Source organism: Paroedura picta, chromosome 1 (genome assembly GCF_049243985.1).
Source record: "Paroedura picta isolate Pp20150507F chromosome 1, Ppicta_v3.0, whole genome shotgun sequence".
Taxonomy (NCBI): Eukaryota; Metazoa; Chordata; class Lepidosauria; order Squamata; family Gekkonidae; genus Paroedura; species Paroedura picta.
The window spans coordinates 71,927,120-71,988,067 of NC_135369.1; the positions used below are offsets into that span (position 1 = coordinate 71,927,120).

Genomic DNA, 60,948 nt, shown 5'->3' on the forward strand with positions numbered 1-60,948 from the left:
GAATGTCCCCTACCAGCTCCTTTTAGCAATGTGGGTGAAAAAGACAGTTGAATTGAGTGAAAGAGCCAATTGTGCTGTTTAAAGGCCAGGCCAGCTGAGTGTGCAGGCAGAAGCAGCCTCCCTTTGTACAGAGGGCAATCACTGAAAGGACAGCTCTAGGGGGAGATGAGCAAAACAGATCTGCTATCAGCAGAAGGCATCCAAAGTGTCAAGAAGCGGCAAGCCTGGTAAATAGGATGCAAGCGCTATTCACCCACCTCCGCCATTTCAGATGGAACCTCAGTCCTGTCAAACAGCCATTTTATCTATCCTTGCAAACATAAGGCGCCTTGGTTCTGAGGTGAATGGGCTTATCGCAAGCTTGTCTTTAAGCAGGCAGGCGGCATTCTGTGGCATGCTGTGTATTCAGGCTCTGCATGCCCATTATCGTATACGAAACCTGATTATCCTATCCATCCATCGTTCTGACACAATCACTGCCAAACTGAGACATCTGTCGACATGTATGTGGGGGACTGTGACCCCCACAAAGCCAAACAGAGCAGTTTCCCTCTAGAGCCAACTTGTTCAACAGTGAGAAAAGGAGGTAGCTGTATTCATAACTGCTGGCCACTGTGGTGGCATAAGAACATGCAGGTTCCTGTCCTGAGGCCTGAAGTGCCAGCTCTCCCTATGTGAACATAAACACCATTGTGCCTTACGGCATTTTGCAGCAGTTTTACAGCCCCATGATTCATCAAGATAGAGGTTGCTTTCAGTGAACTGCCTTTTCTCATCCAAGAGACGCGGGAGGGTTAGGTGTGTCGAGATTGTCACGGGGATCCCCTGCAATTACAGCTTGTCTCCAGACTAGATAGATCAGTTCTCCTGGAGAAAATGGCTGCTTTGGAAGGTGGACTCAGTGGCACTGTACCTCAATGAGATCCCGCTACCCTTTCCCCCAGGCTCTCTCCCCAAATCTCCAGGAGTTCCCCAAGCTCCTCCTCTCCCCATCATTTGCTGGTGGTCTGGGGAGATCTGGCAGCCATAGGATGATAGCTCCAATTGAAGTAGAAATATAATGAGTTTTGTGGTCAATTGCTCTGGACCATCCAATTTTGCAAATAAAGAGTTCCCTTTTAAGGATAGAAGAGTCTCAGATTTATATCTGCTGTTTATTTTTTTTTAATCCTTGATTTGTAAATACTGCTGTTTTTCATCTTCTGCGAAATATTAATTTCTAATAATGAAGAGGGATGGTTTAGTCAGGCAGCTAGGGTTGCTAACCTCCCGGGGAGACTGGACTCCTCCCAAACTGCAGAAAGTAGTTCCCTTGGTGAAAATGATAGTTGTATGAGGTGGCTTCTACTGCATAGCATCCATGCTGAGTCCCATACCCTTTCTAAGCTCTGCCCTTAAATCTCCAGAAATTTTCCAACCTGTAGCTGACAACCATATCTGGCACCTAAAGAAAACTAAAGTAGGTTCCAGGTAAGCAGAGGGCCACCATCCAAAAGCACTTATGCCTTTCTTCTCCAGATGGGAACACAAAGAATGGGGCTTGAGAAGCTATTTTGATTGGTGGACCTAGGGCTGCTAGGTAACTTGATAACACAGAAGAAGGTAGTTCTTCAAGTACTCTCTTTCCATGCAATTTAGATTTTTAAAGGTAAGAACCGCTTAGAATTATGCCCAGAAACAGGGAGCCAGGGTAGCTCTTTCAGTACAGGAGGAATATGATCCTTATAATTTTCTTCCAAAAGAACCTGGCTTGTGCATTCTGGACCAATTGTTGCTTCTAAATAGTCCTCAAAGGAAACTTCATGTGAAATGCACTACAGTAATCTAACCTGAATATGATCAGCACATGGATCACTGTGGCCAGACCACGTGTCTCAAGGAAGGACTGCAGTTGGCATATCAGCCATGTTGTGAATAAGGGGTCCCTGGCCTTGAGACAATGCACACATTTGTGTGAACACTGCCATATAAACCTAAGGAACCACACACAGACCATTATAGAGAGAAATTTAATTCAGAGCAGTAAACATGGGCACCATTGTCAAGAGGAAGAGATTAATACATTTTAATATCACCAGCTGAAAATGCCAGTGCCGCAAACCATGGGAATGATTTGGCAGGGTTTGGGGAAACACTCCCCTCCCCAAGTAAGGCTTAGTCATAGAATCATAGAATCATAGAATCATAGAGTTGGAAGAGGCCATACAGCCCATCTAGTCCAACCCCCTGCTCAACGCAGGATCAGCCGAAAGCATCCTAAAGCATCCAAGAAAAGTGTGTATCCAACCTTTGCTTGAAGACTCCCAGTGAGGGGGAGCTCACCACCTCCTTAGGCAGCCTATTCCACTGCTGAACTACTCTGACTGTGAAAATTGTTTTCCTGATATCTAGCCTATATCGTTGTAGTTGTAGTTTAAACCCATTACTGCGTGTCCTTTCTTCTGCAGCCAATGGGAACAGCATCTTGCCCTCCTCCAAGTAACAACCTTTCAAATACTTAAAGAGGGCTATCATGTCCCCTCTCAACCTCCTTTTCTCCAGGCGGAACATTCCCAAATCCCTCAACCTATCTTCATAGGGCTTGGTCCCTTGGCCCCAGATCATCCTCGTCGCTCTCCTCTGTACCCTTTCAGTTTTATCTATGTCTTTCTTGAAGTGATGCCTCCAGAACTGCACACAGTACTCCAGGGCAGAGTCTGCACTTACTTTCTTTATTCCATTGTCAATCCTGTTGAATTCAGATGGCTTTGAATTTGGGTCTTCCCCTCCCCCCACTCCCCATTGAAACAGGAAAGTCTTCTGCACGTGGTTAAAGTAGTTCAGAAGGGGGGCGGGGGAGCCAAGCCTCTTTCTTTCTTTTCTTGAAGGGGGGGAGAGGAGCCAGGCAGGGAGCCTCTTTCTTTTCTTGCAGGGGTGGGGGAGAGGATCAAAAAAGGCAGAGGAGGAAAAATCCAGGACCGACAGAAGTTGAGAGAAATTAGGGGCTTCTCCTTTAAGGCAAACATGTCACATGACCAGGTGTAGCCTATCAGAGGTTCTCTACCACAGAGATTTTTTTCCCAATCCGGATATTGAGGATTAAAAGCACTCTAAGATATTGCACAATAAAGGTAGGGTCACTCCGGATCAATCCTTCTTGCTGCAGAAGGAAAATTTAAATCTCCCAAAATCCAAACGGAAATCACATTCTGTGTAGAGGGCAGGGACTGAATCGATCTGGGGTTGGAATAAAAGCTCCGTGCAGTTTACACCCAGGTGTGGTTTGACCAGTGCTGTATACAATGGGACTATGACATCTTGTGATTTTGATGAGATGCCCCTGTTGATACAGCGCAAAATGGCATTTGCCTTTTTTACTGCTGCATCACACTGCCTGCTCATGTTTAGTTTACAATCCACAAGTACCCCAAGGTCTCGTTCACACACAGTGCTACCTAGAAGCGTATCCCCCATCCAGTAGGCATGTTTCATTTTTCTGACCCAGATGCAGAACTTTATACTTATCTTTATTAAATTGCATCTTGTTCTCATTTGCCCATTTTTCCATTGTGTTCAGATCTCGTTGAACTCTATCTTCTCTATCTTCCTGAGTATTTGCTATTCCTCCCAATTTGGTGTCATCTGCAAACTTGATGAGTAGTCCCTCCACCCCCTCATCTAGATCATTAATAAATATGTTAAAAAGTACCAGACCGAGCACCGAGCCCCAAGGTACCCCGCTACTCACCTCCCTCCAGTCTGATGAAACACCATTGACAACAACTCTTTGAGTGCAGTTCTCTAACCAATTCTCTATCCACCTAACTATCTGAAAATCCAGATTGCAGTCCTTCAATTTATCCATCAGAACATCATGGGGAACCTTATCAAAAGCTTTACTAAAATCCAAGTAAACGACATCAACTGAATTTCCACGATCCAGCCAACCTGTTACTTGGTCATAAAAGGAAACCAGGTTGGTCTGACAGGACCTATTGGAGACAAATCCATACTGACTTCCTTGGATCACCAAATTGTCCTCCAGATGTTTGCAGATTGCTCCCTTTAATATCTGCTCCATTATCTTCCCCACAACAGAGGTCAGACTCACTGGTCTGTAGTTTCCCGGGTCATCCTTCCTCCCTTTTTTGAAGATCGGAATAACATTTGCTCTCTTCCAGTCCTCCGGGACATCTCCAGTCCTTAAAGAGGTCCCGAAGATGATGGACAGGGGTTCTGCAAGTTCTCTGGAAAGTTCTTTGAGCACTCTCGGGTGCATTTCATCTGGCCTGTTATGTCACAGTGGGCTTCCCTGGCCAATTTTAGCTCACTCTCAGCTTTGGCCTTTCTAATGATTGATCTACATGGCCTAGTAACCTGTAGGTGCTCTTCTTTAGAGTTCTGTCCTTCCCTCCATTTCCTGAACATTTCCCTTTTCTTTCTTAGTTCCTCTTGAAGTTCTCTGTTCATCCAAATAGGCTTCTTAGAGCTCCTGCAGTGTTTTCGTCTTTCTGGGATAGTCATTGATTGAGCATGCAATAGCTCTTGTTTGAATAGCGCCCACCCTTCACATGCTCCCTTCCCTTCCAGCATTCTCATCCATGGTATGACACTCATCATGTCTCTGAGTTTATTAAAGTTTGCCCTATGAAAATCCAACATCCGCATCTGGCTACAAGCTTCCTTGCCCCCCCCCATCTCAAAAAGAATTCTATGAAGACATGGTCACTTCCCCCTAGGGTCCCCACCTCCTTCACCTCATCCACCAACTCTTGCCTGTTGGTCAGTATTAAGTCCAGTATGGCTGAACCTCTTGTGGGTTCATCTACCATTTGGTAAATGAAATTGTCAGTCAGGCAGATCAGAAAGTTGCATGACTGATGACGCTTTGTAGAGTTTGTTTCCCAGCACGCATCTGGGAAATTGAAGTCACCCATGATGACAAGGTCCTGCCGCTTGGATATTTTCTGAAGCTGCTCACAAAGTGCAGCAACCACATCCTCTCGTTGGTCAGGCGGTCGGTAGCAGACACCAACCACCACACTGTTTGTTTTCCCCTCGCTTATTTTCACCCAGATGCTTTCTACTGTAGATATAATCTCCTTCACTAGAATTTCCTGACAGGTAAGCCCTTTCCTCACATACAGTGCCACTCCTCCACCTCTTCGATCTATTCTGTTTTTTCTGAATAGTTCATATCCATCCACTATTACATTCCAGTCATGAGAATCATTCCACCAAGTTTCTGTGATGTCCCCACACAACTCCTTCCTGTTGAGAGGGAGAGTCAAAGCCTGTTTGGGAAAGGTGCACTGAGTGAGAGGAAGATGGAGAGGGGGTTTCTTCTGAGGTTTTATTTATTTATTTTGCTAAGCGTTCTGCCTCATGGCCTATTCTTGGGGCGGGGGTTGGGGGTGCAAGGTAATATCATATCCAGCTTAGGCTACGTAGCTATTTTTCATTCTGGCAGAGGTTAGCTCTAGTTTTACCATAGAGTTTCAGTGACTCCTAGAACTATCCTATGTCAGATCCATGTTTTCATCAGAAGGGATAAAAGAGACACGCAACATCATGACCCAGGGTTAGCTGATCAGGGTGACCTAATCATTCCACGCAGGGTTATCAGTCCCAGAATGGGAAATATCTCGAGATTCTAGGGGTGGACCTGAAGAGGTTAGCGTTTGGAGAAGGGATATAATACGACTTCCAAAGTGGCCATTTCTTCCAGGCAAACTAAACGCCGTCACCTGGTAACCAGTTGTCATGGCAGAAGATTTTCAGCTAGCATTGGATATTGACAACCTGAGCAGACAAGAGGCTAGAGTTCCCAGCTCTGGATGGGGAAATGCCTGAAGAACTGGGTGGTGGAGCTGTGGAGGGCAGCATTGGGGGGGGGGGCTTAGTGGCATATCATGCCATACAGTCCACCCTCCAAAACAGCCATTTTCTCTGGGGAGCTGATCAGATATCTGGAGATCAGCCGTAATAGCAGGAGCTCTGCAGGCCCCACTAGGAGGGTGGCAACTCTATTAAGGGCAGGAGCCACAGGAGGGACCTGAAGAAAGAGGGGAAGGTGACTTCTTGGAAGCAGCACTGCTCAGTAGGAGGTTGATCTGAAGCTTCATGTCAAGTGGAGTCAATGATGGAAGGAAGCACTGTGGGAGACCAATTAGACGAGAAATCAGGAGTGAGCCAGGTGTCATCCCTAACCGGAGGGCATAGGAAGATCCTAGGTGGCCCCACACAGGCAAGCTTTTATTAGGCTTGACAGACTTGGACTACTCCTGAGCAATTGGAGGGTGAGCCAAGGACAGGATCCCCAACTCTGGGCTGGGAAATAGCTGGAAAATTTGAAGGTGGAACTGGGAATGGGCAGTATTTGGGACAGGGAGAGACATGGGTGGAGTAGAATGCTATGGAGTCCACATGATCTCTGTCACCTGCAGATAAACTGTAGAACCAGGGAATATTCAGGTGGGACCTGGCATCCCTAGCCAAGGCTTGGCAAGAGAGGGATGTGTGTAAATCCCCCCATAGGTGGAGACATGTGAGGAGTGTTCTAAAGAAAGGAGGATGCTGAAGGGAATGCCCACCCCAGACTCTGAGCCCTGCAGGAGGCAGAGTATAATAGTCTTATTCCTTCTAGCTAATCTTTCTCTCTGTCTACTGTGAGGGCAGGACATAAACGGGGGGGGGGGAGGACCAATTAACCCCATTCCCTGACAATACTTCACAGGACCTCAGTGGTGAAATGCAGGGGTATGAGCATTCTATGTGTTGGAATGTGCAAGGTCAGCAATGTGCCTGATTCAAAAAATATATGAAGAATATCCTGTAGGCAATGGAATCAGCTACCTAAGGGAAAAGGATAGGAGCCAGCTTGATGTAGTGGCTAGGAATGCGGACTTCTAATCTGGCATGCTGGGTTCGATTCTGCACCCACCCCCCCCACATGCAACCAGCTGGGTGACCTGGGGCTTGCCATAGCACTGATAAAGCTATTCTGACCAAGCAGTAATATTAGGGCTTTCTCAGCCTCACCCACCTCACAGGGTGTCTGTTGTGGGGAGAGGAAAGGGGGAGCGACTGTAAGCTGCTTTGAGATTCTTTCTGTAAAGTGGCATATAAGAACTCTTCTTCTGGTGAGCTCCCTTTCACTGGCAGTCTTCAAGCAGCAGCTGGACAGCTACTTATCATGGATGCTTTAGGCAGATCCTGTATTGAGCAGGGAGCTGGACTAGATGTCCTTTACGTGCGCCTTCCAACTCTTTGATTCTACAGGGGCCCTCAGGTGAGATCTGTATTTAGCATAGCTAGATTAGGAACTTGCTGATATTTTTCAGAAAGTCTCCACCAGCATTCTGATTGGATTTTTGGAGATTTCCTGCTTCTTTGAGCAGACTTCCTCTCTGCTTGTCTCCAGACAAAGACAGAACATTTAATTAGGAGTCATAGAATCATAGAAATCATAGAATCATAGAGTTGGAAGGGGCCATACAGGCCATCTAGTCCAACCCCCTGCTCAACGCAGGATCAGCCCTAAGCATCCTAAAGCGTCCTTCTCTCACCTGTCTTTCTATACAAAGTTTGTGTCTCTTCACAATAAAACTATTTTATTCATTAAGTTGCCTGGTGTTTGACCCATCTTTGCATAGTTAAACTCCGGTAACAGTGTGGGCATCACACTGGCATATGTCATAACTTCCAGTGCAAAACATGGAGTGACATCATCTCATTTTAGTGATATTTTATGATTTGCCCCAAATGATGGATTTGCACTGGTAGTGACTTGACATGCTAGCAAGGTGCATGCACGCACATCTGCTGGTAGATTGCCACAGCTGGTTCTCTGAGCAGTCTCTCATCATTCTAGCTTAGACAGATAGCTAGAATGCTTTCTCTAAGTTTGGAGCCCTTCTACAATAAAGAACTTCCATTTCTTCCCTAAAGTAACGAACCGCAGGTAAATCTTATTACTAACATAGCTCTCCCCCTTGTATAGATTGTTGTTGCTTGGGTTCCTAAATTTGTTGTGCCCCTGTACACTTTTTTGGAATTCTATGAAAGGGTCCTGGATAGCGGTGGCTGCTGTGGCTGCCATGGGAGGCTGGTTCAGTCACAAAAAGGGCAGGGGGACAATCACAAAATGTTAGAAGGTTCTGAGCTAAGCATCTTCCTGTGCTGGGCTGGAGAAAGCTATTTTTGATTGGTACTCCCAGCAGACTCAAAGGTGATGCTTTCTGGGGTCTTCTAGTGCACCTTTTACTCCAGTGAAGTGGAGCTATGCAAGGTGGGCACACTGATGGGCACTGGCACTGTGACATAGCAGGCACTACTTTATGGAGCACTGCTAGAGTCACTGAAAGTATTTTTTTATATAGCTGTTGTAGTGCACTCCTTTTATATAAAAATTAATCTTGAGAATGGCTAAGAGTGAGTCTTTATACATTGCTGAGAATCCACAACCACAAAATCCTTTTCTCTCCACTTTGGAAATGGCATCCCTGACTAATTTGCATGTTAATTAAAATAACTTTACTATCTTAGGGCCAAACCAGACATGACATGGAGTTTGACTATCTCTCTTTTCCCTGCTGTTTTGATTCAGAATGCGGGGGTGAAGGGAGAGCTTGAATACTGCTTCCCTCCCCACAGGGGAAAGGAGACAATGTCTGGTTCCTGCAGGTTGTGAGAGAGCTGTTTTAAAAGGGCAAGCAGCCCTTCTCCTGACTCTCTTCTGTTCTCTGGGACTCTTTGTGTGTGTGTGTGTTTTTTAAACCTGGGGTAAAAGGGCCAGAGATGGCTTGCTTGGCACATCTGTCTTGATGTATCCTGAGCCTTCCCTTAAACGCTGGCTGCAAATGGAGCATACAGCTCAACAAATGATCTTCAGCTGCCATTATTAAGCACACCAGCCAAAGAAAGACTTATTTACTTACTTACTGAATTAACATATTACCCTCCTTTCTCCCTTAGGCCACAAGGTGGGCTACAGAATATAAAAAGATGCCATCAGGCTCTGTAAAACAATCATGGAACAATGCACTAAGACTAGGATTACAGAATTAGAAAACAGCGTAGACAACTCACTATCTATTTATTTGTTTATTTTATTATCAAATTTATATCCTTCCCCTCACTTGTGTTAGGGAACCTAACAAGGATAAAATACAATACAATTAACCATACACTAAAACAGTTATCAATTAAAATAAGCACATGTCCAGTAACCAAATAAAATGAACCATTTCCCAACCCCATTTATCCCAATGTGAGTTCACCCAACTGACCTGGCAATTAATGGTGTTGTGGGGGAATAGGGAGAGGAGTTTTTTACGGAGAAGGCCCAACAATATCTGCAGTGTTATAACTCATAGTAGTTTGCACTGACCACAAGCAAAGGCTTGGCAGAAGAGCTCCATTTTACAGGCCCTGCAGAACTGCTTGAGTTCTGACAGGGCCCTGATCTCACTTGGGAGCTCATTCCACCCAGTCGTAGCCTGGGCCAAAAGGGCCCTGACCCTGGTCAAAGCCAGACATGCTTCTCTGGAGCCATGGATCACCAGCCTGTTACTGCTAGTTGATTGGATTCAATGGGCTGAGGAATGACAAGACAGGCTTGGATGGGATGCCCATCCCCAAAAGGCTGTGATGTTAGAAGAGGTGGAAGCATCCCCAATTTTTTTTTAAATCATTTTGTGTAAACTGTTTTCTTGATTGAAAGGGGAGGTAAGTGAATAAAGTTAGAGCTGCTTGGGATTTTATTCCCAGGGTTTTGCATGCAGACCCTGTCTGACTTTAAACATAGGCCACACAATGGCTCAGGTTAAGCAGTGTTTCTTTATTAGCTCCTTTGACAGTAAGTTCAGTCTTTCAACATGTGCTGACTGTCAGGACACCAGCCAGCAAGTCCTCCTCGGTAGGAGACTCAGGGTGGGTTGGGATAATTTCGCATATGTACAAATATTTCCAAATAAAAATATGTGTAAGAAAATAAGCAAGAGCTACCTAAAGGCCATACAATAAACAAAGAGAAGAGTTGGTTTTTATACCCCGCTTTTCTCTACCAGAAGGAGTCTCAGAGTGGCTTTTTTTGGACTTCCCTTCTTCTTCCTACAAAAGACACCCTGTGAGGTAGGTGGGGCTGAGAGAGTTCTGAGAGAACTGATCTCTGAGAACAGCTCTAAGAGTACTGTGACTAGCCCAAGGTCAGCCAACTGGCTGCATGTGGAGGAGTAGGAAATCAAACCTTGTTCTCCAGGACCTTTTACGCACTGGGATCTTCACTGCCCCAACTCCGATGCAGGAGCACAAATTGGGGGTGGATGAGGTGCACCAGGCCAAATGCTCCCCCGTGTGGTGCAGGAAGAGGAGGAAGAGGTGGAGCAACCTGCCACAACTACTGCAGGCCTGCAGCCTGGCATGAAACCTCCAGTGCATAAACGGTCTAGATTAGAGCCTACTACTCTTTAATCGCTACACCATGCTGGCTCCATCCTAAGAGGGAGAGCTCACTTCTCTTTTTTGTTTCTTTCTTCTTTTTCTGCCTTTGCCTCAATTGACCTTTCTTTGCCTCTCACCTCACTAGCCACAGTTACTCTTACCCACCTATAAGGTTCACCTGATGCCTGGCCTCAGTCTGTCCCCCTCCCCATATTGTTCCCCTCTCTCACATTTGCATTTTGGAGGTCCAGTCTACTACAGTGTGGAATTGAGACTGTGGAAGCCTGGTTTCAAATCATTGCTCAGTTATGGATCCTAGTGGAGATTGTTGTATCTGATCTAAGCCTACCGTGATTGTGGAGGTGCTTTCTCCACGGTGGAAGTATCACACTGAGTGGGGGAAACTATGTCTTCCACATGGCATTCCAATTATAAACTGAAGAACAGCATGTTTCTGTCTTCTCTTTGCTTCCAAAACATGATAGCATGAAGTATCTTCAATCTACACCGGCTGTAATGTCTTTAAAAGTGGGAAAAGTGAACCGGTGTGACATGAGTTCTATGTCTGGAACTGCGAACTCTGCTGTGTGGATTGGCAGGTGTGGCTGTCCCCCACAGAAACAGCAATTCAGATGAGATCAAAGCACCAACATCAGAAAGAACAAAGCAATATAAAGGAAGAAAGGACCATTTGTTTTTCTAAGGAGATTGTTGCACACATTATTGACAGACAAAATAGGCATATGCAGCAACTGTAACATCTCATCTTATCCATCCATTTATCTATCTAGTTTTTCCTCTCCCTCCTTCCTTCCCCCCCTCTCTCTCATCCTGTTGACAGTATTTATCGATCTGACGGTACCATCTATCTTTTTACAACATCTCCCTTTTCTTACAGTCAGCTTTCTGAGGTACCAAAAAGGGTTTTTTAAAAAGAGTACGTGAGAGACAGACAAGACAGCTGTGCATTCATCCTCTGCTGTTTGATATGCTCCTTTGATAGCTTTTGTTTTCTGTTTGGGTTGACTGCTCAGAAAAGCATGCGTAACCTGATCAGAGAGAGTCACTTCCAAGAGCCAGCAACAATTGAATGTGCACCGAGTCACATAATAAAGGACCTGTGAGCAAAATGGAAGGACATGCAAGTGATAGCGATGCCACAAAACAAGCAGGGAACTGAACACTGGTCTTCGTTTTTTGACACTGACTTCCTGTCTTACAACTCCTCCATTGAGTGTAAACACTGGATTTGAATAAGATTTCTTTATTCTGGGCACCTGCAGGAAAAAAATAAGGAGATAAAGAGGCACTAGTCTCAGAATTCAGCCTCTTGGGAGTCTGACACTTCATTTGAAAAAGAATGTGTTCCTAGTTCTTATTTTATCTATTTATCTATCTATCTATTTATTTAGATTTTTATATCACCATTCCATACAGCTCTGGGCAGTTTTCATAGAGCATCATAGTTACATAGAACATTATAACAATGTAACAAATATAACAATCATAACATAATATGTCAACCAGTATTTTAACAGAGCAGTAACATTGACGAATCCTTGGGCAAATGCCTGGGAAAACTGAGGAATGAATGTCACGTCACTATAGGAATCACCAGAAACTCTACAGCATTTTTGGCAATTCCTAGAAAGAGCTGAGTTTCCTGCGAGTCCTAGAGGGGCATGAGAACGCTTCCAGGTTCCCAGAAGTGATAAGACCAGCAGTGATTTTTAAAAATCCTATTCCAACCTACCATCTATTTATTTATTATTTGATTTATAGACCATCCCTCTCCACAAGTGGACTCAGAGCAGTTTACATCAATAAATTAAAATAGTAATGGCAAATTAAAAACATCCTAAAAATTAAAAAGTACTACCACCAAAAAAGGGCCTCTTGTGGCGCAGAGTGGTAAGGCAGCAGACATGCAGTCTGAAAGCTTCGCCCATGAGGCTGGGAGTTCAATCCCAGCAGCCGGCTCAAGGTGGACTCAGCCTTCCATCCTTCTGAGGTCGGTAAAATGAGTACCCAGCTTGCTGGGGGGTAAACGGTAATGACTGGGGAAGGCTCTGGCAAACCACCCCGTATTGAGTCCGCCATGAAAACGCTAGAGGGCATCACCCCAGGGGTCAGACATGACCCGGTGCTTGCACAGGGGATACCTTTATCTTTACCACCAAAAAAAGCCCCACCCCTACCATCCTACAACCTGTGGGAACTGGCATGAGTTGCCAAGAGGGGGGACCTGACAGGAGACGAGAGGATGTGTCCCAGCAGACCCTTGGCAACCCTAATATGGATTGTAGCTATCTGAATGGTGAATTCAAAATCTGTGATATCTCACCCCTGCAAAATTTACTATTGTCTGGTTGGATTCCATTTCTATTGAGAAAGAGTTTGCAACAGCAACAATAAACAATATGGACAACTTTCTACTTTTCTTTAAATGGACAAAGATCTCACAATATGAACAATACTTCATGAACAGATGGTAACCTAGGACCCAGTAGGAAGATAATCCTTGCAGTCTCATGCCATACTGGACCAAATGTTTCCTATGGCCTCCAAAATCTACACCTTCAAGAGCCAAAAGAAAAAGATTGTCTTGAAAGCGGAGGTTTCATGAGGTAAATGTGGGGCTTAATCATTGCCACTGCATTGACAGCAGGCATGCAGCAGCATCTACTGCTAATGTGAGAGCACTGCAGCTTCCTTAATGAACAGAGGTGACAGCAGCGTCAAGGAGGACGGGCGGCACCCTTTCAATATACATCAGTGTTACAGATCACCACCTTCTTGTGGCAGCCAGCAAGGTGAGAGACAGAGCACAAGCCCAGGAGCACAGAACAGTAATTATAAAAGGTGAGATCTAGGTTTGTTTCTGCCTTCTGTGTATCAGAGCAAAAGAGCGAGTGAGTATGGGGGCGTTTTGTGCTGTGGAATCTGAACTTTACACTTCAGTGTCCTGGGTCCTAGCCCCAGTTCCTTTTCTGGAATACCAGGACAGTTGCCCCAGAATAAACCACAGAGCCACTTGAACCAAATGATGTTTTTGGTGGCATTCAGGAAATCAACACCACAAACTGCATTGAGATAAACAGCCAAATGAGACATCCCACCCCTTTAATCTTGAATATTTAGAGATAACAACACCTGATCAGACCAGGAATGACAGGTCATTTCCGCACATTGCCCAAAATAGCATAACACCCACTGAATTGCTAAGCGCAATAATTTATTGCACCTCACCGACCCTCCACACCTTTTCACCTTTTCACTTTTTTCAGCCATCTTTTAGGACTATTTGCCCTCCTTATTTGCAGGATGAATGGGCGTAAGAGAAGGAGGTGGTGCCAGGATGGGGCACTGCAGAGCTGACTCTAGCACGATTGAGCCTCCATACGTTTCTTCTGATGATTGCTGGTTGTTAGCCAGTGAGTTGGTGAATCCACTTTTTGCCATTCCCAAAGTCACGCTTTAAACTGGAGGATGTAGCGAGCTGTTTACTGCCCAGACACTGGATGTTGGCGACGTCATATTGAGGGGCCGGAATTTAACGACTTCTTTCAGCAAACACGACGCTACATTTAACAGGTATGGAAATGTCCACTGAGTTGATGCTAGGGCCCTGTGGGGAATTGTGCTATTTGACAGGATAAGGCTGCCCCCGTTGAACCATGGCTGAATCTGCACTTACTTTATTTATTCCTGTTGAATTCAGATCGATTTGAGCTCGTATCTTCCTGATTATTTCCCCCCAATTTGAAACAGAAAGTGCTCTGCACTTGATTCAGGGAGGGCGGAGGATTTCTCCTCCATTTGACTGCCGGTGGAGAATCAGCTGGAGGCTCTGTGACTAGGCTCCAAGGGGGGGGGGGAGCCGGCTCCTTGTGTTTTCTTTCCCATTATGCCAATACCAGCCTCCCACTCTGTGACTTATAGGGAATTTGATCCATCTCAGAGGGAAAACTTGCAGCCGTCCTTTTGCAATAGGAGGTTTGTCTAAATTGCAGATACTGGAAGATAAATGCCACCCCCTCCCTTCCCCTCCCCTCCCCGGGTTTGCAATAACGTTCATTAAAAAATAAAAACAAAAGCCAACTAGCCAGCAGCTTCTCAGAGAAGAGGCAAATCCAGAGGGAAACAAATTCCAAAGGGAAACAAAGAGAAACAATACATCTTGGGAGGAAAGTTTCATAACCGGAAGCATTTGAACGGACTCCCTTACCAATTGGAGGCTCGGCAGCTTTTAGTTCGGGGAAATGCAAACAGCTACACATTTTAGGAATACGATTTTTAATTTATCCAAGGTTAAAAGCACTCCAGGAAATCGCGAAGAAAAGGTAAGGTCACTCCGGATCAATCATGTCTGTTGCAGAGGGAATATTTAAATCGCCCCAATTCAAAATGGAAATCGCATTCCGTGTAAACGGCAGGGACTGAATTGACCTGAAATTGCAATAAAAGCTCCATGCAGCTTACACCCAGGTTAAGAGGACCAGGCACTTCTGCTTGGAAAACTGCCTTGCATCAGTTTCATCTAGTTCAGGCTGGAATCTAACAAAGCCAAGCAGATCCAGGCAACAGTAACCTGAACTTGAATGGTGTACACATGGAAGTCCCCTTGAAGGCAATTCAGAAACTGCAGCTGATATAAAAGGCAGCCCCTTTGTTTGGCTGTTGAAAATGTGACACTGGCTACCAATATGCATTTCACAGTTCAGTGTGCTGGCTATTGCCTTTAAAGCCCTTTGTGATCTACAGCCCAAATACCTGCACAACATGGTTCCCAGTATCCATCCATACAGCAGTTGTGTTTCACTACCAACCCCTTTTGGTTATTGCCTCTTGCAGGAAAATTACATTGGGCACTGCTAGATCAAGGGCATTTTCAAACGTTGAACCCTCTCCCTATTACAGTGTGCACATGAAGGCTTAAGCCCAGAATCAAACTTTGTTGATCTTAAAGGGGCCACTGGATTCAAACTTTGTTCTGCTGCTTCAGACCAACATGGCTGCACATTTGAATAAGGTGACCAGAGTTTAACATTAGTAAAGCGGGAAACCATTGACTGGGGGGGGAGGGGTTCTTGATTAAAAATGTGGTCTATATGGAGCAACAAAAAGTTTCATAGAATGCATAGAACACAAAAATAGTATTGTAGTATATATATTTTAATTTCAACATAAGTACAATTTGCCAAGTACCCCCAGATGTTTATCCAAAAGTGAGACAATCTGGTCACCTTACATTTGAATCCACTCTGTATTAGTAAGGCATCCATTTTGTAAAAAGTCCACAAACTGAGTATGGCAGAGAGGCAGACTTATTCACAAGGCTATTTGGTCCTACCCTAGCAGTGTACAAAGTGCTGTGAAGATATAGCTATTCAGATTATGTGTTGTTAACTCTATGTTGTTTTGATCATTCTAACCTAGCTTGAATCTGGTCACAGAGAAAAGTGGGTTAAAATGCTGTAAATGAAATTTGACTTTGATTATAGATCCACAGATGAGCCTCTTGTGGTGCAGAGTGGTAAGGCAGCAGACATGCAGTCTGAAAGCTCTGCCCATGAGGCTGGGAGTTCAGTCCCAGCAGCCGGCCCAAGGTTGACTCAGCTTTCCATCCTTCCGAGGTCGGTAAAATGAGTACCCAGCTTGCTGGGGGGTAAACGGTAATGACTGGGGAAGGCACTGGCAAACCACCCCGTATTGAGTCTGCCATGAAAATGCTAGAGGGCGTCACCCCAAGGGTCAGACATGACTCGGTGCTTGCACAGGGGATACCTTTACCTTCACCTATAGATCCACAGAGTGCCCAACTTTCCTAGAATTTGGCTACAAAGGACTGTTCCGATTATCATATCATAGCCATATTAAGCCGGTTGCTCACTCTCCGTTTTCAGTACAGATATTTAACTTAAGCACTGAAGGCAATGGAACGTTCTCTTCTCACTACATTGCCTGTGCAATCTGTATTAAGGCTCTTTTGGCAACCATTTTCACTTCCTCATCACCTGCACCATTAATATCAGACCATAGTCTGTGTTCATTTCCAAATGCATAAGTTAATAGAACAACACTGAAGTACAAATATAATTTGCAGTGGGTTTTTCTTTTGTTTGGTTGGTTTGATATTGCTTTGCAAGCACAACTTTTTTTTTTTAAGAATGATGATGTTCTGGGTTCCCTGGAAGCTGTACAGGAAGCTCATCTCCAGGTGAGAGAGATCAGTTCCCCTGGAGCAAATGGCTGCTTTGAAGGATGGGCTCCAGCACATTATACTCCATTGAGGCTCCTCCCTACTCCAAATCCCGCCCACTCCCAGTTCCACCCCAGTTCCCAACCCAGAGCCAGCAACCCTAGCTGCATAATATCCACATGTATAGCATTCTTTGTCTGTCCCCAGGTCAGATCCAAAGTAGCCTCAGGCAACTGTTATTTTGGTGCAACATTTTCCAGAAGAGAGCGGTAGGGTTTGAATGCTTTACCCTTGAATTCCAGCTGTTATGCTGCCCTTACAGAAACCGAAAGGGTGCCATAAGGAAGGTGGCTATCCTGTGTATAAAGCCATTATTTTATTATCATGTTGGACTTTCCATGGCTGGCTGTGCCTGTCTCAATCAGAATAGCTACGGATGTAATTGCTCTGTTGGGCCGACAGGATTAGAGAGATGTTATCCTTTATTGAACCAGACATTTTTCTCTCCCACCCCCAAGCAGGGCAGCCTTTACAGTACCCTTCGGGGGAGGGGGGATATCACAGCCTTATGGTGTCTGTGAAAATCTGTTTATTTTCAAATGGAGAACAAATGACAAGGAGAAAGGCAGCAACCTGCAAGGGCCGTACAGAATGAACACATGCCGAAGCACAAGATAGGGAACGGCCTGACAAGCCTTTGCTTCCATAGCAGGCAATTCTAATGCAGTAGAAGTTGACCTGCAATTTTTTATAATTCTGAAAAAGAGACCAGGAACCTTCATCTGGCTACTACTGTAAAGCACATCCATCTGCCCTTGAAGACCATCCAGAAATCCCAGCTGGCACAGGAAGCCACAGCTGGATAACTATTGGGAGCTGATTGGAGTGGGTCTAGTCCACCCAGCCTGAAGTCACTCCCTGGGTTACCAATCAAGGTCTGTGTTCACCTCAAGGTAATAACTACCATCTACAAAGCTCTTTGTGGCCTCTTCCAATATGCCCATGGTGAAACTGTACTCACCACCAGAGCAAAGTCTGACGAATATGTGATCCTGCAAATGGGAAAGATCACAACTCAGATCTACATCCCTACTGATGAAGAGAGTGTATACCTTGCAACTCTTGTTGGTCTCTGAGGTGCTGCTGGATGTGAATTTCCCCGTTCTTCTGAGACTCTAGTTTTATACTAGGACACTGTTTATTGTATGGCTTATATGGTTCCTATTGTTGGCAGAGTTTAAATATGCAAGAGAGGATCGCAGCATCAGGCTGCTGAAAAGAACAAAACAGTATTATTTCTAGGAGAAACAATTTTGTATAGAAAAGGAGAGGAGAGAGAATCCTAGTCCTAGTAATCCTAATAATCTAACTAGCCATCTGATTAGCTATTTGATATTTGACTGTGCAGCCATTCTGTCTCTTGTTCTGGAGGAAAGCGGGGAAGAAGTATGCTCAAGGGGTCAGGAAGCCTGCAAATGAGCCAATCAGGACACTGGAGAAGATTATTTGAAAATCATCAGGAATTCTTCATTCTAATTATGCTAAATAGACATTTCCTCCAATGCTCCCTGAAAGATACTCTTCATTCTGTTCTATCATGCACACTGCCAATCTTGCCTGTTCCAACACCTATTGCACTGTTTTAAATTTTGTAAACTGCTTTAGAATCATAGACTCATAGAATCATATAATTGGAAAGGCCCATACAGACTATCTAGTCCAAACCCCTGCTCAATTTAGGGTCAGCCTAAAGCAGCACTGACCAGCAACAGTCTGTGGATCTCTCTCACCCCACACAAACATCTTTGTTGATGGCATCAATTTTTCTAAATACCAATAAGACATCCCCTGAATATAAGCCATAGTGTGTCTTCTTGACGAAAAATAAATATAAGACAGTGTCTAATTTTTGGGGAAACACAGTATGTTGACATGCTTATTGAAAGCTTTTTTAGGACATATTCTATCCTGGTAGAATGAGCTCCCAGAAGACATCAGGGCCCTGCTGGAGCTAAAACAATTTCTCAGTGCCTACAAAAAGGAGCTCTTTCACCAGGCATTCGGTCAAGACAAGTGAACAAGCCCCCAACCATCAACCAGAAGCCCTATAAACTGCACTAATAGAAAACAGGCATTTGGTTGAGGCCAGGACGGTGACTAGTAATGACATCAGTGGATCCCTCCCCATACATATGATCTGCCCCGTATGGACAGGATTAGGGGAACATCTGCTGATCTGGCTGGAGCAGTCTTTGGGACAATGATTGCCATCATCATCTTCTTGATATTATTTTTAGTTTTTGTATAATTGGGTTTTATGGGGTTTTAATGTTGTATTTCTGTTGGTTTTACGTGTAAACCACCCCAAGACTACTAGTTGTGACGGGCAGTATAAAAGTTTGAATATGAATGAATGAATGAATGAATGAATGAATGAATGAATGAATGAATGAATGGATGGATGGATGGATGGATGGATGGATGGATGGATGGATGGATGGATGGATGGATGGATGGATGAAACAGAACCACAATGCAGACAGACCAAACTGTTGTTTATCGTCATTGAGTACTGTTGCTATTTTACACTCTTTGATACGGGTTTTTCACTCGTGTACTGAGCCAAAAGGGAGGGCCATGTATAAAATATAATAAAAAATAAAAATAATTTATTTAATTTATATACCACCCTCACATGCAGCTCCAGGCAGTATACAAAATACATTGTGAGTGGTTGGATTACAGTGATCATGCACATAAAACTGGGGGGCCCATTGTAGCGCCTGTGGGTGCCATGGCACATACCAGCACCTTTCCTGATGTCCATCAATTTCTTTTAGAGAGAAGGCAGGACCAGATGGGGCTTTTGTTCATCAGGGCTTCTGACTGGCCACTGTAGAACTGATTACCTGTAGATCTATACAAATGGTGCTCTGAAGAAGAAGAAGAGCTGGTTTTTGTACCCCACTTTTTATTCCTGAAGGAATCTCAAAGTGGCCTCCCCATCCTCTCCTCACAACTGACACCCTGTGAGGTAGGTGAGGCTGAGAGAGCTCTGAGAAAACTGATTGGCCCAAGGTTATCCAGCTGGCTTCATGTGAAGGAGTGGAATCTGATCTGGTCCTTCAGATTAGGGGCCTCCTACTAGCTCTTTGGCAGCAGCAGCCACCAGGATCTTCATTGCATGACTCAAGCTGTGTGTATTGGGGAGAAATGTTTAAATAAAGTGGCATGCTGTTAAATAGATCTTCTGCCTGAAATATTGAAGTTTCTATTAGAATTATGCAGAACCTAACTCCCTGACATTTGCTGTTTCTTTCTACCTCCTGCAGCAGCCATTTTGTGACTGTACCCACCACCCTGTGTCAGAATTCCAAAGGTGTCTGTGGGCTCAAAAGGATATGGGAACCCTTGACACAGAACATATGTCTATACATTTTTATCATGCCTTCCATCCAAGGAACTCAGTGTTACATACATAATTCTTCCCCTACCCCATATGGTACACTAAGAGGGAACAACTGGTCCAAAGTAACACAGCTAGCATTCATATTTGAGCAGAGGTTTGGGAAAGTTTCTTTTACATCTCCAGCAATACTTTCAAATAGAGCCTCTGACACTTGGGAAATGCTTTTAGATAAACTCTGAGGTTAAAATCACAGTTATTATCACATATGGCTTCTCCAGTGGCAGAGGGTACAAAACTTGCTGTCAACACAGTGTTAATCCTCCAAGTATGACACTTCTTGCATTGAGGAATGGTAACCATTCACTTATATGGGGAAAAGGAACATTTTGTACTCAAGTGTCCCAGTTTCTTAAGATAACAGTAGGATTTCCCCTTGCTATAACTGCGTTGCTCATGTACTTTGTCCTGTGAAACTCAATAGGTAAGAAGCTCTTACAACTCAGATTGTTCGTGACTGGATTCTTACCCTCTAAATTGATCCATATAAATATAAAGATTGCAGATTCCTCAGTTAACATGTTTACTAATAAAAATAATGCAAACATTAAGATGGCATGTGATACAAGATGTCATCAATTTTATTGTATATTGACCCAAATAACTATGCTAGATAATGGTATTCATATGACAATAACTTGCAATTTGGCTCAGATAAAAATGATCCAGTAAAATATACCATTTGAACCTTATGTCTTTTATATGCGATTTCTCTGTTTTTGTTACAAATAGGAGTTGAAGTCTGCCAAAGAGCCATATCAAAGGAAATGGGGTCTGTTAAAATTATATAGCGTTATAAAGAGGAATGGAGATCTAAAACCGCACTTGCCCTGGAAAATGGCGTGCTCTAGGGACTTCTCCTTAGAATGTCTGAGAGTCAGAATTCTCCATACAGGCAAAGAAGAATGCAGGAGTTAATAAGGCAGGAGTGAGTGCATCTCAAAAATGTTTCCTGTATTAGCAGAAATTTAATTGTTAAACAATCATGGAAAATTAAAACCTGAGACTTAATAAAAATATTAAAATCCTGCAATGTTCAATTAACTAAAAATGAAAAGATAATGCTTTAAATTTAAATTGAATGACAATGTGAGCCCTCCCATCTCTATTTCTAAATATAAGACTGGTTTCCACAATATTATATATCTGCTAAAATACAGGTTTTTAATCTATCAGACAAGCTAATGCTGGCAATTTAAGAATTTTCAGCATAAAAATGTGACCCCCCCAAAATAAGTACTTTGAACTTAGAATGGACACGAACCGGTTTATGAGCCAAAATTTGGCACCAGCCAGTGTCACTGAGGCAGCTGTAACCATGGCCAGTGAGAGGGCTTGTGAGCAGACAAGGGAAGGGTGCACAAACAAGTGAGAAGTGGGTGGGTGGGAGGAAAGGAGGGCATGAGTGAGTAGTGATGGGCAGAGGAGCCATGGGAACTCTTTGCCCTGGGTCTTATCTGCACTAGGCTTTTGAAGCTCATTCGGCTCAGATTTTTAAAAGCAATCTGTACCTGACCCCAATCTCCAATCTGATGCTGCTGACTCCCAATCTTCACTGTCCAGGATCGACTCTGGAGTTACATTACTTATTCCCTGGCATATCTAAGAATAGATTTTCTTCACTTCATCAGAGAAATGTGGGCTCATCACACTCTCTTCTGGGCACAGATGCACTACTTCTTCAGATTTTCTCCCCCTACTCCACCCCAGCCATGCCTCCAGCACCAACATTGTCTCTGCTGATTGGCTGGTTTCCATCAGGGGCAGCCCTTCCATATCAGGGGGTTAAATTCCAGTGCTGCCTTAATTTTATCTCAAATTTTATTCTGTAAAATATTTTTCCTGCTTTAAAAAGGTAAAGGTATCCCCTGTGCAAGCACTGAGTCATGTCTGATCCTTGGGGTGACGCCCTCCAGCGTTTTCATGGCAGACTCAATATGGGGTGGTTTGCCAGTACCTTCCCCGTTTACCGTTTACCCTCAGTGTTACATTACCGTTTACCCTCCAGCAGCAAGCTGGGTACTCAAGCTGGGTACACTGACCTCAGAAGGGTGGAAGGCTGAGTCAACCTTGAGCCAGCTGCTGGGATTGAACTCCCAGCCTCATGGACAGAGGTTCAGACTGCATGTCTGCTGCCTTACCACTCTGCGCCACAAGAGGCTCTTTTCCTGCTTACTAGCCCCCTTAGGTAATGTGGTAAGCACTCATATCAGTCTCACTTTGGGTTGATTTTTTCTGCACACAGGAGTTTTTATGTTTTTACTTTTGAAAAGCTCATGTTTTAAAAACTCACCATTTAAAATTTTTGACCATTGTTTTACTTTTGAATAATAATAAAAAATTAAAATCCTTGCATGGGTAAAAAATAAAGCCCTACAGTTGAACTTCTAAATTGAACTCCTAAAGTTGTAGTCTCAAAGCTCACACTTTACTGACTAAGCCATCTCAACTGTGTTAAGGTTTATTGCCTGTGGGCACAAGGTTCACTGATGGTTTATTTATTTATTTTCTAAGGAATGAAATGAAATGGCTTCTTACAATTATTTTTAAAAAAAATGGAATCCCAGTGTAAAGCATCCCCTTCAACTTAATTTTTTTGCCAAGCTAGCAGGGAAATGGCAGGAGAAAACAGGGCAGCCCTAGTGAGTGTTTTTTCATTCCCTCTCCCTACACAGTGTGAGGAGGAAGCAGCTCGAGGCAAGAATAGCTTGGCTTTACTTCTTCTGACATTCACATTTTCTGAACTAGGGAATTTGCTGCCCCAGCTCCCATGCAGGAGCACAAGTCTGGGGTGGACCAGGTGCACTGGGTCAAATGCTCCCCTGTGTGTGAGCAGGAAGAGGCAGGGCAACTTGCCCCAGCTCAAACTCCACCCTGCAGCATGGCATGAAGCCTCCAGTGTGAAAATGGTCATTAATATTTATCACATTAGGTAAGGGGGCTTATAACACAGGGAAAATTCCTTCATAGCATAGAAGCTGAGACAAAATGACGGCAGCACTAAAATACACTAAAATATGAAGCCTGGAGTGAAAGCCCTGCTCCTGCTAGAGACCAATCACCAGAGGCCAATCAACAGCTCAAAAAAGGGGGGGGGTCTCAGCAGTCCGTTTTTTCTTATTCGTTTGCAGAGTTGGAGGAGAAAATCCAAGAAAGAAGACAGCTGTAGAGTGCAGGAACTGATGAAAACAGGATGTGGATTAAAGAGAGTCCACTTCAATTCAATAAGAACTGAAGAATGTAGGAAGCACTTGGAGGCCACTAAAGCTTGGAACCAGCCCTGGAACCAGGGTTGTGATAGATTTAATGAATGTCACAGCATGTTCTTCACTTGACATGTGTGCCCAACTTCCTTGGAGCTTCACAGTTTCCATGACTAGCAAATTTAACACTCATTTATTCAATCAATCCTACCTTGCCCCATTCTGCTATCTTTTCCAGAAAAAAGTCAATTGACCCAGGTTAGTTGTTTATGCATTCCTCTTATATTAAGAAAATGCAAAAAAATTAAAGAGTTGTATACCTGGTGCTTGGATTAGAAAGGGTGTGCAGGAAGTGTTGTTCAATGCTAAAACATCCAAGATTGTAAAGGTTTGTGACAGAAAGCTGTTACCAAAGTTAAGAATACTGAGAGGATTGTGGTTCAGGAAGCACAGAGGGGAAAGCATTACAGGATGCTGTGGTATCGCTTCTGGTTTCTCTGACTGAAATCTTCCTCCTGGAACAACTCAACATGGCTGTTTTCTTGTTTCTTTGTTTTGTAGCTTTCTGTAAAAAAAATGGGGAAATATTTTGATTTTATAATCTACCTTGAGTCTCAGTAGGAATGATGGGTTATAAATGACGTAATAAATAAATAAATTGTCCAAGTCATTATTAGACAGCTATTTTAAAAGCTGTATTTGCACAGAGCCCTCCTGGGCGAAGCCAGTCTAGCCTCTGCTTCCTATCCCTGGAATACTATGTCCCAATCAGGACATGCACAGGAAAGCTGTATGCATCCTGATTGGGCCAGCCCCGCTTGCATCCACCCCCAACACCCTGCCCAGGAGCACTCTGGTGTACTTGCTGCCATTCAGAGCCTGAATGCTGCCAGGGTCAGTGCAGCCTTTCTTGGACTCTGTAACCCTTACTGGTGTGAAGGGGAGGGCTGGCTGGGACTCCCCTGCCCCTCCCCTGCCCCAGACAGGCTCTGTGAGGCTGGGAAATGCCACAGTGTGCTTTCTGTGGGTCGGGGGAAGGAAGGAGGCAATTCCCAACCAGGGCTCCCATTTGTCCCCAAGCAGGCTCATCGAGCCAGAGAAAGGCCATGCTGGGCCTCCTCCGGGTGAATGGGAGCCCTGGCTGTAACTTGCCTCCGCCTTTCCCCTGACCCTGTCCAGGGACGTAGGACCCAGGTTCAGAGAGAGAGTGGAGAGGCAAGCCCATACCATGCTCAAGCCCCAGCACAGCAACAACAAAGATAGCAGATATGCCCGGGATCCCTCCCTTGGGGGAAGCCTGCACACCCCAAATCCCAAAATCAATATAGCAGGCATCCCCAGATTTCTGCCCTCAACCGGCACCAGCCCCATGGGTGAAGAAGGTCACGGCACCAGCCCGTGCTGAAAGAGGATGATGATGAGGCAAGCTGCAGCTTCAGGGAACAGGGAATTGAAAGCCAATTAAGATAGCAAGTGGGAGGGTAAGAGACAAATGTTAGGGACAGCCTGAGCACACAGAAAAGAGGAGGAATGAGTATAAAGATTCTTATCTAGGAACGAGGGAGAAAGAGAGCAGCGGGAGGTCAATAGAGGTGCAGCTAGCCCAGGAATGGCAATGGGTGGGGAGTGGAAGGCCACTCTCCACTTCCCCCCTGCATTGCCTGAGCGGGGTCAGCACGCAGAGCTGCTACAGGTGGCTCTGAGAAGAGTCCCTCAGAATGGGAAGGCAGATCACCACAGGGGTGGCCAGCACAGGGGCGGGCAGCAGCCACCTCTTTCAAGGTGGTACTAGTATTCATATGAATTGAGTTGTCATAGGTCCACTACACTCCAACAGCCAGCAGGAATGTTGTTGTTTTTTAAGTCTTTGACAACAGTATTACATGTCTTTTAGAAAAAAATTATAATAATATCACACCTCTTTAGAGATTGCCAAAAACTCTACAGAGGCATGACTTCACTTCTGGGTTTTCCAGGAAGTGACATCATGTCATTGCTGGTGGTGGGCCTGGCAACCTAAATCTACCCTAAAGCAGAAGACCAGAATAACATTCTCTTTTATATTCTGGTTCTGCTTGTGTTGGGGGTGATAAATTGTCACAATGTCTTGCAAAAATATTGGGGATAGTTAATATTTTCATTAGTGCTAGAGACCTTGAAGAGAGGTAATCGGAAGTGATGGTTAATTGTATCATCTAGGAGTTTGTAAGAAACCAAGGAAGTTATTCAAAGGCACACACAGGAAGATTCAGTGTTAAAAGGTTACAGCTTGATTTGACAGATAGTGAGCATGAGAAAATGAAAAGTAAATGGATTGCTAAAATGTTTTACATTCATACTCATCACAGGCAAGGGGAGTCGCCATTTTAATGAACAGAGATGTATCATTTCACTTATAGAACCTTCGAAGTGATGATAAAGAACCACACATTAGACCTGGAGGATTAAACAGCCTGCAGATACAGATTATAAATTGTCATGCACCAAATGGGAACAAATTGCCCTTAGAAGTCATTCTTACATGGATAAATCAGCAAAACTGCTGAAGAATACTTGGCAAGGGCAGGGGTGAGATGATATCCTGGAGTGTCTTTTTAACTAGAAAGGCCCTTGACAATCCTACAAAGATTTCAAGGCCTCCTTGGAAAGGCTCAGTCAATTTCCAAGTGAGATACAACTTTACTCCAGCTAATTCCAGTGTTATTGGGTCCAGAGACTGTTCTAATACAACCACTGTACAGTCTTGGAGGAGGTGTGGCCATGGCACATTCTTTATGGATAGAAAACTGGGCTAAAATACATTTCAATAGTGATAAATGTAAAGTTCTTTATTTTGTTAGGAAAAATCAAATGCATCACTATAAGTTGGACGAGACTTGTCTTGACGGTAGCACATGTGAAAAGGATGTAAAGGCAAAGGTAAAGGTATCCCCTGTGCAAGCACCGAGTCATGTCTGACCCTTGGGGTGATGCCCTCCAGCATTATCTTGGCAGACTCAGTACGGGGTGGTTTGCCAGTGCCTTCCCCATTCATTACCGTTTACCCCCCAGCAAGCTGGGTACTCATTTTACCGACCTCGGAAGGATGGAAGGCTGAGTCAACCTTGAGCCAGCTGCTGGGATCGAACTCCCAGCCTCATGGGCAAAGCTTTCAGACGGCTGCCTTACCACTCTGCACCACAAGAGGCTCCTGTGAAAAGGATGTATGTATGTATATATGTATGTATGTATGAAGAAGGAGCTCCAGTGACCCAGGAGCTCCTCCGCCAGGCATATGGTTGAGGCCCGGGTGGGCGGTCCCGACATTGGATCTGGGCTCCCTGGGTTCATCTGAATTATCTGATTGCCTCATTCCCATATTAGCCACCTGATGTCCCTTGGCTAACGTGGGGCAGTTTGGGGGGTTAGTGGGGTTAGTTAGTGCTCATCTGTTGCCCAACATTGATAGTACGGATTGGTTTTAATGGTTTTAACTATGGGTTTTATTGTAATTTTTATCTTGTAAACTGCCGTGAGCCTAAGGGAATGACGGTATCAAAGTTTAATAATAATAATAATAACAATATTTATGTATGTAGACCATACACAGAACATGAGTCAGCAGTGTGACTCAGTGGTTAAAAAGGCAAGCAGGATTTGGGGCTGTATTAAAAGAAGTATAGTGTCCAGATCATGTGAGGTAACCACTCTGGTTATTACCTCACTTGGAGTACTTACTGTGTTCAGTTTTGAGCACTGCAAGATGTAGAGAAACTAAATAGTGTCCAGAGGAGGGCTTGTGGCTCTGTGTCCTCTAACCCCCCTCTCCTTATTCTATTTGTCCCTTAGCCCCAGGCCATGGGCCAGGAGAAACCAGGATCAATACAAGGGCTAATTTTTACTTAATTTTTCACATGATGAAGTACCATGTATGTCACTATGCAGAGCTCTGCATACATGTATTGCAAGACAATACAGTGGATTGCAAGACAGTAAGAATGGAGTCATACATTCATAGGACTGGAGGAGATTATACCGGAAGATCCATTATAGAATTGGAAGAGATCGTCTTGTCTAATCCCTGACCAAGGCAGGATCAGCCTAAAGCACCCCTGGCAAACCAACTAAACCTGAAAATTAGCCTCCAATCTATTTCTTCATTGCCTTGAATCCTGAACCAGAACTGAGCTCAAAAGAAATTTTAAGTTCAGGTTCAGTTCTTGTTCACAACTACACACACAAAATCTCTCAAAGCTGGTTATGGGGCTAGAATTCAATGGAAAGATGGATTGGAGTCTAATTTTACGTTAGATTTCCTGATTGTGAGATCACACAAATCTTCTCTGAAAGACAACCTCACAAGAACATTCTTTAAAATAATTAGGATCAAGACCAGCTCGAGCTAGTCAGCCCCTAATACCCCAAACACTTTCCTCCTATGCCCCCTTCCCAGGACCCAGACAGGCTGTAGAAAAAGGGTCACTGGAGCCCATCATGGAGCCCAGATAGTGACAGCAGCAGCAGTAAAGGAAGAAACAGTAGAGGCCAACCACACCTGCTGCCTCCTCCCACATCAGCACCTCCTTCTGGATTCTCACCCTAAGCAGTCATTTGGGCACTGGAGCAGATAACTTTGACTAGTTATTGCTGGCACGTCACTGACATTACTGTCTGAATCATAGAATCACAGTTGGAAGGGGCTATCTAGTCCAACCCCCTGCTCAGTGCAGGATCAGCCTAAAGCATCCAGGGTAAGTATCTGTCCAGCCACTGCTTGGAGACTGCCAGTGAGAGGGAGCTCACCACCTCTTTAGGCAGTCAATTCCTGATTGTGAGGCAGTATTGTGGGGGTGGTATTTTGCCATGTTGTCTGCCAGCATTTTGCCAGCGTGATTTTGTATCCATTTTAATGGGATTTTTCATTGGATAATTATAACCTGCCATGAGCTGGCCTCAGGAATGGTGGAGAATAATAATAATAATAACAATAATAATAATAATAATAATAATAATAATAATAATAATAATAATAATAATAATAATAATAATAATAATAATTCCAGCTACTAGAGATATCCCATTCTGCCTCTACAGAAACCTACCAGCTATATCATATGCTCCAACATTTCACAGATAAAAAAATAGGGTTACTGCTTATGACATCCCTCACCATGCCAGGGATTGCTTCCTGAGCATCCTCTTCATATTTCACTATGCTAAAGGGTCTACTCTGCTTTATACTGCATTTCTTTCTCTGCTATAGCTTGTCTTATACTGTCTTAAAAACCAAAATGGTCCTTTTTATGTGAAAGTCTTGCCAGAAAAATAACTGCCCTATTTTTAAAATGAGCCTCACTAGCATGTGAAATGGCAAGCTTCCCTAGGGCTGCCAACATCCAGGAGGGTCTGGAGATCTCCCAGAATTATAACTGATCTTCAGAAAACCAAACTCAATTCCTCCAGAGAAAATGACTGCTTTGAAGGGTGGACTCTAAGGCATTATACCCTACTGAGCTCTCTCAATTCCCCCAAACCCACCCTCCCCAGTTCCTCCCCCAAATCTCCAGGAATTTACTAACATGAAGTTGGTAACCTTAGGCTTACCTTAATATTCATGCCCCTCTGCTTATATGCATGTTTCCTAGATATAATAGTAATCTGCTTCCATCTTCACTATGTAACTCCTAAGGACCCTGTAGGGGAAAACTAGTCCAAAAGACTGACACTAATGAAATGTTGATGAGAAATTCCACAAAGGCAAAAAGTAAGATAACGTGGAAAACAGTCACTGTCTCTGGTAAGTTGTGACAGCAAGAAACTATGCAGTAATAGAATACCACAATACAAGACTGCAGTGGCATCACTGGCATTTCAGCAGAAGGGTGTGGATATGGGTCAACCACAGTAAACTCATAGCACAACAGAGTAGTTGCCTAATGCTGTCGGTATGACCGTTTACGCACTGGAGGTTTCCTGCTGGACTGCAGGCTGGAGTTTTAGTCATGGCAGATTGCCCCACCTCTTTCTGCACCCACACAGGGGAACCTTTGGCTTGGTGCACCTCATCCGCCTCCAATTTGTGCTCCTGCACAGGAACTGGTGCAGTGAAGTTCCCAGTATGTATACGGTATATGAGACTACAACAACCTGGGTCAGTCGGAAATACATTCCTCTGTTCCTATAGAAATATTCACAGCCTTTCAAAGAACTATCAGGTGACCTTCTTCACCACTCCTGAAGAAAGAGAGCAAGTGAGTGAAAAAGGGATGCAAGTGGCCATTCATTTGCACATTTAATGGCTAACAGAGTGAACAGTGCAGGTAGGAACTCACACAGTACCCATAAGCAGCAGCCATAGGGAAATGGCGGGGAGGAGGAGTGGACTCCTGGTTCACAGGAGTTGCCAGCTGCTGTGGTATTATTGTCTTCATTACACTGCTTATACAGAACACTCCCATTAGATGTGGTCAATTGCAGCTTATTAATCGCTCCTAATTTTTCACAAGTCTGCAGCACAGAGAGTGCTTTGGGGGAGGGGTGGAATAAATGCCATAATAAGCCTGTTTATTACAGGCAATAAAGATGAAGCATTCTCCAAGGCTGAGTTGTTAAAGCCAAATTAAAGAGAAACAAGTGACCAGTTTCTAAAGCGTCCATCAGCAACGATGGTAGGCATGCTCTCATTACAGACAGCTCTTTTTTACAGAGGAGCTAGATAAATACAGCAGTGTCATTGTGGCCATTGTCTTTGTTTCCTTGTGTTCTTAAATAGAACTTACCCCCCCCCTCCAATTCTTTGTCATTCAAGTTCACTCTGTGGTTCTCTGTTTAACAATGGTGTGATCTCCAACAAAAGCTTTTAAAGACAGAGTGAAAAAACAGGGTGTTCAGAAATCACGATGACCCCTGGAATATTCGGCCTCATTATAATTGAGCAAATGAAACAATAGAGTTAGGCAGTTATAAGCACCTGCTGACTCTGATCTCATGCCGAAGGCTAAACTATATGTGACACTGAGGATCTTTGTTATTTAAATACAAAAAAATATAGCCCTGAGATGAGAGGTGATTTGAGGCTATGGTACCATGGAAGATGTGTTCAACTCAAACGGACTCCCTGGTACACTTCCATCGCCAGCTGGATAGAGGCGGGTCGGCAGTGCAAGTTCTTCTGGACCTGTCGGCCGCTTTTGACATCATGGATCATGAATAGTTGGTCTACCACCTCACCAGAACGGGGATACGGGGCACAGCCTTGTGCTGGATATGCTCCTTTCTCCAGAACCAGAACCAGAGGGTTGCAGTGGGGGATGAATTCTCGCACTCTTGTGAGGTCCCTCAGGGTGCGGTCCTCTGCCCCACATTGTTCAACATCTTTATGCGCCCTCTGGCCCAGCTGGTACAGAGCTTTGGGCTGGGTTGTTACCAGTATGCTGATGACACTCAGCTGTATCTCCTCATGGACGGCCTCCTGAACTTCCTCCCGGAACCATTCACCAGATGTTTGGAAGCAGTGACGGAATGGTTCGAGCAGAGTCACCTGAAACTCAACACCTCCAAGACAGAGGTTCTGTGGCTGGGGGGTAGGGGGCGGGATCAGGAAGTGTCCCTACCCACCCTAGCAGGGATGCAACTTACCATCGCGTCCCAGGCCAGGAATCTGGATGTGACAATGGACGCCTCCCTGACTATGGAGATGCAGGTCAAGAGAGTAGCCGGCCAGGTGTTCTTCCATGAGCAGCAAGGGAGTGGTGGGAAATAAATTGATGATGATGATGATGATGATGATGATGATGATGATGATGATGATGATGATGATGATGATGATGATGATGATGATGATAATGATAATATGGAGGGGGAAAGCACGATAGTCCGGTCAGCTTTGTCCCATCCTTACTCTCACCCCTCTCACTCATGTTCCTGGCCACGGAATTTAAAAAAAAATAAATGATGCCATACACGGAGGAACATGTACACACATCCATATGTAAGCAAAACGTCCAACAGAAAAAAATCAGTTTAAAATCAGAGTGGAACACAACGTGAGCATTTTCACAGCACATTGTAAACAAAATAAATTTAATATTATTTCATCGATTAAGAGAACATATTTATGTTGGTAGCTGGTGGCAACAACTATCTTTACACATTTATTTGTTAATTTTTTATTGAGACTGCGTGGATGGGTCTGAAGGGGGACTTTATTTGGGAGACCTATCATCCATCACCATGCATCTCTGTTATATTGATATTTTCCCCATGCTTAGAACACACACACAAATTTCATTTTACTGGCCGTGGAAACACGAGTTTCTCCACCATTTCATGAAATTGCAACAACCTCATGCTCCACAGAGGAGAGAAACACTGATGGTGATGACTCTAGTCAACTTGTGATCCTCACAGTCCAATCGACTTGGCCTGCAAGGCTTTCAACCCAATCATGAGACAAGAATCCCCTTGGGCGAGGCAAGGTGGAAAGAAAGAAGAAGCAACAAGCTCTGCTTGCCAGCCAGTTTCTGCAAGCAGCTGCAAGGATGAGATGGAGTCAAGCATGCAGGCATCATTAAATGGATCGACATCACAGGTTACCTCCTTCCCTTCTACCTCTCAGGCATCCTCCATGCCCCCCATGTCTTATGGCAAGGGACCAACATGGAGGGGCATTGAGATTAGAGACCTCCTGGCCATCTTCTCCAATGAGAAGATCCAGGAGGCTCTCAACACCTCCCATTAAAACCAGGAGGTCTTTGAGGAGGTGGCATGCCAAATGAGGGCTAAACATAGCACAAAGTTGCCTAAGTGGCACATTTGGGGGGGAACTCACATAGGTGTTTCCTTTGCTCCAACGAAGGGTGTCCCGCTGCCTGCCATTTCTCCAGCATTCGGTCATGGAAGGGAGTCCTGCCACTCTCCTTGGGGACACCCAATCAAGCCTCTAGACTGTTCAAGAAGTCAAACTTCAGCCTCTGGAATTTTGGCAACCAGGAGATTCTCCATTGTTAATGTGCTCCTGAAAAGGCCACTCTCCAGAAACAAAGGAAAATGGCTGAAAGGTGTACTGCTTAGCAGGCTCATACAGGTAGCATGGAGTGGCATCATGGGCAGGGATATGTGCTCAAAGAAACAACAAGCAGAAAAAAGGAAAAGGAAATTTTATCAGTCTAGTTTAACAAAGCAATACCTCAATGTTGCCATGTTTACGCATTGTAACAAGTAAGTTCCCTTAAAAAAATATTTTGGAGCTTGAAGGGACTTTAAAGACCCTCAAACCTCCACTGAGAGGGGATTGGTTGCCTCAAGTGATAGACAGGCCGAGGAGCAGCAAGTAAATAGCACGTTGATTTCTCTTCTGCCTTTTCTACCCGCTAGTGAGGAGGGCAAAATACGTGATGAAGCAGCTGAAAAAAGCAGGACAGCTTTATAGTATGGAAGGGTGAAAAGGCACAATTTACTATTCCACAATTGCGGGTAGGAGACAACTTGTGATTTTGTCCTCTGTGCGGAAATGACCCTGGAGTAAAGCACCAGATGAAGATCTCAAGGAATAGGCAAAACTATACAGAATAGGAACAGGCAGGCATATGTACTTCAACCCTTGAGATGCAGGATTCATGGAGAAAGAGCCATATTTTTATTTGTATCTAGTTCCTGAGACTGGGTCATCCATGTTCTGGTTCAGGGTTCCTCCAGCCTTTGCAATGAAATAGCAAGCACAGAAATACACACCACTTGATTGGTTTGCTTTTCACACTTCTGCTGTAACATCAGAGGCTTCCACCTCAAGGAGCTGCTGCCGTTCTTTAGCAGACCATTGACTTTAATAAAACCTCTGCTCAATATCATTCATATTCATTCCACAATAGAATATACATCATTATCATATTCAGTTAGGTCGAGGGTAAAAAAAAAAAGATGCAGATCTAAACACTTTGGTGTTAATGGATTTTAAAGCCATAAATTAAAAAATACATTTTCATAGCATTTTTCATTCCATCAGGCACTTTATCTCTGTACGCACACATTGCTCTTCTTCATTGCAACATGGCTTCTCTCTATTAGATGCACGCATCATCATGATTATAGTGCCAGTTTTAATAATAGCAGAGTGGTGAAGAAGAAGAAGAAGAAGAAGAAGAAGAAGAAGAAGAAGAAGAAGAAGAAGAAGAAGAAGAAGAAGAAGAAGAAGAAGAAGAAAGAGTTGGTTCTTATATGCTGCTTTTCTCTACCCGAAGGAGGCTCAAAGTGGCTTACAGTTGCCTTCCCTTCCTCTCCCCACAACAGACACCCTGTGAGGTGAGTGAGGCTGAGAGAGCCCTGATATCACTGCTCGGTCAGAACAGCTTTATCAGCGCCATGGTGAGCCCAAGGTCACCTAGCTGGCTTTATATGGGGGAGGAGCAGGGAATCAAACCCAGCTCCCCAGATTAGAAGCTGCTGCCCTTAACCATTACACCAAGCTGGCTCTCTTCATCAAGTTCTCTTCGTTCCAGATCATTTCCACAAAGGTTATTTGCCCCAGGAAGTCTCCCATACAGCCAATCAGGAGGACATTATTTGAAAGTACGGGAAGTTCCTATCTAAATATGCTAATTACATATCTCTCACAATATCCCCTGTAGGATATTCTTCATATTCTTTTGAATCGTGCACACTACAAAGCTTGCATATTCCAATACTTCCTTCCCAGCATCTGCTCAACCATTTATTATGAAAAACACCCTGTTGGCTTCTCCATGGGGATCAGATTTTGGGGTTTCCCTCTTGCTGGTGTGGCTGCTGATAAACCGCAGCATCAATGGCATTTCTACACCGCAAGGTTTCCCATGTTTTCTCTGCCCTAATTCCCCAGAAGCGCTCAGCCCCCTTCAGCAGCCAGGGCTTTCGCAATTATTTTTTAATGTACAAGAATAATAACTTATCAGTTGACTAGTGCTGATATAGCTGTAGCAAGCTCTCTGAATTCCCAGCTTTCATTTTTTAAATAGTGACTAGCCCCTTCTCTTATGAAGATGCCTTTTTCCTTACATCTCCATAGGGGAAGGAACAAGAGACTTCCTTTTTAATACGGAAGCTGAGAAGTCAGAGAATCTGCTGTATTGATCATTACTGCCATATATTGGTAAAATGATATTCTAGTGCCAATCTTTAAAAAAAAATTAAAGCCCCCACTGGTAGACAAAAGAAATTGCAGGGACAGGGTCTGGAAGGGGGGGAAAATTCTACCCACACAGCAGTCTTCTGGGCTTTATTGCAATCTTTCCAAAACTTCCGATCCAAGCAAGTTTGAGAAAGATCAGAGAAAAGCCAGTCAATCCCCTGGAGGTGCAGTAATGTACCAGGAGTCTGTGGGGAAGCAGGGGGGGGGGACTAAAAACACTGATCTCGGCATAGATAAGCCATATAGAAATGGTTCTTGTTTCTAGTATTCCTTCCTAAGAAGAAAACTGATGCAGTAAAGCTGCTCCTTGAATTTCCTGCTGCTCAGAAAAGTGTGGATTTCAAAACACCATGAAGCAGTAGACACGGTATTTTAAGCACCACTTGCAAATGTCAGTGAAAAGCCAGTGGGTCTCATGTAGTGTTTAGAGATCTCCTTATATTTAATGGTGTTAAGGAATTGGTCATTTGCAGACTTGCCCTGAGGTATGACCTTAGCTAATTCTCGAACAAGGCTGAGACAGCTGTACTACAAGATCTTTTTGCTGCTCTTCATATTAAATTGTTTTTTAATTCTAGTGCTAGCCTGTGTTAGTGGACCCGGGAATATTACACCTCTATTTTCACAACAGGAGCTTGTCCCTTAGGAATGCAGACAAACATCCCCCTCTCTAACCATTTACACACTGGGAACTTCACTGCCCCAGCTCCCGTGCAGGAGCACAAATCAGGGGCAGTTGAGGTGCACCAGGCCAAATGCTCCCCCATGTGGGTGCAGGAAGAGGTGGGACAACCTGCCACGACTAAAACTCCAGCCTGCAGCCCGGGATGAAACCTCCAGTGCATAAACGGTCTCTGAAAAACATTCCTTAAAGCCCATTCTTCTCCCAAAAGCTTTGTCCTAAGCCTGTGGGCTTTCTTCAATCAAAAGGAATCTGATGTCCTTGTTGCCCTGCTCTCGCCCTTCTCTGCTGTTCGTTCCTCTTGGACTGCAAGCTCCTCAGACAGAAGGACTTCAACCCTTTCAGTTATGGGGCTTTGTAAAATAACATGGAAGCTGCTGATGCTGAATAATGATGACGATGATTTATTTCAATAATAAATCACAAAATACAAAACAAGGGTTAGATGGAAAGTAATATGAAGAGTTTTCTAGAGCTTGTGGCAAGGCAAAGCTTTCCACAATGTACAATTAAAATATTGTGAAGAAGGTGAATTTTGGCTAGATTATATGGTACAGTATAGGATTAACATAGGGAATACATCAACATCTATGGAAAACAAGGGGGGTTATGAGCCTATATAGAGAAAATGGAACAAAGAGCTAATATATTCCTCTTGGACAACTTAAATGAGAATGTTTATTACCCCAGGAGCAAGGTGTCTGCAGTGGGGGGGGGGGGTATCACCGCAGGCAATGATATACAGAGGTAGCGGGTTAAACTCAGAAGAGTTTTGATATCCTGCTGGGGTGGTATAAATTAAAGAGGAAGGAATTTAAAAGTCCTGATAAGGATACAAAGAGGCATGGGAATACAGGAAGCGATCAGGTTTTTACAGTCATGTAAGTATTACCCAAGGATATTATAAAGACATTGCATTAGCTGTTTAAGCCTTTTATTCACTGTCCTACAAAGTGAAACATTCAACGAGGTATTTACAGTGCAATCCTAAACAGGGTTACACTGTTCTAAACCAGCTGAAATCAACAGGCTGAGAAACATCTAACTCACAGCTACCTAAGGCATTTCTTAGAATGCCCCAGTGAGTCGTCTGCAGTGGGGCTCAGTTATGAAGATACAGTGGAGCATCCAGGAATACAGGGTTTAAGAACCAGTGGCTTACAATATGTCCTGTTTTAGGTTGCTGTTCAACAGACCATTGACAAATAGCCCTTCTGGCAGCAGCCCTATCTTGCAGAAGTAGTGATATAAAAGAGGTAGGTGGGTGTTACAAGGGCAGGGGCCCCAGGTACAACCTGGACATGGCACTAGCATCAAAGATCATGGAGTAATTAATATGACAACTCCTTTAATATTTTATTGTTTTCAAGATGATCAGTGGAAAACCAGAGGCCTGCCTGCTTGGAGGTTTGGTGAAGGTGGCAGACCAAACATATATTCCTATGATGCCTTATACCAAGTCTGAGAATTGGTCTCTCTGAATCAGTCTACTGGGATTGGCAGCAGCTCTCTGGGATTCCAGGCAGAGGCTTTTTGTATCACTCACTCCCTGAGCCTTTGTACTGGAGACGCCAGGGATCAAACCTGGAAATTTCAGGACAGACAATCTACCACTGATCTACAGCATCTCCCCTAATTAGAGCGGCACATTTGCAGCTTATCTTTGGCTCTGTACCTGCAGCCAACACAGTAAAATCCATCCTGCCACTGAATACTGGTCATGGGCAGAGAGATGATTAGAGATATACAAGCAGGAGGCCCACAAGACTCGCATGGGAGGGGGGGAATCCCATACGCCCCCCCCAACAGAACTCCAGGCCCCACCACCCACTTGCAGGGACAGCATGGGTATGTGGGAGCTGCTTCAAGGCCAGAGTGGCTCCTGGCATCTTCCACCAGCACCGCTGGCCCCAGAAACTCTCCTCATTTTCCCACAAACCTAGGAAGTACCCCAAGTTTGCAGGAAAATATGTTTAGCAACAGTATGGTCCTGATCCGTGGATCCACACCTGGGTGCCACACATCACTATCAGATATATAGATTAAGATATCCCTGACTTGGATGGCCCAGTGAGGCCTGATCTCTTCAGTTCTCAGAGGTTAACCAGGGTTGTCTCTGGCTCGTATTTGGATGGGAAACTACCAAAGAAGTCCAGGGTTACCACGTAGAGGCAGGCAATGGCAAACCACCGCCAAATGTCTTTTCCTTGGAAAACCCTGGGGAGTCAGCGTATGTTATCTGTGACTTAGATCACAGTTTATACCCTTAACCTCCACAATCCTCAGGCTCTGATAAATGTTACTGTATTTCCAAACAAAGAGAATATATACTACCTACTATCTTCTTCACTGAGATAAATGCCTTACATGTAAGAAGATCAGTATCAGCTGGAGGTTAGCTTTTATTACAAGCTACATAATTTTGGATGGTGTTAAAATGTACAATAATGGCAAAAACAATGAAAATCTCTACTTTCCTTCATCTTTAAACCGCTCCACAGGAGTGGTATAAATAAAGCAGTAAGGGCCTTTGAGGTGGGCCCTGTCCGGGATGGGGAAGGGTGGTCATTGGTCCCTTCCCCCTGGATTGACAACCGGATTGACAACCGCCTGGCGATTGGGCCCTCCGGTTGTCAGTCCGTTGCCAACGGGCCAATAGGCCCCTTGGCCTTTGACTGATGAATCACCAGGTGCAAAGCGCCTGCCAACCCCCACCCCAACTTGGCTGCCTTGCCCCAACACCACGATTACCCTGCAGCCAAGCATGGTAGGCGGCGGTCAGGGCGGTCCCCCAAGCGTCAGTCCGCCAAAGGGATAGCCCAGCCAGGGCTGTTCCATTGCTGCACAGGAAGCTCCGGCCCCAGTGTTGAGCCTGCCAGGCCAGTCGGGCTTCCTACGCGACCCGTCGCCCTTCCTGTGCTCCCACATCCCCACTCACCTCCGCTGCCCCGAAGAAGTCCTCCCTCCTCCCCCTACGCGATCTTCCCACCCGCCCCCAACATCCCTGCTCACCTCTGCCACTGCTTACCAGCCCCCACCCACCCATACCCTCCCCCACCTTCCCCACCCATCGCTACTGTCCACTCCCCCCACAGCACCTTCCCCCCTTCCTCTCACTCCCTTCCTGCCTTCCTTCCTCGCAGCATTCCCTTTGTCCTTCCTTCCTTCCTCTCTCCTGTCTGCCTCTTTCTCGCTCGCTGTTTCTCTCCCTCTTCTTTTGTCTCTTTCTGTCTTCCTCCCTTTCTTTCTGTCTTTCTGTCTTTCTCTCTGTCTCTCTTTCTTCCTTCCTTCTGCCCATCCATCTACCCACCCTGCTATCGTCCGCTGTATTTTGAGTACAGCAGGCTTAATATCAAGTTTAAACATAAATTTGCAACATTTGAAATGCTGTAAAAGCTCAGAAAATGTGATTACTACATAACTTCTTGTCTTGAAATCAATGAAGAAATAAACAAACAGACAAAGGTCTCAAATCCTTTCATTTGAAGTTATGACGACCTCAAAATTGTGAGATGAAATCAGATTCAAGTGTGGCCCATATGATCCCAGGCAAAATTCAAAGTGCTGGGTCTTACTTTTGAAGCCCTAGATAGCTTGGGGCCAGGGTACCTGAAGCACCATCTCCTCCTGGATTGTCCAGTCCAGCCCCACTGTCTGTGCCTCCACCTTTAGAGGTGAGAGGGCTTTTTCAAGATTGTCACCTCCCCTGCAGAATGCCTTTCCTTTTGAGGCTCACCTGGACCCTTTATGCATGGCAGTAGCTACTCCGTGCTGCTGCCGTGCCATTGCGGCAGGGCAGGAAGGGGAGTACAGGGCTGCCCCGGCTTTGCGCCGGGGCCAGTGGGGTAAGAGGCAGTGGCCGGGGGGAGGTTGGGAGGGGCCAGGGAGAGTGGGGGTCAGGAATACCCCTGCCGGCTCCATGGCTCCACGGATCCCGCAGGGGTGTGCGGTGTCCCTATAGGGACACCGTAGGTCGGGGCCGGGCAGGCCGAAATGCACAGCACCAGCCCGCCCCAGCCCCTGCAGGTGCCCACAGTATCCGGAAGTTGCAGGAGTTTCCGTATTTCCATAACGCGGGCTTTCCGTGGCCCTGGGCCGGGCTGGTCCCTGGATGGCGGTGACATTTGGCATAATCGGGGATTTTCTCTGAAGCCCTATCACCGCCACTTCGGGCATTCTGGCCTGTGCATAATGGGTCCTCGTGACTACCCTATGTATTTTAGATATCAGGCCAGAATATGATTTTTAGGCTGCTAAATGTGTTGTGCTGTTATTATGCTCCAGCTAGTTTTATTAATTGTAATGATTTTATGCTATTTTATGATTTTATAATGTTTTGAACACACATTAACACCTATAGCTAGCTGCCTTATACTGAATCAGGCTAGCGATCCAGGACTGTCAGTATTGTCTGCTCAGACTGGCAGCGGTTCTCCAGTATCTCAGGTGGAGGTTTCTTGTATCCTACCTGAACCTTTAAACTAGATACACTGGGAGTTTAACCGGGGACCTTCTGCATGTCAAGCAGATGCTCTGCCTCTGAGCCATGCCCCCACTACACACACACACACACACACACATGCACACAGACACCACACATTTTTGCTTTTGTGAGCCACCCCTAAAAGGTCCTCTGAAGTGGTAACATATAAATGTTCTAAACAAAGAAAGGAACAGCCAGAGGAATAGAGGACAAACAATGAGGATCAAGGAGGAAAGGAGGGCATGGTGTGTGTGGGGGGGGGTGGATGTGGAGGAACAATGAGAAAACAGAGAAATAGAGATGGGCTGCTTCAGAAGAGATAATGTAATCTGCATGGCCAGAAAAGGCCAAAGAACAGTTGCTATGGTGTCAGATGCTACTTGGCAGGTAGTCCACCTGGGACCTTCTTTGCTGCTTTGTTTTGTTTTTGCTTTTACTAGTATTCTTCTCACCATCTGTTTTTCTTATAGAATTTTAGTTCCCCTGAATTTGTCCTCAGCAGGAAGTAGCCATTTAAGATCTTAGGCAATAAATGAATATTCCTTCATTCTGATTTCAGGTTACAGATGTTATTCTTTACCTCAGTTTCACCCTCTGCAAAATGGAGCTAATAATCATCCTCAGGACTGTGGAAATTAATTAGCTTCTACGATGTTTGGGAAATTAAAAGAGACAGTGTTTTAGCCGTCCTTTGAAGATGAAAAGTTTTGAGTCTTAGCAGCAGTGAAGGTACTCCCAAATTTTGTATCTTAGGCACACATGGCAGGGTTTTTTTTTTAATCTGCTGTTTGTCTACTGTTGTGTGGCGTGTTTGAAGTGTGTAAAATTAATTACTTTAAAAAAAACAATCCTGAGGGGAACAGGAGAAAGAGAAAGTACTTTAATTCAAATGCAAGGGAAGAAAGTGTTTCTATAGAGAAAAGTGGGTACCACAGAGTCACTAATGGAGTTTTGCCATTTCCCCATTGGGAAGGAGGGAACTTTTTCTCATGGGTTGAATGAATTTAAGCCTGAACTTTTGTTGAAGTGCTATGTATATGTTCAGTAATTCCACCTGTGGGATTTAAAACTGAGACCTCACACAGATTTCTTTAACTTTGTGGGGACTATAATATGAAAAGTGGGACTCCCTAAGAGTCTGTAAAATAGAAGATGATGAAATACAACATGGGATTATAAACATTCAGGATTCAAGGCAGAAATTCATTTCCAAGAGGGGTTCCAGGTGTTGGGGGCCCTAACTCAACAAGGAGCCATTACATGGGCATTGGTCCCCCTCCTGCCCAGCTTGTCTATTCCCCCAGCTGCAGAGAGTAGACCTAAGAACCCACCACCAGAGTCCAGCAGGTGGAAAAACAGCAGCATGGCCACCTTCGGCATGGTACTCTTCACCTGGAATGAATGAGTAAACAAGGACTTGCTCATTGGTGGGGGGGGGGGCAGCAGATCCTACTGGCACAGGCTACAACAGTGGGAAGGCACTGTATTTCTCCTGAAGTGGTCCTGCAGAAGGAATCTTGTGCTGCTGCTCCCCCTGGGTGGTGATGTACATGCTTGCTCAGACATACCATGGAGGGAGGGGATTCAGCCGCCCTCCAAAGAGAGGACAAGTGGTGGTACCTGGATGATGTAGAGAGGCAGGCCAGGAGTCAACAGCAGATCAAGTGATGGAACTTCATTTTTTTATTCATTTATTTTTATTTATCCAATTTACATGCTACCGTTCCCTGACGGCTCAGGGTGGCTCACATTTGTCATAACATGTTTTAATTGCAAATGGTTTTATAATTTTGTCTATGGGGTTTTAACTGTTGTCAGCTACCCCAAGACTACTATTATATTGGGGCAGCCTCAAATTCCAACAAATAAATAAATAAATGTATACCTTAAAATTCAAAATTAATAATTAAACATAAAAACAGTTAACATTAAAAACTTAGGAGCTCATTTAATTCATTTCCATTTCTTGTGACAGAGGGGTATGGGAATAAAGTGCTGGGTGGTATTCAATAGGTGTCATCTAGACGGCATTGTACAACAGAAGATCTGGGAGCGTTGCTAACCCATATGGGGCCTGGCCATGGAGACACGGCTGTGGCCCCATGCGATCTTGCTCCTCTTTTATTATTATTGTTGTTGTTGTTGTTGTTGTTTATTTATTTGATTTATTACCCCTCACTCCCTGATGGCTCATGGTGGGTTACATCCCATCCCCAGATGTGTGAGGGCGGAGGCTAGGGAGGTTCCGGTTTTGGTGCTTTGCAATGCAAGGTCAATTAATAACAAGGCCTTGTTTCTTTTTTGTGGAGTCCGGGGCGGACCTTGCTTAGACCTAACTGAGACCTGGGCATGAGAAGGTGAAACAGTCACCTTGAAAGAACTAGGCGTGCCTGGGTTCTTGGTCCTGCACCAATCTCATATCCATGGTATGGGTGGTAGCAATCATGGCATGAGAGGCTTACCAATACAGGGCTATCCTGGTGCCAGAAACTGGTGGAGTGGAGTGTGTCAGCAATGGATAGGAGTTGGTCAAGTGCTTGTCTGTCTGGATGGTGTACTGCCCACCCAAAGCCCCGCCAGATGCCCTGCTGAGCCTACTGGAGGCAGTGGTCACTTGGGTATTGCAGTACCCCAGGCTGATAGTCTGCGTGCCCTGGATTTGTCAGCTTTTTGCAGGGCCTGTAAGACAGAGTTCTCTCACCAGGTCTGTGGTTGAGGCCAGTGTAGGAGGAAGATCTGGCTGGGCCCTCCCATTGGTAAGTATGCCACCCGTCAATCATCTGGGTGATGACTGACATTGCCCTCTGCCAGCCAAGTGGCAGACATTCCATTTATGGAGAAGGACTGTTTTTCTGCCATGTTGGTTTTTGTATTGTTGTGTGGTTTTATCTCTGTCTCGCAGGCCCTGTGGAACTGTTTTAGGTCCCACAGGGCCCTGATCTCACTTGGTAGATCATTAATTTCTCTGAGACCAGTTATCTTGAGAAGGCTTTGTGTGCTTGATTTAATATATATTTTAACCCTTCCTTCAAGAATTTCAAGGAGACACATGTGGTTCCACCAGCTTCCACCTTATCCTTGCAATGACCATAGGAGCTAGATTAGGCTGAGAGAGTGATGTCCAAGTTCACCCAACAAGATTCATGACAAATTGGGAATTGGTACCAATCTCTCCCTTAGCGCTGTTTCAAAGTAAAGATCTTTAGAAACCACGAAAACCTTTAATTGGGGATATCAAGGAAAACCTTGCCAAGTGTGTGCTCTAGTTTTGAGCTATAGTTCCTCATAAATTGCCGCATCTTGAAAGGTATAGGTGATTTACCCAGGATCAGCTAAGCTTCACTCAGGCATGTATCAGGATGTTCACAAAAGAGTGCCCCCCGTAGAGCTTTACGTTCTGCGGGAGAAAATCTATTGGTCGTCCCCGGCCCTAGGGAAGCACGCCTGGCCTCGACCAGGGCCAGGGCCTTCTCGGTCCTGGCCCCTGCCTGGTGGAATGAGCTCCCGGGAGAACTGCGAGCCCTGCGGGACCTTCCATCGTTCCGCAGGGCCTGCAAGACGGAGCTCTTCCGCCAGGTTTACGGTTGAGACCAGGCTTAACACCTACGCCCCCCCGGGACCTGAGGATTGGGATTAGACATGAGTACCATCAGTATCCCCTCTCCACTTGCTAAGGGGAATGGGTAGTTGATTAGCCGCTCTTGCCAGGTAGTCATTAATATTGACATGTTAATTGGTTTTTAATGTATTTTATGGGGTTTATATTGTTGTAACCCGCCACGAGCCGCAAGGGAGTGGGGGGAAATAAATTCAATAATAATAATAATAATAATAATAATAAAATGAATATCAATGATGGCCAGCCTGAAAAGGAGTCATGTAGACAGGCCTGTAATCAATGGCACATTCAGAGCTAGAGTTTATTTTTTCTGCAGTAGAAAACTAACAAGATTTTTGGCACCTGACTCCAAATCCCAGATTTTCAGGCCACTAATCCAATGCTCCTTACCTGGCAAGTACTCCTTCCTATCCAATTCATTAATTGTGGGAATGTTCATAAGGAGGTGGGATTGTGCTGCCTACTTTGAGTACTCTCAAGGCACAATCCTATTAGTGACACCTGTCAATCACTTCACCTGGGAAATCACTTCACCTTCTTCAACCCTAGAAGAAGAAGGGCCTGGATTAGTGCCAAGACCATGACAAAGACATTGAAGGAACATGAATCACATTTGCTTGTTCTTCTCCACATGGCTGTTCCGAACTCACTCTGCTGCCAGTTCTTCTGTCTGCAGGGTGTTCTAACAGCATGTTTGTGTTCCTGCTGCTCACAATGCTGGCAACTACTCAAGGACTATAACACAGACCATAAAAAGAAGATTGCTTTCAATAATTTAAAAGCCAGCTCTGCAGCTTCGTATATTCAGAGTTGGAGGGAGACCCTTTCTGAAGCACATGCAATCAAAACAAACAGGCCGAAGTTCAGCTGCCTTATCCACAAACACTGCTTACTGAGAAGACTTGTGTGCCAGGAATAGAACAGTACCATGGGTTTTCCCCACTGGGAATCAGAATACATTTGGCAAACCTTAGCACCAAACTGAGAAAAGCTTGCTATCAACACCAGTCAGGCTTGAACAAAAAGCACTGAATTTGTACCCAGAGACTGCGTCCCACAGGCTTCCAAGTTAGCACCATCCCTAAAGAGTAAAGACAGTCAGTGTTTCCATGTTTCTTATTTCGGAACAGTCTCTCTCAGCCAGCTATGCACAGAAGCCTTGCTGCTATCTTTTGTGCCTAGACTTTTGGCCCACCCAGCCTTACCTTCTCCTTAGATCTAGGATCCCCAGCATACTGCCTGTGATCAAAATGACACTTGCCATCATAGTTCCTGGTGAACATAAGAAAATAAGAGAAGCCATGTTTGATCAGGTCAATGGCCCATCCAGTCCAACACTCGGTGTCACACAGTGGCCAAAACCCAGGTGTCATCAGGAGGTCCACCAGCAGAACCAGAACTCCTGAAGCCCTGCCACTGTTGCTCCCCCAAGCACCAAGAACACAAAGAATCTCTTACCCAGACATAGTGTTCCATCTATACCTTGTGGATAAGATATACTGATGGATCTCTGCTCCACATGTTTATTCAACTCCTTCTTGAAGCTGTCTATGCTTATAGCTGCTGCCACTTCCTGTGGCAATGAATTACATGTGTTAATTACTCTTTGGTGTTTGGTTCCTTCTTCCCTAGAGCTTCTATTCTTTATTATTGGATTGGATTTATTGGATTTTTTTTTAAACCTATTTTTTCTTCACCACCGCCTGGAGCAGGAGATGCTTCATAACAGCCCAGTAGTCATTACCTTTGTGTCTGCAAGGAACACTCATTGGAGAAACAAATGCCTCCATCATCGGAGGCTTGGCTTAGAGCTTTCAATTGTTTATGGCTAGCCACATACTCCACAGCAACCATTTTGTTGTTGCCTCCAATATCTGTCCTAAAAATTCTGAAAGTGCTCAGAAGTTCAATAAGGCTTGGAACCCCTGCATTATGTCACCTTTTGGAACTCTACTGCCTCTACCCAGTCTCTCTCCCCCACCCCCAATATTCCTAGCCACACTTCCACCCAGAGGGACCTCGTGATTGTTTACCCCTGCTACATTCCTGATGTCATGTTTCTGGCTTTCAAGTTATGCTGGATAGGAAGGGGGCCTGACCATGGTTGTTGGTACTCCACTTGCACCATGAGCTTTTAAGGTTACATCTGTTGCTACTTGATTGCAGCTAGGAGGCTCCTAAGTGACAACAAAGTTTTGCATGAGTGTATCTTGCATCAGTAGTACTCTTCAGTTTGGTGTAGTGGTTTGGTGTAGTGGTTAGGAGTGTGGACTTCTAATCTGGCATGCCGGGTTCAATGCTGCATTCCCCCACATGCAGCCAGCTGAGTGACCTTGGGCTCGCCATGGCGCTGATAAAACTGTTCTGACTGAGCAGTAATATCAGGGCTCTCTCAGCCTCACCCACCCCACAGGGTGTCTGTTGTGGGGAGAGGAAAGGGAAGGCGACTGTAAGCCACTTTGAGCCTCCTTCGGATAGAGAAAAGTGGCATATAAGAACCAACTCTTCTTCTCCTTCTTCTTCATTGCAGATGCCAGCTACTCCTTCCAAGTGAGGATGTGACATGCCTTCCTATGACAAAGTCAAACAGTTCATTTTTTAAAATGTTCTACAAATATTCTTAGGAAAATCCCTATACAAGTAGAAATGCTTAAGTATTTTCCATAGATAGCAATGGCTGACTATTATATATTCTGTGTATCCTACAGAATAACATTGGTTTTCATTGTTGCATCAAATACAGAAAGGGTGTTCTACAAATTAAAGATTATAAGGGGTCAGACTGCATGATATTAGGAAGGCACAGACAATAGGAATCTCTGATGCTTACTTTTCCAAGGTATTTGGGAAGATTGTTGTCATGGATAATGATGGTTTATTTTTTGCATAGCAGTTTGCAACACAAATAAGGTTGCCAACTCTGAGCTGGGAAATACCTGGAGATTTTGGGAGTGGAGCCAGGAGTGGGGGTGGGGATGGGGGGGACCTCAATGGAGTTTAATGTTATGGAGTCCACCACCCCCCTCCACCCAGCAGCCATTTTCTCCAGGGGAACTGATCGCTTCAGTCTGGAGATAAGCTGAAATTCTGAGGGATTTCCAGGTTCTGCCTGGGGATTGATATCCCTAAACACAAGTAAGAATAATCCCCCCCAAAAAAAAACACCAGTTCCAGTGCCCATTTCTCATCTCAGCAATATTCCTCTCTTGAACTTTTGTTAAAAGTGGGTCTCTGAGTAAAGCTGCACCTCTGAATATATTCTGACAAAAGTAGGTGTTATTAAAGGGTGTTATTATTAGACAACATCAAAGTTAATTATCCTTTTATGGCAGAAACAAACTTGAAAAAAGCAAAGTTTCAGTTTTCCTTCTTGTTTATTCAAGTATGTTGTAGCGTGAGAAAGGGTCAGAATATTCTGGCAACAAACTATTGACACTTCATGTTCCTTATGTTGTGTGATTTTATAGTCATCAGGCAGGCCAAAAATGGAATCAGTCTACAGTATTTCTTCTTTTTTTACTCTCCTCTTCTTTGCATTCCAAAGTATAAATGCCAATTCTTCTAGCCTTTTCTCCCCTCCAGTAATAATAGTTTGGAGTCCTACCATTCTTGTTTAGTTTGCTCATCTCAAAAACTACTATCTCCAAAGTGATTTGTATAGTGCATGGGGAAATGATCATATTTCCATATTGCAACAATTAGCATCAAACAACATAATAAACCATTAGCTTACTTCATATGGAGGTAGAATTGTCTGCATGTTTCTGCCACTGAAGCTACCTCAAGGAAAACATAAATCTAACAAATTGTTTATGTCCTTTGGGTTTTAAACTTTAAAAAGTTATTTGCTGGATCTACAACTAGTTTTCAAGTGACAGTCCAATTGTTCTACTTGCTGCCTGTTTGAGTAAGTTGTACCATTCAGATTAAAGCATTTGATTGGCACCAACATGTTTGGATCAGGCAAAAAAAGCTTCCCTACTAGGACCACCCTCCAAGAAGATTCATACAGAACCAATGGTTTTGTATGTGGACAATTTGGTGGACAATATGTGGACAATCGCTTGAACCACCATGCAAATGGAACCAATTAGAGACTCTTGATCTTGGACTGTATGGGCCAGTCAGAGCTCTGATGGGCTCCCCAAATTGTATATGTCCATGTTTTCCCCAGCTGTTGTTCGGTGTCTGATTTATGTCTGGATTGAATAAAGAGCTTTGCTGTCAAAGAACTTGGAGTCTGTGTTTACTGAACCCGCAGACTTATTAGAAACTATCTCTTAAGTTAATAACAGTTTCTGTCAGATATGCTGGGAAACACAGAGCAGGGAGTCAATGGGGAACAGCTATGGAAAAGCAATGCAGGAATACATACCGTAATTGTTGTAATACAATTTTGAACAATTTTGAGGGTTCAATGAAAAACAGGGTTTAAAAAAAAAAGCATTTAAGAGCTGATCACACTCCTTGCAAGCAAATTGCTGTTGGAAGAGAGAAGTATTTGCTAGCATTGCCACTTAGCAGGTGTGGCCTGGACATCTCCCAGACGTCCCTCCCCTCTCCAAATTCTTGCCTCCCCAGATCCCACCTCCAAATCTCTAGGAATGTCCCACGCTGGAGCTAGCAATGTAGCCCATTCTGCACACGTTGGATAATCCACTTTCAATGTGCTTTTGCAAAACAGGAAAATCTACTTCTAAAGTGCATTGAATCCAGTGCATGCAGAATGGTAAGCCTGGGTATGGATTCTTTTTCACATTAACCTGTGGCACATTGAAAGAGAACTTAAGAACCTTTGAAACCTGAAAGGAGAGATCAGAGCCTCCAAGCCAAGTCTGCCAGTTCAGATTCGCTGTCACTTTGGAACATGAGTTGGAAAATTCATTGTCTTTGGAAACAGGTGGCTTGTTGGCCGGTTCAGCAGGAGAGGCAGCAATTGTGCACACATGGCAGTGGCTCAGACCTTGCCAGCCTGACCAAAATGTTAGCACAGCATGCAGTCCCAGAGCAGAGGAGCATTTTTCCCTTCAGCATGGCAATAAAGCCCCGAAAGGCCCCATGTCTGGCAGAAGCCAGGTCAGAACACAAAGTAGCTTTGTCTGTCTTGGCTCTCTGCTTTGCATTTCTCCCTTGTTCTGTGCTGTTGTTTTCCACTCCCCTCCAAGTCTTGACAGCTCCCCCTCCCCAACAGCATTCTTGATGGCATTTCAAGGACTGGCCATTGGAGGCTGAAGCTAACTAGCTTGGCTTGTTTTGTCCTTTCTCTGGGTTGTAAAGCCTTGGCTCAGAAGAGGCTCATTTGTATGTCATTATGATGCATTCAAATCCCACTTGCCTGTGTCGTTCATAGTTCAAATCCCAAATTAGAAAAGAAAATGTGCACCGCGTACACAGGGCCTTTTTGTTACTGCCTCTTGCCTTCCATGCCAAAGTGTCCCTATGGTTTCCTCATGTCGCATTTTCAGCATAAGGCCTGACTAAAAGCGATGCTCTGGAACAATAAGGAATATACAGCTGGGCCCGACTGTGTGCTAAAGACTCACACAGACCCTCTCAGTCCCTGAGCCATTAATGGAGGGAAAAGAAATGGCCCAACCAGGGTTCAATATCAGTTTCATTAACACACACCTGCAGGGTTAGGAAACAAAAGAAAACAAAAAAGATTCATAGCCCCCTTTCCATTTCCATTTGGGTTCTTAGTCATTCCCACAGTTTCTACTAATTTGACCACCGTTTCTATCTTTCTTGGCCCAACCTTATCTCCAGAGGACAGGGTTTCCAGAGACGTTAGTAATGGAGGGCAAAAAGAAGATTCTTGGAGTATGTGCATGATGGCTGGAGGAGCACTTCTAAAGAAGTAGCTTGGATATTACCATTCTTTTAGACCCATTATGCACGGGGGTTTTAGCGCACATTCGGGGTGGAATGGCGGCGACTAAAATCACGGATAACGCACGGAGCCGGCTGCAACCGGCTGCAGCTTCGGTGCATGCCGCCGAAAAAGCCGCGTCAGTGAAACGCGGAAGAAAGCGCAGCTTCCGGGTGAGCGGGGCGCAACCAGAAGCGGCGCCCGGATCGGCGCGTGCATAATCGGTTACTCTGGGTTTTGCCGCCGTCGCGCCCCGCCCCGTGTATAACCGGTATGCGTCGCGTCTTCCCCCTCCGCGTTTTCCATGTGACCCGAAATCGCCGTTTCGGCGGCCGTGCATAATGGGCCTTAATGACACAGTTCTTTTTAATGGCATGAGTTTTGGAGACTGGGTATATTTATTTTGGTGTTAGGTTATATGAGTCACCTTGAAGGAACATTGTGGAGAGAAGGAACATTGTGGAGAGAAGGAACATTGTGGAGAGAAGAGACAGAGTCAAAATTTATGAACAGAAATTGTGATTTAGGCAATAATTCCAGGGCAAGTCTCATTGAACTCCAGAAAAAATATCTGCATTTCCAATGGCAGGAGAAGACACTTTGGTTGCAGTTTCTGTTGTTCAGGAATAGAAGAAGGCTCCTTCTGACTTCCCTAGATCTTTCTGCTTGCTTGAAATTGGGAAGTATTCCTAGTGCCAAATTATATAATAACTGGTTTGTTCCTTAACGAATGGCAGATGTCAGGAAATTGATTGTGCAAGGGAAATAGGCCAGGTCCAATGTTGCAAGCAAAGGCTATCTCCCAGCATTATCAGTCAACTGGATTAGAGGGAGAATCTCTTCTGAACCTGTTAATATCCCTTATTAACAGAGTGTACATGCTAAGTAAGATTTGTTGGACATTTGTCTCAGAAAGCAGAAGGAAGGAGGAATGTGACTGAGAAATGCTCAACAGCGCATAGTCACAGCATAGATGGTGGAGCAAACTTGAGGCCTAGGGGAAACCCGTCCCTTCTCTAAGGGCAATTTCACCAGCAGGGTGTCCGTACTGTTTCAGACAAATCTCCGCAGCAATTGACAGGGAGTATTTCAATCAGAAATTCATCTCCTTTAAGGACTGCTTTTGGGGATGAGCTGAAAAAGCAACCTATAATCTGCTTCCTAAGGAGGAACAATAATGGGACCAGCTTGGGACCAGGAAAGCCGTTGGAGAATGAGCAAGTGAACCCCTTGAACACAGCCTGGAGCCAGGAAACCACAGAGCATAACCTATTGAAGTGCCAGCCAATTCCACTCTAAGGCTCTCTACAATAATAACCTCTCTGCCTCCTACTCTGCTCTCCCCTGACAATCCGCTAGCGAGGAAACATTATCTTAGCCGTGAACGGGATTCTAAACCACAGTGGATGGAGCCTGCTTAACTCTATGTACTTGCGTCTGTGTATATTACTCCACTCTCCTCTGATTGACTACAGTTTGCTACGGTCTCAGTATTATAACAGTGCAACAGCATCCAGTGGAATCAAAATCACGCACTCTCACCACCTTCACCACAGTAATAAGATGTGCCTGCAGTCTATCTGCAGAGAGATCTTAATGCAGCTCTGTGGATGCTTCTCATGTATGGTGGGCTGTGTCAGTAAAAACAGACTTGCACAATTTGTCACCCAGCATGCCAGGCCGTTGAGAAGGCAGAAGAACATTCTCTGGGCCAAGGTGGGGAGGGAGAGAACAGCAAAGAGAACAAGATGGGTATACAGCCTCTTTTTTACCTCCTTGTCCACCACTCCTAAGACTAGGGGGACTCTCCTCTTTTCATGGCCCTGACCTTGATGACCTTCCACAGGCCCACCATGTCACTTTCTATTGTTTTCATGCTTTACCATTTCTCCCTGCCCTGCCTCCTCTTTTCTAGCCTCAGTCACTCATTGAGCATCTCAATGTCATGATTTTCATCTAAGAAACAGTGAACAGTAGAAATATGTAGACCTCTCCCCATAGACTCATATCCAAAGACCAAGCCACATTTCCACTTCCCTCATGGGAAGAGGAGTTGATGGGGAGAGCCAGCATGGTGTAGCAGTTAAGGGTGATGAACTGGGTTTGATTCCCCACTCCTCCATATGTAACCTGGGTGACCTTGGGCCAATCACAGTTCTCTCGGTGCTCTCTCAGCCCCACCTACCTCACAAGGTGCCTGTTGTAGGGAGGGGAACGGAAAGTTATTGTAAGCTGCTTTGAGATTCCTTTGGTAGAGAAAAGCAGGGGTATAAAAACCCCAATTCTTCTTGATACTTATGTTACCCATCTTGTTGGAATATGCAAGATCTGTCGTCTGCATGATTGAAAAATGTATGAGGAGTATCCTACAAGGGACATCAGAGGGGATGTGTATTTAGCATAGTTAGATTAGGAATTTCCTGATATTTTTCAAATAATCTTCTCCTATATCGTGGTTGGCCCATTTAGATTGTCCCTTTGATCACACTTGTCCTTTGCTTGCTGCCAGAATCATGAAACAGAATGTAAGTCAGAGCCAGTTAGACTATAGATTCTCTCTCCTCTCTCTTTCTATAAAAAGTAGTTTCTCTTCATAATTTACTTGTTTAAGCAGCGTGGTGCTTTGCTCCTCTTTGTATATCTAAACTCTGCCAACAATTCTAATATTACATTATGTCAACATTAATCTCTCTGTCAGCAAGAATTTCATGAACAGAAAAGTAAACCTGTCCCTTAGGCTTACAATAAAGTAACAATATCAATATTTTACAGAATATGTCTTTGCAATAAATAAAGCTATACAAATTGAAAACCTTGTCTCTTTGTTTTTCTTTTCTTTTAATGTGAAGGTTCGAATCAAAACGGTCTCTAGATGTGTCCCATTTTCAAACTTTTCCTCAGTTGCTGTCATCTCACTATTAGATCAGTCTAAGTGATTCCAAATAGGAATGTATAACACCTCAGTTAAGCACAAGAATTCTTAACATATATTCTGGCCATACGATACGAAGCTGTTGGCATGCTGAAGGTCTCAAGTTCAATATTTGATATTTCCCACAAAAAGGATAGGATTACAGGTATAGTGAAAGATTTTCATACCTGAGACCAAGAATAGCTGCTTTCTGTCTATGTAGACAATGCTGACCTTGACAGGTCAGTTGTTTGACTTAGTATAAAATGCCTCCATGGGTTCATAGGAATCAGTGATTTATACAGGTCAGTCTTTTCTGTTCAAAATGGCTGCAGTCCTGCAGGGTCTCAAGGTCCAGTCTTTTACACCACCTACTACCTGATCCTTTTAACTGGACTTGCTGGGGAAGAGAGAACTGCAGCGCATATTTTTCATCCTTTCATGGGTATTGCTGGACTCCCAAAGTCTTATTACAGCATGAAGCCAGGAAGTTGACAAAACCTGTTCTGGGTTCCCTATAATGCCTTCTTTGGTTGTTCCAAAGCCCAGTCAATGACATGGAAAGACTCTTTCTCAAGGAGAACAAGCATCAAGGGCATAAGCCAGCCACACACAAAATGCAAACTGATTTTTTGCATGTGACATTGTGCCGCCTTGGCTGTCTTGTTTTTCAAACCCAGTTTCCAGTTCTCCACTCTTTGAGCAGCAGATACACACTGCCACAGCCACTGCAGTGAGCTTAGCCTGGTAAATAATGCATACAGTTCTCACCGCTATGCAGACAGACAAAGGCAGGTAGTGTATCAAAGAGCAATATTGTACCGCAAATTGAGGCGTAATAGCAGTAATTTAGTGCCCTGTAGGTGATCAGAGATTCAGAAAGTATCAGAGCCCCGTGATCTGTGCTGACTGGCAAGGTGACTGGAGATGTGGTGTGGAGTTTGACCTTTGGATTGTCTCCAGCCTAAGTGAAGTCATAAAAAATTCACAAGACCATGCTGTCTCCCAGCAAATGGGCACTGGGATAGATAAATAGATTTTTAGTTAGTATCCGCATATGGAGACCATGACAGTGAGATACGGGGAACCTACATGGTATATAATGTACCTTATATCCATCATCTATCAAACTATTGATCTATTTGTGCCCCTGCAGCTTATTTGAGTGGCCACAGAGATAATAAAAGAGCAGCCAATAGAGGCTGGGTCTGGGGTAGCTAGAGGCTTGCCTAGCTTATCCCTTATGGCTTGCAGGCTAGAGAATGAGAAGGGAGTTTTCATGAGAGCTGTGGCAGGGGACTGGCTAAGGAATTCTCTCAACTGATTTCACTAGCAGGTTCATGGATAATGATATGACAGTGTACAATGGGGAGGGGAGGGGAGAGGGATGCCAGCCTGGTAAATCTTCATGGCGGGGATGGCACTCATATTCCTTGTCAGGTTCCCATTTTCCAGGGTGTTTGTGCCAGCGGATCATTCTTGTTGCAGCCATCCCGGATCAGAGAAACGATATCAGGAGACATGTGCTGTTTTCAGGCTCCCTACTAACTTCTTGATCTGAGACAGCTGGAAGCACCGAGCCATGTATTCCCACCGAGCTCAGCAGAGGCCTGGAATGGTGTAATCACTGGCCCCTATTTAGAGAACACAAAAGGAGCCTGGGTGGTGGAAACCTGCCGCTTTGCCTTGGCGGCCTTGCAGGAGCTGCGGGCCTCCTCATCCTCCATGGCTTTTTAACCCGCACTCACCCGACTGCTATTTCTCATACTAGACTAAGACTTTGTTCTTGTAAAACAGCAGATTCAGATGGCAAAACTGACTCTACATGCTAAAGCAACTAGGTCAGTCACAATTTAGTTCAACCCTCCTAATCTATTGGCATACAATAGCAAAATGCACATTAAAAATGCAAAAGGGGCCTTATTCTTCAATACTGGAGTTGTTTTTTTAAGGTAAAAGGGCATTGTTGTTGCTAGATTTGAATTAGACCTCCATGCACCTGAGAAAATCCATGGGGAAACATAGGGTTGGGGAAATAAGGTGGTTGCAGTAGCCTGAGAGAGGGGGGGCAGCATTCTGCATATGTTCAGAGATGCTTAATTTGTATTGCTTAACCATTATTGCTGCTTAAGAATTCTCTGCCATGGATTTACAGACAGATCCTGGGCTAGCCATTTGTTGCTGTGACTCAGTGATCTTCACCTGTAAAAATGGAATTAGTCCCCCCCACCCACCCACACACATAAGATATATTGTAAATATTTGATTTAATGAAGTCTGTGGTTTCAAGACACCAAAAAAGGTTAAAGAAGGATCGAGGTGCAGCCTAACATTATGTGCCTTACATAGAAAAATGAAAGTTAAAAACACCGCAAGACCTTACTGATAGCCTCAGTATAATATACATATATCTTCATATGTTTAATATTTTTCATTTTTCTACATAATGCACATAATATTTGGTGGTACCTTGTCACTTCTTTAACCTTTTTTGGTTTCTTGATTCCAATTTTTGTGTGTGTTAAGTATTTTCTCCTCTTTTCCCCTTGGTGGTCTGTGGCTTGCCTCAGTGCTTTCATGATCAGTTTTTATAGTCTTTCAACTTAAGGCACATTTAAGCCTTGACTGTGTGGATCTCACTGCGATCTGCAAGACTATGACAACAGTATGGGATCCTCTAGAGTTACAGTGAGACAGCGATCAGTCCCCTTGGAGAAAATGACTGCTTTGGAGGGTGGACTCCATACCATTATACTCCACTGAGGTTCCTCCTTTCCCCAAATCCCACTCACTCCTGGCTCCATCTCCCAAGTCTCCAGGTATTTCCCAACCCAGAGCTGGCAATCCTAGTTGGCATGTGCTCTCTCATACAGGGAGAGGTTTATGGGGCCCACATTCTGAAGAGCTTTAAAGATAAGGACTAGCAATGGGAATGGACCCTGGAAGTCCACAAAACTGCATCAGGACAGGATTAGCATGTCTAGGGTGTCCAGGACTAACTTCTAGAACCCATTTTGTGTCCACAGGTGAGTCCAAGTTAAAATCAGAGCCAGAGCAGTATTCCCAACAGCACCTTTTCCCCAAGTTTCTTACATAGTCACTATCCCGGCAGGAGGTCACCCATAGAAGGGAGAACATCCCTGTCAAAACAACAATACAAACTGTGTTTTATGAAGTGAAATAGTGAAGTTCCTTTCTTCTTTTCATTTCATGTCTTTTGACTTTCTCTCTGCAGCAGCACAACTCTTTCTAATACATATAATTTTATACATACCCAGCAGTATATCAGTAACATAACTATTGTAATCTTAAAATTAGATTTTTCTATGTCTATTGTGGCACTACGTCTCCAAAGAAAATCACAGAACATTGCCAAAAAAAACACACACAAAAAGACAATACATTATCTGGAGATTGGCTATCCCAGTGCATTACAACCCTTGCACATGTCTCAGTAATTCTGTTACTTTGTAAATTATTGCCTGCTTCTATCCTAAGTTAATTTTAACATCAGTGTGATATCCTGAATCCTTTTATGTCACTCTACTGAAAGAAAGAAATACAGTCTGTTCCAAATTGAGGCTATGCACATACAAGGTGCAGTAATGAAGCATACTGATTGTATGAAGCGGCATTACACCAAATCAGACTATTGCTCTATCTATTCTGGCAGGGTTTCAGGGAAAGGCCTTTCATATCACCTACCACCCAATTGTTTCAGTGGGAGATGCTGGGGATTCAACCTTCTGCTTACAAAGCATATGCTCCATCACTCAGCAAGAACCCCTCGCCATTGGACCAAATGTCTTTCTGAAATCTTCCTCATTAGTTGTATTTTTTTTAAAAAACACTTCTGCATTAGCCATATTTCCAAAAAAATCTCCCTTACAGATTAATGGAAGATTGCTGGTCATGTTCATAATAAATGCCATGCTTCCTTTCAGAACATTTCTATTGCTGGACACTTCCCAGAATATAAGTAGATGGCTTTTTAATGTCTCATTTCATTACCGATAATTCTTACACTATTGCTTTTATTGTACTGTTTTACTTAATGAGCCACTTCCAAAGAGGAGGGATATGCATTTTTTTAAATAAATACAATCTGCTCCAGTCTGGCAGTGCTAGTAAATGACCAAAAATGGAATATATATATACAGCTTGATTTATAACAAGTCAAATATCACTGACATTGGTATATGTAGACATCCCCTCTAAATCAGATGAAGTGAGGTAAGAAAAGGCTTCAGACCGGATCTACTCCCATGTGTCTGCTTACTTTCTGTTCCATTTTCTCAGAAAGCTGCAAAATGACAGGAGTTGATCAGTGCCATCCTAAGCAGAGTAATACCCATCTAAGCCTATTGACCAACAGCTTTAGAAGTGTGCAAGCTTAGGATGGCACTGCTCATAATTTACCTATCAGCTTTTCTATAATATTACCTCCCATCAACAGTTGACATCCATTAGCTGATGTTTTTTTCAATGCCAGTGCAATATTCCTGATAGAGGCAGTTAGGACCCTTTGATCATGCTATTTCTCTAGGAGAAAGAACCTGGCTATTATACAATAACACCCACCAAAAACAATCCAGCAATTTTCCTGTTCCTAATATAATTGAGAAAATAAACTCTTAAAGCTAATTCATTATAAAAAGGGAAAAGACCACAGATCATTTTAACTTCCATTTGTATAATTTTATGAGGGAGGAAAAGGGATCTGCAGTTTTTTCTTCCATTCCCTTTTCTAAACACCAAATAAAGTTGCTTAAGGTGTGCCCTAAGATCTTTTGTGACCTCATGTATGTTTGTCTTCCTCTTTCCACTTCTCTAAAACTGCCAGTTTAGGTGCCTGAGAATACCATCTGACATTAGGTGTATCTAAGCATCCCTGCTGGGTTTTTTAGCTGAAATGTTTGGGTGCTTATTATTTCATATATTATTTCATATGAACACAAATATAAGTGTTTCCAGCTACCCAATTTGGATGCCTTAATCATCAAGAGGAAGTTTATATTAGTGGTAAAATATTAATTGTAATAGCAGCACTTTTGCTTAGCCATGACAACTTCTAAGATAACCAGAAGGTTAAAAGTTTCCTCAGCTTCCACTCAGAGCTTTTTATGACGTTTCTCACCTATTCTAAATTGCCATGAATTCAAATAACTGAATACTGCAAGCTTTCAGCTTTCCTGAGTCCATCCTAGTAGAAAGACAGATTACAAGTGATTTAAACACATTAAATCAATAAAGAATGCTTCCCCAAACTGGAGGCTAAGCAAAATAATAATGAAAAAAAGGAAGGTGAAAAAGATGCTGCTGGACTTGATAGAATAATCCAGTTCTACAGATTATGAGAGTTTTAAAATGGAGCAGAGGAAGTACAACGTTGATTTTCTTGGGTTAGATCATGTTAGATGCAAAAACAAATAAGCAAAAAATAGGGCACCTGGGATGAATTTACTATGGAGGTTCCCCCTATGAAATTATAAACACCAGCAGTAATTTGGGTCTATTGCTTTCAGGTGATTTTGCTGTGGACCAACAGGACTACTGCCTTACCAGTCTACTTTTGATGCTGTTGAGGTTCAGTCTTCACCACGGATTCCAAACATGCAGGAGACGAAACCTCATCAAAATGAGCAGGATGTGTTGACAAGCGTGATGAGCATCAGCTCTAGCTGCAGAAACCCATCTTAAGAGAATTGCTCACTTCACGGAACCAAGCAGCCTTGTGGTGGGTGTACTGATTAATTTAATTCTAATTAATTCTGTAATCTCAAGCTGTTCCTGAAATCTGTGCAGAGCTGTCAAGGTGGAAGCATGGAAGGTGACACAGACAAGCCAAAGACAAGAGTTCAGAGAGGCTTTTTTGTATATTTATCTTACGGAGGGGGCGGGGATCACCAGGGGAGCCATGCAGCCTGCGGAATGCTGATAGTATTTTCTGCCACCACCACACTCACTGGATGCACTGACTCTGTACCGCCCTACGCTAGCCATATCACGAACGTTGCTGTCTCTGAGGTTATGTTCCCCAAGCCTTAACAGGCAGGGATCAGGCTCTTTCCTGGAAGAAGGTTTGCCAGTTTCAGGAACGAAGTACATAAAATCAAGAGAGCAAGAGGAAGAGTACATGAACCCAAAAGTGCTGTAAGAAAACCTGTTTCACTGACTGATAATTACACTGCCTGCCCCTGCATGACAGAAAGATGTCATTTACTCTAAATGGTCACACTCTGGTAGTTAGGCTGGTTTTGTGTACACAGAGCAACGACGTCACAAGCCTTTTAGATCTGGCACCTCACTCCTGGTTTGACCCTCCAGCTGAAGGGGGGAAGAGGGAGAGAGATTACTAAGAATGAGTTAGTTTGCCATCTGTCTTTTATTATTGTAAGGCAATGGTTCTCAGCCTGGGGGTTGAATGATTCTTTCAGGGGGTCGCAGCAGGGCAAGCAGCTTGGCCGGGGGGGGGAGGGGCATCCACACAACAGCCTTGCGGGGTAGATCGAGAGAGAGCGTTTGTCTGTCTGGAGCAGCGGAAAAGAGTGAACAATGGATCTTCACACCATTGGTCAGTTTCGGTTTAATTTCTCTGAAAGAACACTTGCATAATTTTATGATTGGGGGTCACCGCAACATGAGGGTATTAAAGGGTCGCGGCATTAGGAAAGTTGAGGACCACTGTTGTAAGGGATGTTTTATGGGGTTTTATTGTATTTTTACTGTTTTATCTTGTGTGAACCGCCACAAGACCACTGGAGGAGCGGTGGTATAGAAATAAAAATATAAACAAACAAACAAATGAACAAACGAACGAACAAACGAATAAGCAAGCATCCAACAGTTACCCAGCCTAGCTGTAATCAGTGCTGCTGTGTCCCCTTCCCAGGCACTATTTATAACAAGATGCTTTACTGTAACAATGGCCTACTGTGGTCTTACACAGGACTGGACCAGTCATTCTCCCACAAAAAACAGCCTCACATGGTGTTGGTCTGAAGGCAATTTGTACTTTCCTTCCAGGGGAAGAAGTTAAAGGATCCCAGATGGGGCTTTGTAAGCAGCTTTTTAAAATCTCAGTGTGACATCTCAGCTTTTGTGCAGGGGTGGAATGGGAAGTTAACACAGGTCTGGAGCAAGCTGAGCCAAGAGGCCACTGGTATACAGGCAGTGTCATAGAGGCTATGGTCAACTGCAGTGATAATGGGTGTAGGAAAACTCCTGATAAATTCAAGGGCCAGTCTGCCCCAGCTTTTAGTCTATGCTTTCAGGGCTTTATTTCATACAGACTAGAACACCTTATTTGTTATTTGTTGTTGCAATTGATTATCTGCAGGACTAGTTCCCTTCAATAAACTCAAATTCTAGGAAGCCAAACATTGCAGGTTGAATATTTTCTTAGCTATATATCAGGGGCAAACAAAATTGTCCACATGCCTCCCCCCCCCCCCACTGGCACCTGTTCTTACACAGGTCTATTTATATAGCTTCCATTACCTGCATTAAAGCTCCAGCCGTTGGGCACCTGTTGCCATTGCACGAAAGGATATTTAGTCATTTTTCATGTCGTACATCCATACATTTTTAAATACAGGATTCGAGGCCCTTGCTTGCCACAGAAATTGCAAGCTATTACTCAAGGATCAAGATGGAAAGTGACAGGCACTCCCCACTGCAAAACTGCACTGCAAAAACAAAACAAAATTCACCATCACCCATCTCTGTTACAATTACTGATACGTCACTAAATGAACAAAAAACTGACTGACATAAAACAGTTTCTAATGCAGGAGGTGTATTGTCCCCAGGGAATGGACAAGCATAGCTCTCAGGGGCTCACCTGAGAATTAGAGGGCCAGAATTAGCTGACAGTGAGGGTCCCTGTTTGAGCATAATGACCAAATTAAAACCATTAATCTTTCTTGCAGATGTAGCAAGCTGGTTCTTTTACAGTACAGGTGGCTGTTCCCCTTCTCACTCTGATCCCACCAGAAGACATGACCTCAAAGGTCCCACAGGTGTGCTTTTACTGGAGAAAGTACTGGAAGGGTAGGGGTCTTTACTCTCAAATCAATACATACTTTCCTGGCAGAAATTTCTTTCTGCACAATTGATAAATATTTCATCCTGTTGAGAACCTTGACGGATGGGTTGGGTTCAGATATCTATGCATTTTAAAATTGCATTTACACCACAAAAACTGGAGCCATGTTTTAAATAAATCTTTTCTTTCTTTCTTTCTTTCTTTCTTTCTTTCTTTCTTTCTTTCTTTCTTTCTTTCTTTCTTTCAATGGCCTGCTCCTTCTCTGCAAACTGTGCTTCAATAACACTGTTGGGAGCTTTTGTTTGGCCATAGCACTCAACCTGCTGAGCTCCCCTCTATTTATTCCATTTAAGCCTAGCTTTTGCTAAGTAAAGAAAATGCTACAAATTCCTGGTAACTATTTTGTTGTTATGTGCGAAGTCGTGTCCGACCCATCGCGACCCCATGGACAATGATCCTCCAGGCCTTCCTGTCCTCTACCATTCCCCGGAGTCCATTTAAGTTTGCACCTACTGCTTCAGTGACTCCATCCATCCACCTCATTCTCTGTCGTCCCCTTCTTCTTTTGCCCTCGATCTCTCCCAGCATTAGGCTCTTCTCCAGGGAGTCCTTCCTTCTCATGAGGTGGCCAAAATATTTGAGTTTCATCTTCAGGATCTGGCCTTCTAAAGAGCAGTCAGGGCTGATCTCCTCTAGGACTGACTGGTTTATTCGCCTTGCAGTCCAAGGGACTCGCAAGAGTCTTCTCCAGCACCAGAGTTCAAAAGCCTCAATTCTTTGACGCTCGGCCTTCCTTATGGTCCAACTTTCGCAGCCATACATTGCAACTGGGAAGACCATAGCCTTGACTAAACGCACTTTTGTTGGCAGGGTGATGTCTCTGCTTTTTAGGATGCTGTCT

General features: G+C 44.2%; 1 long non-coding RNA gene across 1 annotated transcript; it reads right to left on the reverse strand.

Annotated features, from left to right (window-relative positions):
- Positions 1 to 20,328: 20,328 nt before the first annotated feature.
- Positions 20,329 to 57,829, reverse strand: LOC143838519 (uncharacterized). The gene is made up of 3 exons (XR_013231410.1): positions 57,563 to 57,829; positions 30,911 to 31,195; positions 20,329 to 23,858 (listed from the first exon to the last, which is right to left on the reverse strand). It is a non-coding gene; the product is annotated as an uncharacterized LOC143838519 (long non-coding RNA).
- Between the last annotated feature and the right edge of the window lie 3,119 nt (positions 57,830 to 60,948).